The following is a 69,740-nucleotide window of genomic DNA, read 5'->3' as shown; positions in this document are numbered from 1 at the left end:
AACTTGTTACTGCGTCAGTGTTTACAGGGGCGAACAGAAGATCTTCAACATGGCCTAACCAAGTATTACGACCAACTCCCAGAGTAAGTGAATGTTACAGCGTCATGTGTAACTGCTCCGTACTGCACCACACTGCCGGTTTAGCCCCCCCCCCCCCGAGTGTAACTCTTATTGTCAACTATGTATGAGAAGAATATGAGGGTGTTACGTGCTGATGAATGACACAAGAGGCCTGCGTTATCGCATGCATAAGAATGATATTGTAGATGGTCCATAGGCATATAGTACCATAATTAACACAAGAGCCCTGCATTATCACATGCATCAGAATGATACGGTACATGGAATTCGTCCAGGTGTAGCAAAAGTTTAGTACATGTAGCTAGCATCGCAGATGTGGGATCTAAAATTCTATATGCTCCTGGTCCGGACTTTAATTGAATAACATTTGTGATAGTTACAGAACCTTATTGTTTCAAACTATGTGATGAGTACATATGAAACTTGGAAAATCACCGCAACAAATTCTTCATGTGCCTGTGTCTCCGACGGAAAATCTTCCCCATAACAAAACGAGCTGCCACAATCACCCCAACAAATTCTAGATTGAACCTTGATCCATCAAAAATCACATGAACTGAACCATGCATTTGTTCTAGGCTAATTAGCCCCCTAACACATATCCTGCAGAATAATTAACCTGTTCCTCACGGTAGCTAACACTTAGAGCACTAACAATCGCATGTGAAGACCACATTTGATCATCAATTTAAAATGTTTTCCCCGAAATGTCATATAACTTATTTAAAGAACTTTACCACATAAGTGATACGTTATTTACATAATGTTTGTGATGGTTATAGTAGAACACTTGCTCGCACACTTGAGAGGGCCACTGTGCGAGTTAATCAGAAAATATATGTAATAGAATGAAATAATACTTTTTTGTTAAGCAATGGAAAATCGTATTATTTAGATTTACAAGAAGTTTAAACAAACCTTTTTATTATCAACAGAATGAGACATGAGAAAGAACATTAAAAATAAATAAGTGTATTTGTTTGTGCCAAATGAATGGAACATTATGTAGAAAAAGTTAATTTTTTTAAACTATACGTGGATGCTGTTAAATATTTAATTTAATTAAAGGTGCAAAATTTATTTTCCCACGTTGTTACTTGTGATTCAAATAAGCAAACCCATATGTATATAAGAAATAGAAATTACCAACGCATATGTATTGTCTGCCTGTTTCTTCAACCGAAAATCTTCACCCTATAGCAAACTGATCGAGGAGGCGAAAAATTCTTGGTTTAACCTCGATGATCTCCATCGAAAATCACATGAAGCGAACCATGTAATTGTTCTGGGCTAATTACTTAGCCCCCTAACACATATGCCTAGCTCCTGATTGACGTTAGCTAACACTAAGCCTAAACGACACTAACTATAATTTATTCCTTGGTTCATGTGGGGATCAGCAGGTTGCCTGCACGGTGAGCACGCCGGAGTCACACCCGGACCCGGCGCGGAAGTCCTCCGTGTGCCGCACCGTGCACGACTCCTTGCCGACGCACGCTGCCGTGAACGCCGCCAGCGCCGCCTTGGACTCGCAGCCGCCCTGGTACGCGCCGCACTTGCCGCGCGTGACGCCGAGGCTGGCCACGTCCACGCTGGAGATGGTCCTGCCATGGCTGCACGCCAGCGCCACCTCGTCGCCGACCTCGGCGGCCTCCGCGCACGCCGCCCCGACAGCGACGGTGTGGAAGCTCACCCTCGTCGGGTCGCCGCCGGCCTCCTCGAACAGCACCATCGTGTTGGGCTCGCCGGCCTTGAGGAACGACCGTGGCACATGGTAGAACCTCTGGGACGGCTCGTTGCAGCCAGTGAGGCACTTCTGCCCGTCGCCATCCGCCATGAATGTGCCGCGGTAGTCGCACCGCCGGCAGCCGTCCATGTCCGCGGCGACGTATGACGGCCAGTAGCGGCCCAGGTTGTTGCCGTTGACCCACACCACGCCCTTGCCGAGCCCCAGCAGGTCCGCCACCACGGGCTCCTCACCGGTGGGGGCCTCAAAGGTCGCCTTGTACCAGGTGAAGGGGCGGTGCACCGGGATGGTGCCGCCTCTCCATTGGCTGCGGTCCTTGGCCTTGTCGAGGTGGGTCTCCCTGTACTCGCCGGCGAGGCCGGCCTTGTAGGACCAGGAGCTGTTGGAGAGGTCGTAGGCGGTGGTGTTGGTGACGGTGTCGACGAGCTTCACCGGCCCTCCCACGATGCCGGCGGGCATCATCTCGAACAGAGCACCATAGTTCTTGAGCCCGATGGTGGCGCTGAGGAGGGAGATGTAGTTCTTGCCAGAGTGGAGCTTCACCGGTGTCTCCATTTGGAAGACGAATCCGCCATTAGGAGCGTAGTGCCTCCCTGCATGCCAATTAATCAAATCAATTAACATTAGCTTGATCAAGTTCATTAATCCATCAGTGTGCAAACCACTCAGAGTATATTGGGACGCTCACCAACAAGCTTGCCATTGACGAAAGCGTAGAGCTCATGGCCAGTCGTGTTCACGTGCAACTTGTAGTTCGATTCCCCCTTGTGCTCCAAGCTGCACATTTTGATCATCACCAGAGATTAATTTATATTTCAATCTTATGCAACAGTGTAGTTCTGTATTAAGCATCAAGATGTTTGATTACCTTGTCCTGTACCATAGGTAGTCGCTCTGGTCGCCCGACGTCGCGATCTGCTCGAGCAGCTCGTTCTTCCTGAAGTTACCCTTCTCGTCCGTCATGAAAGGATGGAGGTTCTCGGGCATCCACGACCAAGCAAGGCCATCCGTCACGGTTTCCACCCCCGGCCTCTTCACCATCACCGACGTCTGTGTCTTGATCTTGGCGCTGTTGTACGCGACGGTCTTGCAGTCCGGCAGGATGCTCACGGACCATGCGGGCACGACATGGGTTGCGCCGTCGTCGAGGGTCACATTGACCTCCTTGTCGTCGAACTTGTTGCTGATGAAGCAGGCAGAGGAGTTGTCCAGCGTGTACTTGGTAACCTAGTGTAGATATTGATGAACCAAATGGATCAATTTTGTTGTGAACACCATTAAAAACAGTGCTAGGATTTTTGTATTGTATGTGAATGCATGTTAGTTACCATGACGTTGGTGTTGCCCATGGTGGTGTCCTTGTAGTCCCCATGGAGTAGGATCTTCTCCATGGACTTGAGGACATTGTGGAGGTCCTTGAGGTGCCCGTATTTTGGCTGCCTGATGTTACCTGAAAACAAAAACATAAAAGGATAATGAATATGATTTGCATATTGACACTAATTATTAATTTACAAGATGCAAATAAGCTTGGGACGAATATATGAATTGAAGGAACAACAAGAGATGGTTCACGTACCGTACTCATCGAGAGGGGCATCGTAGTCATAGCTGGTTGTGATGTATGGGCCACCCGACGTGCGGCCAAAGTTGGTGCCACCATGGTACTGATCACATATAAATTGACGATCAACATGTCAAATGATGTAAAATTCAGTTCATGCCAGCCTGCTAGAGGATGGAAATTAATGTAGAAGAGAAAAGTATAGATTAGTTATAAATCAATCACCATGTAGTAGTTCTGGAGCGATCCTCGCATCTGGAAGAACATGGCAACAGAGAAGGCGATGTCTTCGGCGGACCGGTGGAAATCAGGCTTGTCCCAGGCTTTGAACCTAATTATATATCGTGGATAAAATGTAAGAGCAATCTGAACTTCATTCAACATATAGTAGAACGTGCTAACCAATTTCGCGCATATGCATGTAGGTTCCATAAGAAAAAAAGAAGGAAAATTAATATATAAAGGTTGATCCAGGTATATATATATGTAGGGTACCAGCCAGTCCAGTTCTCAGTCCAGATCTTGGGGATGTCGGTCCTCTTGGGGAACCAGTCGTGGCAGTAGAAGCCGTTGCAGGTGTTGATCTAGTAATTAAGAAGACTTAGCATTGAGTTTTTTTTGTTTTACACTTGGGAAGAAAGAAGAATAATAATTGGTAGAGACAAAAATAGGAAAGATGAAAATGTGCATGCGCTGACCACGTTGGGTGGGACGTCTTGGTCCTGCTGGCACATGATCCACGGCACGCCTACGTTCTGCTTGTTGGCCATGGCGGCGCACCAGTGGATGTACTCAGACGCCGACTCGTCGTTGTTGAGCTTGTCCATGACGTTCCCGTACTCGTTCTCGATCTATATATGTAAATTGTTCACATATATATATGTTATATTCACTGATCCACTCTTTTGTCGACGACAAGTAGCTAGGAATGCAAGCTAGATAAGTTTCACATAATTAATATTAGTTAGTTACTACGTACCTGAGAGAGGATGATGGGGCCTCCCTGTCCGGCGAACATCTTGGCCTCCTTGAGCTTGTCGACGATGAGGGTCGTGAAGGTCTCCATCTCTTGCTGCAAGCATCAATAACTTGGTCGTATTTTGACCTCCAAGGAAAACCATTATATTGTTGGGAAGGATCTGCTAGCAGTGTGGGTACCTCGAAGGGGTTGTTGTGCATGCGGAACTGCATGCCGGAGATGTCGCGCAGCCATGCCGGCAGGCCGCCGTAGTTCCACTCGCCGCAGATGTAGGGGCCGATGCGGAGGATGGCGTACATGCCGGCGTCCTGGACCTCCTTGAAGAAGCGCACGATGTCGTAGCTGCCCTCGAAGTTGTACTGCCGGCGGCGAGGCTCGTGGCCGTTCCAGAAGACGTACGTCTCGATGGCGTCCAGCCCGCCCTCCTTGGCCTTCCTGATCAGATCCGGCCACATCTGCAGGCAAGCAACGATCGAGACTTACAATTCATTCATGGAAACTAAGACGAGACGATGGTGTATTCATCTGCTGCTCCGTGTGCAATGCATACCTCTGGCGTGCTCCTGGGGTAGTGGATGGAGCCGGAGATGAGGAGGCGGCGCTCGCCATCGATGACCATCGACCGGCCGTCGTACCCGACCTCAGTGCCGCTGGCGACGGCCGCGGCCGCCGCGAGGAGGAGGAGCGCAAGTGGTTGCCACGACACGCGCTCCATGGCGAGAAGCTGCTAGCTAGGGAGAAGAAAGGATGCACGCACGCACCGCCGGCCGTGTGTATTTATTGGGGAAAGAAAGATATATTGGCGTGGATTAGTAGGATAAGCAAAGAGCCACGCACGCACTCATGCGTGCAGCTAACAAACTGCGTTAGAGCCATGGATTAGTAGGATAAGCACGCGTGTGTATATGGAAGTGCATATTCACATGGACTCTTGTTTTAAATCAGATGGTCTATTCGTTTTATCTATTCTTTGATTAGGAAGGGAGAGAGTCGCGATGAGAGAGCACATGCATCTGTGAAAGTATGATTTGATCGAACTGTCTCTTTCATTGATGATCCATGAGGATTAAATACACAGGGAATTAACCGTCGCCACGAACGGATGCGTCCGCTCGTGGGGGTCGTGAAAAAACCGTCGCGTCGGTTGGCTAGCAACCCGCACGAAGCGGTTCTGTACAAGGGAGGATTATTCCCTAATTATTATAATTAGTTTAAAATAAATCCTAACACCCCCTAATCCTCGCTTGTCCTTGAGACCCATCATCTTTGAAATGTTCTCCTCCAAAACCCTGTGGAAAAAATTGAGAAGAAAACATACAATATGCCATGAAAAACTCCTTCTAAAACCCAGTGGGAAAATAAAGAGAAAATGACATATATCGTCCATGCTTGCATTGATATTGCCTCATTAAAAACCTTTCGTGAGAAACCATGTGGAAAAACTCCCTGTGGTAGAAATTCTGTAAGAAAGGTACAAGGACACGGAAGCTTCCTGTGGTAGGCCATTCAACCTAAAGCATTGTTTGAAATTGCATCAACATAGCCAAAAGTGAAAGTTGATTGAGAAATAATCCCAACCGAAGAGCTTCTTGCAAGCCTATGATCACTCCTAGCTTGCGTGCCCTACAAATACATCCACAAATGTGTTGATTAATTCATAATTCCTTTAATTTTGTATTGATAAGTTTCGAAAAAAATCAATTTCGTGAATTAGACTACGTACTCTGCCCATCGAAAGGCGTTGTCCAAGGCTTGGAGAGAGCCTCCAACGTATGGAGTCGGAGGGTTATCTCCAGTGGCAATCCACCATCCCACCGGGATCCTTACTGCATTGAGCCCGTTTACCGCCATGAAGCATGGAATCAACAAAGTTGAACTAAGCACATGCTCTATAAAACCCAGATTGAGGGAGTACTACCTATGTTACTCCCACTATGGGTAGTATCAAGGAGAGGTACTTCCTCCTTCTTGGTGTATAGGTCATCTTAGGTTGTGCATCGCGGCCAAGACGAAGAGAAAAAAAAGAAAAAAAAATGTTAATTTTTCTAATTAATACCATTGCATGCAATGAATTGATCGCTGCTGTTGTGGACACTGTGCCTTTTATAGGGACAAAATAATAGCAACAAAAGGAGAGGTAGACATGAAGAAAAAACTTATACCAACAAAGTTGATGGTCAAATTTATAGGGACTAGTCGGGTGTCCACCATCAGACGAGGGAGGAACACGGGACGAGGTAGACATGAAGAAAAAACTTATACCAACAAAGTTGAACGTCTTCTTAGTTTCGTAGTCCCTTCGTTTGGAATGGATGTATCTAGGTTTATTTTAGTTGTAGATACATTTATTTTTATTACTTTTACGACAAGTAATTCCAGACGAAGGGAGTATATTTGTATTGAACATGTTTATTAGGTTTTACATTTAGATTTATATATAATAGGTGAAGGAAGTTTAGGCTAGAATCGTTAAACGGGATATACAGAGAGCAATGAGCATGATCCACGTGACGTGAAGTGTATGTCGTTGGATTCGAAAAAATGAATGGACCAAATGGAAGGAGGGGATCGATCCATGAGAGCTCAACGCTGACCAATCAGAAGCATTCGTCGATGACGAAAACCTTCTATGGCTCGCGCGCTCTTGTTGGTCCGCGCCAGAAGGAAAATTCGTTTCGAACCGGCGCGTACAGGCCCGCCAAGACCACATGAAATTTTTCATGGTTTTGAACTATTGCAGCGGGCAGGCCCATCGGTGCCAATTAAAAATGATTTTTAAGATAACCAAACACCAACCAGTAGAGACGATAGGCCCTCCTTCCCGATTCCCAACCAACCCCGCCCCCAACCCCAACCCCAACCCCATCTCATCCCCATCCCCATCCCATCCCCATCCCCATCCAGCCGCCAATGACCACCTCCCTCTCCGACAACCGGCGAGCTCCCCACTCCCAGACTCGTCGGCGACCTTCCGGCCTCCGCCTTCTACGCCACCCTTCTCTCCCTACACCCCAGATCGAATCCAGCAGCTCAGGACGAAACCCTAGCTCGATGCCATGGCCACACCAGCAGCAGTCCCTCCCTCCCTAGCCCGCGGCCATGGCGACCTAGCAGGCAAGAGGAACCTGAACCCTATCACCAGCCATGGCGAGCGTGGAAGGCACCATGGGAGAGGAGGCATGTGCTGCTGCTCAAGACCCTAAACCAGAAAGGAAGTAATAAGCTGCTCCGACCCATCTCATCCTCTCAGATTTCCTCAGATTTGGTACAAGAAAATGATCCAGCTCATTAGAGTAGTATTTTTCTGCGACGTTGCCTATTTTGTTGTTGAACTGGCCCTATTATTCTGTCAAATGAGTCTTTTTGTTTTTCCTTCTTTGAAATGAAGCATATTGCTTTCGAGTGCTAGACATCACGGAGCTGTTCTATTCTTTTGAATGACTTGTAAGAAGGAGCCAACCATTTGCCAGCTCTATTATAGTTGTTCAAAACGAAAAAAAAACAGGTTCTTGCCTACCTGAAAGATCTTTACAAAAAAATGATTTGTTATTCGCATGATCTCATCTGGTTTGGCGCCTCCCTACAATCTCACTAGAGTACGACTACTATTTTTCTCTGAAGTTGCCTATTTTGTGTATAGTGCTAGACATTATGAGCTGCTCTATTCTATTTTGTGTACATCTAGTTTGCCTCTATCAGTATTCTTTTTAAGAAGGCCGCGCATGTCTCTCCAAAATCTTCAACTTTCGGTCTCGTAATATTTCTGTAGGCTCTTCCTCACCTCACCTTTTCTCTCTCCCTGATCGAGCACCTTCGCCATGGGAGAGGAAGGTTGTTTCATCCGCCTGCTGTACTGCTGCTCTAGGGGACATGCACCTGCTTGTTGTGCTGCTGCTCTGTACGCCATGGACATCCCTCCTCTGGTTCTCCTCGCTCGTCAAGGTAGTAAGCTGCTCTAACCCATCTTCCCCTCTCAAATTCGGTACAAGAAAATGATTTTTGTAACTGGACATCAAAAGCAGAACCGGTGTGTGTTGTTGGTCAAGCAAGAAGAAAGAAAAAAGGCATCCGTTGCCTGCAAAACAAATCTGTGTGTGTGCTGCTCTCCTCCTCCTCTGTTTTTGCTTGTGTCAATTTGCTCCAACAGCTTGCGCGCGTGTGTGCATCCATTGGGAGAGAGAGAGGCTCTTGCCAACACCTCTACAATCTCACCGGAGTTCTATTTTTCTGTGATGTTGCCTATTTTGTTGTTGAAATTGACCGTATCCCTGTGTCAAATGGATATTTTTTCCTCCATTGAAATGAAGCATATTGCTTTTGAGTGCTCACATTGACATTACTGTGGAATAAAATGTTCATTATATGCTCTTCTGTTGAATAACGTGTAAAACAGGTCCAGCCATTTGCCAAGTCTATTATATTTGTTCTAAAAGAAAAGAAAAAAAAAACAGGTTCTTGCCTATCTATAGTATATGTGTTTTCAAAAAAGCTGTATCTTTTTCTTCGAGAGAGATGCACTTCTGTATCAACATTCTTTTTAAAAAGTGACACATGTCTATCCAAAATTTTGAACTTCATGGCCTCGTATAATTTCTTGAGTTGGTGAAAGTAATTGCCGGATACTGAGAGTAACCACAACAGATAAATATGTCATCAAACCACCATGTTCTACCCCATTTTGGAGGAACAAGATTAAAGTCATACCAGCAGAATTAACTACATGAAAGGTCCATCCTTTTCAGGAAAAACCCACCGTGCAGCCCTACGAGCAAGTTCATGAGCAGAAGGATTGAGCTCAATCAATAAATTTGAATACTGGCTAGGCACACATCCACACGGAAACCAGTACTAGATCGAACAGTATTGACCATGGGTTCAGGTTGACAATGGTCATAAACCTCTCATCACTTTGGTATGTTGATTGACCTCTTTTTTGCACTGCATGTGCAGGTGCTAAACATTGGTACGTGTTGGTGGGGCTCGACAAGCTCACCCAGGGAGGGCACCCCCAAGCTGAACTCCATGGAGCCCCGCTCCAGCGTCTAGGACAGGTCTTTGTTACTGGATCCATTACTAGGACATGATTTCTTCTTTTCCTTCTCCATTTGAGATCAACATTCGTTATGTCCTTCTTGTGCAGCAGCAGCAGGATTCCATCGGTACACGAGATGACAAGGGGTTCATCGAGGTGTGTGGTGGTAGGCTCTTTCGTTGGACCCGCTGCCTGTTCGGCATCGGCTCCATAACAGTCATGGTTAGCTCCTCTCCTTCCCCTGCTCCCCTCTGGTTGCGCTCGGGTAGAACAAATACCTGCTTCATTTATATGATAGATGATAATATATGGAACATGTACGTATGGCTTCTTCAGTCTGAATTTGTGTATTTGACTCCTGCTTATATGTAAGAGCATCTATAGCAGACCTCGTATAAAGCCGATCCGCAAAAGTCGTTTGCAGTTCGCGGAAAAACCCTTTTGTGGACCGGCGTGTGCGGCAAAATATCCTTTTATGAGGGTCCATTTTACGGGGTCTGCTGGGCCGCCGCCCACGCTGGCCTGCGAAATCTATTATTTCCATTGCATTTTCAGGCATGAAAACACATTTAGTTGCTTCTTTATTTTCTTCAAAGGCATTGGATACATCATAATTCACCAAATTATTGCTAAAACAGCAAGACCAAAAAAAACAAGAACCACAATTAGACATTTTAGAAGATATCCAACTTCCATAACTGCTCCCACTAGTTGGATCAACATCTTCTCCATGCATTCATTGTTGATCCAGGGGTTCTTCATCTTGCATTCTTCATTCTTCGGCTTTGATTCTAAACAATTAGACGTTGATTCACCTCTAATATCTATTCTAATTGCACATGCAGCTGCATCGTTAGGTTCAATTATACTAAGGAGTGCACGAACATCTATTAAGTTTCTTTCTATCAATAGATCGATGTATTCTTCTTTCCAATACCAAAATTAGCATCTACCTTCCTACACAGATGAACACCTCAATAAGCTACCATAATTTAACCAAATAAGTTGACAAAGCAGAAGAGGAAGAAGGGCATACCCCGTCGTTTCTGCATTTGAAGAATACCCATCCGAGGTGCTGCCGTGTGTTGGATGTGAGCCGCAACACTGTTTCTAGGCAGTCATCGCACTCTATGAGTGGCATCGGCAAGCCGAGCCCAAGCGATGGCCGGAAGAGTCCTTGCCGGCAAACCGACGCCAGCAACTAGAGGATGGAACCAGTACCTGCATGCGGCGCTCGCGCTTTGCCGAGGCTGTGCGGGGTGCTCCCGACCAATCCATGGCTTTGGTGCAGCCAACGGTGGCTGGAAAAGCCAATCTGGTGGTCGCGACAAAACAACCACCGATTTGTAGCTTTCCGGTAAGCCGAGGCACGAGGGCGTGGTGGAGGCCGATCTTGGGACTGCGGCGGCCCACCGTCATGATCCGGACGGCTGGTACGGCCGGAATCGAAGGCGGCACCCGGCGGCGGTAGGTGGGGGAAAAGCGCGGGTGAAATGTCCCACCAACTAACCGCTTAGATATATACAGGGCACCGACGGGGTGGGCGGAAGAACCTGCATTTTCGCGGGTTAGGGTGGGCATTTTGTCGCGCCCCGCAAAAAAAAATTACGGGCCGGACGCGGTAGTGGGGTCTGGTCTAGCAGCATTTTCCGCCTTGACCTGTATTTTGGCGGTTATTTTGCGGGTTCGGCCCTTTTAGGGGGTCTGCTAGAGATACTCTAATAGTACTATGGTGACCATAGGTTGCCATGAGCCCATGACATGGTCATCTATCAAGACCTAAAATATTTGAGAGGTCAACCTGGAAGACTGAATTTGTGCATGTAGCAGCACTCTCCAGTCTCGCGAGCATCAAGTTAATTTTGCAAGTACGATTCCTCGTGCAATTCTGGCTAGACTTGGATCACCTGAAACGAAAAATTACTTGAAGAAATAAATAACGGTCTGCATACATCCGAGTAATCAACTAGTTAATTGTTTGTCGGGTCAACATGTGAGAAATAATTCCAAGGCATGTGGAGGACTTTGTTTCCATTTTTCAGTTAGCCGCATGGTTGATCTGGTTCATTTGCAGTAGTACACATACAAGTTGTCAAAACTAGCGCCTTTCCTGCTCCACTGCCAGTGATAGCAGCAGTAGTCTCACTTTAGATTGTTGGACGTGTGACACTAGCTGTACCCATGCTTGTGACGTTCAATACTTTAAATTTCAGTATCGGCCATTTCCTATTTTCGGATTGTTATCATAATACTTTGACATGGAAATAATGTTTTTTTTTCAATTTACAGAACCAACTAGCCTGTCCTTCCATTTGTGGTATTGATGGCCATGGACCACGGTTCTAGTAGTCGGCAAAGCACGTATCTACTAACTGCTCCTATCCAGGATGCGTGCAAAAGGTGTCACATCATCGCGTTCCTATTCTCATCCCCCCGGCAAAACATCATTGTACACAATGTTGATGCAACAATTGCAACTTGCAAGCTCTATACTAGTTTCAATGGAACCTGGGACTAGCATAGGCCCTGGGACTAGCCGGGGTCCAAACATATATTTTATATTCAAATACAGTTGGAGTGAATCATCATGTCTGTGTTGCTGGGTTAGTGTAGAATATAGCCCATTCTTTCTAAATTAGAGACTTGGTGGCTGGAGTAGGCACTATGTAAACTGGGCATCCTATCATTATTCGGATTCAGGAAAAACAGTATAGCTCAACATGTGAATATATGTCCAGTTCTTTTTGGTTTTCATGTAAATGGTGATAATTTGGAATATATCAAACCATAGCCTGTCCTTACACGATTACACACTTCCCATGTCCATTAGCCTGCTCATGTTTGTTACTACTTCCTAATATATATACATGTTGGTCTTTGTCAGTGTCATGAATTAAATTGTTACATTGTCAAGGTTCCCCTGGAGGTTGGGGCACACCGTGGATGGCTTAAACCCGCCCTTCTTCAGTTACATTCTAGATTGTGGTGCTGATCTCAGTCAGGAAAAGGAAGAGAACATTATTGTTCTTCATCTGTCCGTGAAGAAAGGTACTAGCAACTGCTACTACAACCTAGTACAAGAACTTCCTTTTATCACACTTGCTGCTGCTTTTTACTAGAATTGTCACATATGAGTTGCCATTTGTTATTTTCGTTTTGTTTTGGGGGCCTGCTATATTATAAATACCAAGTTATACCTGAGTTTTTGTCAAAGTATTACTTGAAAGTACAAATGAATTTTGAATGAGTGGAAAACTTAGTAGTAGGCTCATTTTATTAGTTTTCTTCAGTACGATCATGCCTTGTTTTCGTATCATTTTGTTTATGTTGGCAGAATTATTGCACATAATTATAGTTCACATATGATGTTGCATTCGGAAATCGATTTGAACTCATTGAGATGCTCAAGGAGTCACAAACACTCGTCTTGCAATGCAAGCACTTGTGCTGATGACCATCCATCCTTGGTACATTTAATTACATGGCAATTTCTAGGATTCTGGGTTGCGCTGATGGTCTCTAATGCAAGCACTTGTGCTTCTCGTGGTGATTATGGTAAAATAATTAGTGGATTTAGCCCTCAATTTTAGTCCTATGAGTTTTTGTCTTTTGCCGGGTATTGTGTTGCATGCGCTGGAGTGTTTCCCTTGTCGACGTGCTGGGTAATGTGTGTGCTGGTTGCAGTTGGTCCTTGGTTGATCTCCATGCCAGTGGTTGGAATGTTTTGGCTGTGTGATATGTGTGATGGTTTACCAGGCTTTGTTATAAAGAAGCCCCTTATGGCATGTCCTCTAAAACACTATAACTCTGATTCGTCTACTAGTGATGACATGGTTGTTTGATTCCTAGGGTTGTTATCAAATTCTGGCATGTTCTGTCCTATGTACCCTAACAGTGCATTCCTGATATCAATCGTTCCTATGATCATGTACAGTTCATTTGGTCATTTTCACTGTTGCTTGATCATCTATTGTTGCTCGATTGTCTAAATCTTCTTGATTTGGAAAGCTAGACATGCTATTTCCTAACTGCTAGCTCCATAACAGAACATGTATTTCTTTTCACTCATTCATGACTCTCATTTTAATGGGTTTTGTCAATGAAACAATGCAAGATAGGAGTGGGATCACTGAATTGTTTTACATAGATTAGATGACCGGCCGATTGCTATTTTGTTGTGTGCATGTTTACTGGACACATACATTACACTTTTTTTAGCTTGCTCATTATAGACTGGACATTGGTCATGTGGAAGGACTAGCAGACGGATGGCTGCTTGCCCATCCTAGCAAACATGGTGAGCTTCCCCCCTCCTCCACATCTGCATAGCACGCACAGTTTGTATGTTTTGGTTTTCTCGCGTGATTTGAGAACAAAGGCGCAAGCATGGTTCAAAGTAGACTACTCTCCTCTGCTGGTATGGTCACTCGGTTCTGAACTTTAAATTGTATATAATCTTAAAGTGGAGTAATCCCCTGTATCAAATCTGACTTCACCATGATTTGAGTGGAATAATAAGAAGAATATGCATAGCTTCTTGTTGTTAGTTTGTTTGGCATAAAAATTAACATGCGGTGACAATTCTTTTGTTAGTTTTTTATCAAGGCGTGGGAAGTTGTGTCTCTTGATGCGACGACCATCACAGACAAACCGCCAAGTGCTATTGGCAAATGATAGAGGGTCAATTCCTCTGCTTCATGGCGAAGTATCCCAATAGAACACCGCTCACCTTGAGGTCTCTTCAAGGTCGTTGGGACGCTATCAAGCCGGTTTGTAGCCGTTGGGCTGCTTGCTTGGAATAAGACCGCAATGCACCACCAAGTGATACCGTTGAATTGAACTATGTGAGTTCTTTCTCACGTTGTACTTTAAATGTTTGAAACATGTTTCATATGTTGAATTTTGTTTTTGTTTTTTAGGAGTAATTGTGCAAGAAAGGTACAAGGACATGGAAGCTTCCCATGGTAGGTCATTCAACCTAGAGCATTGTTCGAAATTGCATCAACATAGCCAAAACTGGGAGTTCATTGAGGAAGAATCCCCACCGAAGAATGGCTCCCTCACCGAGACGGATGATGATGATGAAGATGATGATGGCCCAAGAAACAAGAACAAGTCGGATGGAAACAAAAAGGCGAAGGACAAGATCAAGAGGGAATCGAAGGCATCAAGCTTGCATGATAAGATAGATATCATGGTGCAATCAAATGAGGAGATGAAGCAGGAGTTGGCCGAGAAGAAAGCGCAGGAGAAGCAAGAAAGTGGCCCTTACTCAAGGAAGAAGGGTTGTGCAAGGCCGCCATTGAGGAGAGGAAAGCCCTTACCGAGGAGAACAAGGCTTTGTCCAAGCTTCTTGCAGAGGAGAACAAGATCATGACAATGAATCACAATAAAATGAACGACATCACCAAAGAATGACATGATATGGCAAGAAAAGAAATCTTGAAGAGAAGAATGATGGCTGCAAGGTGTGATGACTTCAGCGCCGGTGGGGGAATGGGTGGCGGAAATGGAGAGTGATGATGTTGACGATGATGGTCACGGAGATGATAATGGCTTTTGCGTGAGATTCTTTTGGGGTTGTGGAGAGAAACGAGAACCAAGACGGTGGTGAAGATGGTGGTTGCTTTTGCATGATGTTCTTTAGTGTCTTGATAAAAAAAACAATGGTTTAATTTGAGCGAAAATTGTGTTTGGTTGTTCAAATTTGCTACAAATCAATGGAATTGATGCCAAATTGTAAGTTTGAATTCTTGCGATTTGCGGGTTGGCAAGGGCCATGGCAGAACAGAACCTGCCCATGAAACTGTAGAACAGAATATTCGTGAATATTCTGTTTTATAGTTCCACGATGCGGGTTATGTTTTGCCGCGACCCTCGCTAGTCGTAAAAAGCGATTTTTTGCAAACTGTAAACGCGCGATATAGGTCCGTAATATAAGGGTCTGCTAGCAAACGGTAAACATCCTTCTTCTCCTTTTTCTTATCTAAAAAATTGGTGACGTTCACCTATTCGTCGCTTTTTTGTCAAACCCCCTTCCTACGTGCATAGCGATCGCAGGGTTTTTCAAGAAAACTGTCGACGGGACAGCCTTGCCCCTCTATCAAGACCGGATTATCTTTGTCTAGTTGGAACCATCCCTCGCATGAGCCTTCATATTGTATGGTGACGCTGCATGCAACAAGATCCTAACACGCATGGTTTTCTATCCTGGTCGACCTGTACAATACTGTATGGTACACGCACAAAACAAAAATGTAGCTTTGAAAAGGTACACTCACGATGCTCACAAACATAATTTATAAATACTCACATAAATTTCTATTGTTTTCATATTTCAATCAATGTCAAAGACATTTCGGACATGTCCAAATGTTTTAAATGTCAAAGCCATACTCTTTCGTAAATATTCACACAAAATTGTTGGGCAATTGCGGGTGGCTTCCATCGTAAAATTCCTAAAATATCTCATCAATCACAAACCATGTGTTCCACCGTGACCATCTACACCTGCAGGAGGCGTGCTTCGAGCTCCCTCTCGGTCCGCCTTCGAAAACCCAATGTATCACCAAAATCAAGGTAAAGTATTTTGGTAGATTTTTCCCGCTAAATAGGCCCTTAGGATTGTCGCAAATCAAGAATACCATTTAAAATGAAGGAAAACTTAGCCGCCTTTGTACGCCCCTAGTAGCCACCCAGCGCCAGCAGTGAGCCTGCACATTGCCAGAAATACATAGGAATCACCATGGATTTCCACCGGCCAACTGCAGAGATCCATGTGGACGCACGTTATAGGGCTGCTGCACTTGCACGTTGAGAGCGGCATGTCGCCGGTTAACCTACATCCCAGTTGTAACTCGATCGCCAGTATTGTTGCCAACTCTGTGTCAGAAAAATATGAGGGTGTTACGTGAAGAATAACACATGCATAGGAGGCATATACCATACTCAACACAAGAGCCCATGCAAGATCACATGCATAAGAGATAGTAAGAACGATACATGGAATTCGTTCAGGTAGCAACAGTTTAGTACCTTGCACCGCAGATGTGGGATCTAAAATTCTAGATGCTCCTGGTCTGGTATGACTCTGAAGTATATGGAACTTACAAGTATAGAATAATAGTACATTTTTTAAGGCAAACTCGCGAACTTGTTACTGCGTCAGTGTTTACAGGGGCGAACAGAAGATCTTCAACATGGCCTAACCAAGTATTACGACCAACTCCCAGAGTAAGTGAATGTTACAGCGTCATGTGTAACTGCTCCGTACTGCACCACACTGCCGGTTTAGCCCCCCCCCCCCCCCCCGAGTGTAACTCTTATTGTCAACTATGTGTGAGAAGAATATGAGGGTGTTACGTGCTGATGAATGACACAAGAGGCCTGCGTTATCGCATGCATAAGAATGATATTGTAGATGGTCCATAGGCATATAGTACCATAATTAACACAAGAGCCCTGCATTATCACATGCATCAGAATGATACGGTACATGGAATTCGTCCAGGTGTAGCAAAAGTTTAGTACATGTAGCTAGCATCGCAGATGTGGGATCTAAAATTCTATATGCTCCTGGTCCGGACTTTAATTGAATAACATTTGTGATAGTTACAGAACCTTATTGTTTCAAACTATGTGATGAGTACATATGAAACTTGGAAAATCACCGCAACAAATTCTTCATGTGCCTGTGTCTCCGACGGAAAATCTTCCCCATAACAAAACGAGCTGCCACAATCACCCCAACAAATTCTAGATTGAACCTTGATCCATCAAAAATCACATGAACTGAACCATGCATTTGTTCTAGGCTAATTAGCCCCCTAACACATATCCTGCAGAATAATTAACCTGTTCCTCACGGTAGCTAACACTTAGAGCACTAACAATCGCATGTGAAGACCACATTTGATCATCAATTTAAAATGTTTTCCCCGAAATGTCATATAACTTATTTAAAGAACTTTACCACATAAGTGATACGTTATTTACATAATGTTTGTGATGGTTATAGTAGAACACTTGCTCGCACACTTGAGAGGGCCACTGTGCGAGTTAATCAGAAAATATATGTAATAGAATGAAATAATACTTTTTTGTTAAGCAATGGAAAATCGTATTATTTAGATTTACAAGAAGTTTAAACAAACCTTTTTATTATCAACAGAATGAGACATGAGAAAGAACATTAAAAATAAATAAGTGTATTTGTTTGTGCCAAATGAATGGAACATTATGTAGAAAAAGTTAATTTTTTTAAACTATACGTGGATGCTGTTAAATATTTAATTTAATTAAAGGTGCAAAATTTATTTTCCCACGTTGTTACTTGTGATTCAAATAAGCAAACCCATATGTATATAAGAAATAGAAATTACCAACGCATATGTATTGTCTGCCTGTTTCTTCAACCGAAAATCTTCACCCTATAGCAAACTGATCGAGGAGGCGAAAAATTCTTGGTTTAACCTCGATGATCTCCATCGAAAATCACATGAAGCGAACCATGTAATTGTTCTGGGCTAATTACTTAGCCCCCTAACACATATGCCTAGCTCCTGATTGACGTTAGCTAACACTAAGCCTAAACGACACTAACTATAATTTATTCCTTGGTTCATGTGGGGATCAGCAGGTTGCCTGCACGGTGAGCACGCCGGAGTCACACCCGGACCCGGCGCGGAAGTCCTCCGTGTGCCGCACCGTGCACGACTCCTTGCCGACGCACGCTGCCGTGAACGCCGCCAGCGCCGCCTTGGACTCGCAGCCGCCCTGGTACGCGCCGCACTTGCCGCGCGTGACGCCGAGGCTGGCCACGTCCACGCTGGAGATGGTCCTGCCATGGCTGCACGCCAGCGCCACCTCGTCGCCGACCTCGGCGGCCTCCGCGCACGCCGCCCCGACAGCGACGGTGTGGAAGCTCACCCTCGTCGGGTCGCCGCCGGCCTCCTCGAACAGCACCATCGTGTTGGGCTCGCCGGCCTTGAGGAACGACCGTGGCACATGGTAGAACCTCTGGGACGGCTCGTTGCAGCCAGTGAGGCACTTCTGCCCGTCGCCATCCGCCATGAATGTGCCGCGGTAGTCGCACCGCCGGCAGCCGTCCATGTCCGCGGCGACGTATGACGGCCAGTAGCGGCCCAGGTTGTTGCCGTTGACCCACACCACGCCCTTGCCGAGCCCCAGCAGGTCCGCCACCACGGGCTCCTCACCGGTGGGGGCCTCAAAGGTCGCCTTGTACCAGGTGAAGGGGCGGTGCACCGGGATGGTGCCGCCTCTCCATTGGCTGCGGTCCTTGGCCTTGTCGAGGTGGGTCTCCCTGTACTCGCCGGCGAGGCCGGCCTTGTAGGACCAGGAGCTGTTGGAGAGGTCGTAGGCGGTGGTGTTGGTGACGGTGTCGACGAGCTTCACCGGCCCTCCCACGATGCCGGCGGGCATCATCTCGAACAGAGCACCATAGTTCTTGAGCCCGATGGTGGCGCTGAGGAGGGAGATGTAGTTCTTGCCAGAGTGGAGCTTCACCGGTGTCTCCATTTGGAAGACGAATCCGCCATTAGGAGCGTAGTGCCTCCCTGCATGCCAATTAATCAAATCAATTAACATTAGCTTGATCAAGTTCATTAATCCATCAGTGTGCAAACCACTCAGAGTATATTGGGACGCTCACCAACAAGCTTGCCATTGACGAAAGCGTAGAGCTCATGGCCAGTCGTGTTCACGTGCAACTTGTAGTTCGATTCCCCCTTGTGCTCCAAGCTGCACATTTTGATCATCACCAGAGATTAATTTATATTTCAATCTTATGCAACAGTGTAGTTCTGTATTAAGCATCAAGATGTTTGATTACCTTGTCCTGTACCATAGGTAGTCGCTCTGGTCGCCCGACGTCGCGATCTGCTCGAGCAGCTCGTTCTTCCTGAAGTTACCCTTCTCGTCCGTCATGAAAGGATGGAGGTTCTCGGGCATCCACGACCAAGCAAGGCCATCCGTCACGGTTTCCACCCCCGGCCTCTTCACCATCACCGACGTCTGTGTCTTGATCTTGGCGCTGTTGTACGCGACGGTCTTGCAGTCCGGCAGGATGCTCACGGACCATGCGGGCACGACATGGGTTGCGCCGTCGTCGAGGGTCACATTGACCTCCTTGTCGTCGAACTTGTTGCTGATGAAGCAGGCAGAGGAGTTGTCCAGCGTGTACTTGGTAACCTAGTGTAGATATTGATGAACCAAATGGATCAATTTTGTTGTGAACACCATTAAAAACAGTGCTAGGATTTTTGTATTGTATGTGAATGCATGTTAGTTACCATGACGTTGGTGTTGCCCATGGTGGTGTCCTTGTAGTCCCCATGGAGTAGGATCTTCTCCATGGACTTGAGGACATTGTGGAGGTCCTTGAGGTGCCCGTATTTTGGCTGCCTGATGTTACCTGAAAACAAAAACATAAAAGGATAATGAATATGATTTGCATATTGACACTAATTATTAATTTACAAGATGCAAATAAGCTTGGGACGAATATATGAATTGAAGGAACAACAAGAGATGGTTCACGTACCGTACTCATCGAGAGGGGCATCGTAGTCATAGCTGGTTGTGATGTATGGGCCACCCGACGTGCGGCCAAAGTTGGTGCCACCATGGTACTGATCACATATAAATTGACGATCAACATGTCAAATGATGTAAAATTCAGTTCATGCCAGCCTGCTAGAGGATGGAAATTAATGTAGAAGAGAAAAGTATAGATTAGTTATAAATCAATCACCATGTAGTAGTTCTGGAGCGATCCTCGCGTCTGGAAGAACATGGCAACAGAGAAGGCGATGTCTTCGGCGGACCGGTGGAAATCAGGCTTGTCCCAGGCTTTGAACCTAATTATATATCGTGGATAAAATGTAAGAGCAATCTGAACTTCATTCAACATATAGTAGAACGTGCTAACCAATTTCGCGCATATGCATGTAGGTTCCATAAGAAAAAAAGAAGGAAAATTAATATATAAAGGTTGATCCAGGTATATATATATGTAGGGTACCAGCCAGTCCAGTTCTCAGTCCAGATCTTGGGGATGTCGGTCCTCTTGGGGAACCAGTCGTGGCAGTAGAAGCCGTTGCAGGTGTTGATCTAGTAATTAAGAAGACTTAGCATTGAGTTTTTTTTGTTTTACACTTGGGAAGAAAGAAGAATAATAATTGGTAGAGACAAAAATAGGAAAGATGAAAATGTGCATGCGCTGACCACGTTGGGTGGGACGTCTTGGTCCTGCTGGCACATGATCCACGGCACGCCTACGTTCTGCTTGTTGGCCATGGCGGCGCACCAGTGGATGTACTCAGACGCCGACTCGTCGTTGTTGAGCTTGTCCATGACGTTCCCGTACTCGTTCTCGATCTATATATGTAAATTGTTCACATATATATATGTTATATTCACTGATCCACTCTTTTGTCGACGACAAGTAGCTAGGAATGCAAGCTAGATAAGTTTCACATAATTAATATTAGTTAGTTACTACGTACCTGAGAGAGGATGATGGGGCCTCCCTGTCCGGCGAACATCTTGGCCTCCTTGAGCTTGTCGACGATGAGGGTCGTGAAGGTCTCCATCTCTTGCTGCAAGCATCAATAACTTGGTCGTATTTTGACCTCCAAGGAAAACCATTATATTGTTGGGAAGGATCTGCTAGCAGTGTGGGTACCTCGAAGGGGTTGTTGTGCATGCGGAACTGCATGCCGGAGATGTCGCGCAGCCATGCCGGCAGGCCGCCGTAGTTCCACTCGCCGCAGATGTAGGGGCCGATGCGGAGGATGGCGTACATGCCGGCGTCCTGGACCTCCTTGAAGAAGCGCACGATGTCGTAGCTGCCCTCGAAGTTGTACTGCCGGCGGCGAGGCTCGTGGCCGTTCCAGAAGACGTACGTCTCGATGGCGTCCAGCCCGCCCTCCTTGGCCTTCCTGATCAGATCCGGCCACATCTGCAGGCAAGCAACGATCGAGACTTACAATTCATTCATGGAAACTAAGACGAGACGATGGTGTATTCATCTGCTGCTCCGTGTGCAATGCATACCTCTGGCGTGCTCCTGGGGTAGTGGATGGAGCCGGAGATGAGGAGGCGGCGCTCGCCATCGATGACCATCGACCGGCCGTCGTACCCGACCTCAGTGCCGCTGGCGACGGCCGCGGCCGCCGCGAGGAGGAGGAGCGCAAGTGGTTGCCACGACACGCGCTCCATGGCGAGAAGCTGCTAGCTAGGGAGAAGAAAGGATGCACGCACGCACCGCCGGCCGTGTGTATTTATTGGGGAAAGAAAGATATATTGGCGTGGATTAGTAGGATAAGCAAAGAGCCACGCACGCACTCATGCGTGCAGCTAACAAACTGCGTTAGAGCCATGGATTAGTAGGATAAGCACGCGTGTGTATATGGAAGTGCATATTCACATGGACTCTTGTTTTAAATCAGATGGTCTATTCGTTTTATCTATTCTTTGATTAGGAAGGGAGAGAGTCGCGATGAGAGAGCACATGCATCTGTGAAAGTATGATTTGATCGAACTGTCTCTTTCATTGATGATCCATGAGGATTAAATACACAGGGAATTAACCGTCGCCACGAACGGATGCGTCCGCTCGTGGGGGTCGTGAAAAAACCATCGCGTCGGTTGGCTAGCAACCCGCACGAAGCGGTTCTGTACAAGGGAGGATTATTCCCTAATTATTATAATTAGTTTAAAATAAATCCTAACACCCCCTAATCCTCGCTTGTCCTTGAGACCCATCATCTTTGAAATGTTCTCCTCCAAAACCCTGTGGAAAAAATTGAGAAGAAAACATACAATATGCCATGAAAAACTCCTTCTAAAACCCAGTGGGAAAATAAAGAGAAAATGACATATATCGTCCATGCTTGCATTGATATTGCCTCATTAAAAACCTTTCGTGAGAAACCATGTGGAAAAACTCCCTGTGGTAGAAATTCTGTAAGAAAGGTACAAGTACACGGAAGCTTCCTGTGGTAGGCCATTCAACCTAAAGCATTGTTTGAAATTGCATCAACATAGCCAAAAGTGAAAGTTGATTGAGAAATAATCCCAACCGAAGAGCTTCTTGCAAGCCTATGATCACTCCTAGCTTGCGTGCCCTACAAATACATCCACAAATGTGTTGATTAATTCATAATTCCTTTAATTTTGTATTGATAAGTTTCGAAAAAAATCAATTTCGTGAATTAGACTACGTACTCTGCCCATCGAAAGGCGTTGTCCAAGGCTTGGAGAGAGCCTCCAACGTATGGAGTCGGAGGGTTATCTCCAGTGGCAATCCACCATCCCACCGGGATCCTTACTGCATTGAGCCCGTTTACCGCCATGAAGCATGGAATCAACAAAGTTGAACTAAGCACATGCTCTATAAAACCCAGATTGAGGGAGTACTACCTATGTTACTCCCACTATGGGTAGTATCAAGGAGAGGTACTTCCTCCTTCTTGGTGTATAGGTCATCTTAGGTTGTGCATCGCGGCCAAGACGAAGAGAAAAAAAAGAAAAAAAAATGTTAATTTTTCTAATTAATACCATTGCATGCAATGAATTGATCGCTGCTGTTGTGGACACTGTGCCTTTTATAGGGACAAAATAATAGCAACAAAAGGAGAGGTAGACATGAAGAAAAAACTTATACCAACAAAGTTGATGGTCAAATTTATAGGGACTAGTCGGGTGTCCACCATCAGACGAGGGAGGAACACGGGACGAGGTAGACATGAAGAAAAAACTTATACCAACAAAGTTGAACGTCTTCTTAGTTTCGTAGTCCCTTCGTTTGGAATGGATGTATCTAGGTTTATTTTAGTTGTAGATACATTTATTTTTATTACTTTTACGACAAGTAATTCCAGACGAAGGGAGTATATTTGTATTGAACATGTTTATTAGGTTTTACATTTAGATTTATATATAATAGGTGAAGGAAGTTTAGGCTAGAATCGTTAAACGGGATATACAGAGAGCAATGAGCATGATCCACGTGACGTGAAGTGTATGTCGTTGGATTCGAAAAAATGAATGGACCAAATGGAAGGAGGGGATCGATCCATGAGAGCTCAACGCTGACCAATCAGAAGCATTCGTCGATGACGAAAACCTTCTATGGCTCGCGCGCTCTTGTTGGTCCGCGCCAGAAGGAAAATTCGTTTCGAACCGGCGCGTACAGGCCCGCCAAGACCACATGAAATTTTTCATGGTTTTGAACTATTGCAGCGGGCAGGCCCATCGGTGCCAATTAAAAATGATTTTTAAGATAACCAAACACCAACCAGTAGAGACGATAGGCCCTCCTTCCCGATTCCCAACCAACCCCGCCCCCAACCCCAACCCCAACCCCATCTCATCCCCATCCCCATCCCATCCCCATCCCCATCCAGCCGCCAATGACCACCTCCCTCTCCGACAACCGGCGAGCTCCCCACTCCCAGACTCGTCGGCGACCTTCCGGCCTCCGCCTTCTACGCCACCCTTCTCTCCCTACACCCCAGATCGAATCCAGCAGCTCAGGACGAAACCCTAGCTCGATGCCATGGCCACACCAGCAGCAGTCCCTCCCTCCCTAGCCCGCGGCCATGGCGACCTAGCAGGCAAGAGGAACCTGAACCCTATCACCGGCCATGGCGAGCGTGGAAGGCACCATGGGAGAGGAGGCATGTGCTGCTGCTCAAGACCCTAAACCAGAAAGGAAGTAATAAGCTGCTCCGACCCATCTCATCCTCTCAGATTTCCTCAGATTTGGTACAAGAAAATGATCCAGCTCATTAGAGTAGTATTTTTCTGCGACGTTGCCTATTTTGTTGTTGAACTGGCCCTATTATTCTGTCAAATGAGTCTTTTTGTTTTTCCTTCTTTGAAATGAAGCATATTGCTTTCGAGTGCTAGACATCACGGAGCTGTTCTATTCTTTTGAATGACTTGTAAGAAGGAGCCAACCATTTGCCAGCTCTATTATAGTTGTTCAAAACGAAAAAAAAACAGGTTCTTGCCTACCTGAAAGATCTTTACAAAAAAATGATTTGTTATTCGCATGATCTCATCTGGTTTGGCGCCTCCCTACAATCTCACTAGAGTACGACTACTATTTTTCTCTGAAGTTGCCTATTTTGTGTATAGTGCTAGACATTATGAGCTGCTCTATTCTATTTTGTGTACATCTAGTTTGCCTCTATCAGTATTCTTTTTAAGAAGGCCGCGCATGTCTCTCCAAAATCTTCAACTTTCGGTCTCGTAATATTTCTGTAGGCTCTTCCTCACCTCACCTTTTCTCTCTCCCTGATCGAGCACCTTCGCCATGGGAGAGGAAGGTTGTTTCATCCGCCTGCTGTACTGCTGCTCTAGGGGACATGCACCTGCTTGTTGTGCTGCTGCTCTGTACGCCATGGACATCCCTCCTCTGGTTCTCCTCGCTCGTCAAGGTAGTAAGCTGCTCTAACCCATCTTCCCCTCTCAAATTCGGTACAAGAAAATGATTTTTGTAACTGGACATCAAAAGCAGAACCGGTGTGTGTTGTTGGTCAAGCAAGAAGAAAGAAAAAAGGCATCCGTTGCCTGCAAAACAAATCTGTGTGTGTGCTGCTCTCCTCCTCCTCTGTTTTTGCTTGTGTCAATTTGCTCCAACAGCTTGCGCGCGTGTGTGCATCCATTGGGAGAGAGAGAGGCTCTTGCCAACACCTCTACAATCTCACCGGAGTTCTATTTTTCTGTGATGTTGCCTATTTTGTTGTTGAAATTGACCGTATCCCTGTGTCAAATGGATATTTTTTCCTCCATTGAAATGAAGCATATTGCTTTTGAGTGCTCACATTGACATTACTGTGGAATAAAATGTTCATTATATGCTCTTCTGTTGAATAACGTGTAAAACAGGTCCAGCCATTTGCCAAGTCTATTATATTTGTTCTAAAAGAAAAGAAAAAAAAAACAGGTTCTTGCCTATCTATAGTATATGTGTTTTCAAAAAAGCTGTATCTTTTTCTTCGAGAGAGATGCACTTCTGTATCAACATTCTTTTTAAAAAGTGACACATGTCTATCCAAAATTTTGAACTTCATGGCCTCGTATAATTTCTTGAGTTGGTGAAAGTAATTGCCGGATACTGAGAGTAACCACAACAGATAAATATGTCATCAAACCACCATGTTCTACCCCATTTTGGAGGAACAAGATTAAAGTCATACCAGCAGAATTAACTACATGAAAGGTCCATCCTTTTCAGGAAAAACCCACCGTGCAGCCCTACGAGCAAGTTCATGAGCAGAAGGATTGAGCTCAATCAATAAATTTGAATACTGGCTAGGCACACATCCACACGGAAACCAGTACTAGATCGAACAGTATTGACCATGGGTTCAGGTTGACAATGGTCATAAACCTCTCATCACTTTGGTATGTTGATTGACCTCTTTTTTGCACTGCATGTGCAGGTGCTAAACATTGGTACGTGTTGGTGGGGCTCGACAAGCTCACCCAGGGAGGGCACCCCCAAGCTGAACTCCATGGAGCCCCGCTCCAGCGTCTAGGACAGGTCTTTGTTACTGGATCCATTACTAGGACATGATTTCTTCTTTTCCTTCTCCATTTGAGATCAACATTCGTTATGTCCTTCTTGTGCAGCAGCAGCAGGATTCCATCGGTACACGAGATGACAAGGGGTTCATCGAGGTGTGTGGTGGTAGGCTCTTTCGTTGGACCCGCTGCCTGTTCGGCATCGGCTCCATAACAGTCATGGTTAGCTCCTCTCCTTCCCCTGCTCCCCTCTGGTTGCGCTCGGGTAGAACAAATACCTGCTTCATTTATATGATAGATGATAATATATGGAACATGTACGTATGGCTTCTTCAGTCTGAATTCGTGTATTTGACTCCTGCTTATATGTAAGAGCATCTATAGCAGACCTCGTATAAAGCCGATCCGCAAAAGTCGTTTGCAGTTCGCGGAAAAACCCTTTTGTGGACCGGCGTGTGCGGCAAAATATCCTTTTATGAGGGTCCATTTTACGGGGTCTGCTGGGCCGCCGCCCACGCTGGCCTGCGAAATCTATTATTTCCATTGCATTTTCAGGCATGAAAACACATTTAGTTGCTTCTTTATTTTCTTCAAAGGCATTGGATACATCATAATTCACCAAATTATTGCTAAAACAGCAAGACCAAAAAAAACAAGAACCACAATTAGACATTTTAGAAGATATCCAACTTCCATAACTGCTCCCACTAGTTGGATCAACATCTTCTCCATGCATTCATTGTTGATCCAGGGGTTCTTCATCTTGCATTCTTCATTCTTCGGCTTTGATTCTAAACAATTAGACGTTGATTCACCTCTAATATCTATTCTAATTGCACATGCAGCTGCATCGTTAGGTTCAATTATACTAAGGAGTGCACGAACATCTATTAAGTTTCTTTCTATCAATAGATCGATGTATTTTTCTTTCCAATACCAAAATTAGCATCTACCTTCCTACACAGATGAACACCTCAATAAGCTACCATAATTTAACCAAATAAGTTGACAAAGCAGAAGAGGAAGAAGGGCATACCCCGTCGTTTCTGCATTTGAAGAATACCCATCCGAGGTGCTGCCGTGTGTTGGATGTGAGCCGCAACACTGTTTCTAGGCAGTCATCGCACTCTATGAGTGGCATCGGCAAGCCGAGCCCAAGCGATGGCCGGAAGAGTCCTTGCCGGCAAACCGACGCCAGCAACTAGAGGATGGAACCAGTACCTGCATGCGGCGCTCGCGCTTTGCCGAGGCTGTGCGGGGTGCTCCCGACCAATCCATGGCTTTGGTGCAGCCAACGGTGGCTGGAAAAGCCAATCTGGTGGTCGCGACAAAACAACCACCGATTTGTAGCTTTCCGGTAAGCCGAGGCACGAGGGCGTGGTGGAGGCCGATCTTGGGACTGCGGCGGCCCACCGTCATGATCCGGACGGCTGGTACGGCCGGAATCGAAGGCGGCACCCGGCGGCGGTAGGTGGGGGAAAAGCGCGGGTGAAATGTCCCACCAACTAACCGCTTAGATATATACAGGGCACCGACGGGGTGGGCGGAAGAACCTGCATTTTCGCGGGTTAGGGTGGGCATTTTGTCGCGCCCCGCAAAAAAAAATTACGGGCCGGACGCGGTAGTGGGGTCTGGTCTAGCAGCATTTTCCGCCTTGACCTGTATTTTGGCGGTTATTTTGCGGGTTCGGCCCTTTTAGGGGGTCTGCTAGAGATACTCTAATAGTACTATGGTGACCATAGGTTGCCATGAGCCCATGACATGGTCATCTATCAAGACCTAAAATATTTGAGAGGTCAACCTGGAAGACTGAATTTGTGCATGTAGCAGCACTCTCCAGTCTCGCGAGCATCAAGTTAATTTTGCAAGTACGATTCCTCGTGCAATTCTGGCTAGACTTGGATCACCTGAAACGAAAAATTACTTGAAGAAATAAATAACGGTCTGCATACATCCGAGTAATCAACTAGTTAATTGTTTGTCGGGTCAACATGTGAGAAATAATTCCAAGGCATGTGGAGGACTTTGTTTCCATTTTTCAGTTAGCCGCATGGTTGATCTGGTTCATTTGCAGTAGTACACATACAAGTTGTCAAAACTAGCGCCTTTCCTGCTCCACTGCCAGTGATAGCAGCAGTAGTCTCACTTTAGATTGTTGGACGTGTGACACTAGCTGTACCCATGCTTGTGACGTTCAATACTTTAAATTTCAGTATCGGCCATTTCCTATTTTCGGATTGTTATCATAATACTTTGACATGGAAATAATGTTTTTTTTTCAATTTACAGAACCAACTAGCCTGTCCTTCCATTTGTGGTATTGATGGCCATGGACCACGGTTCTAGTAGTCGGCAAAGCACGTATCTACTAACTGCTCCTATCCAGGATGCGTGCAAAAGGTGTCACATCATCGCGTTCCTATTCTCATCCCCCCGGCAAAACATCATTGTACACAATGTTGATGCAACAATTGCAACTTGCAAGCTCTATACTAGTTTCAATGGAACCTGGGACTAGCATAGGCCCTGGGACTAGCCGGGGTCCAAACATATATTTTATATTCAAATACAGTTGGAGTGAATCATCATGTCTGTGTTGCTGGGTTAGTGTAGAATATAGCCCATTCTTTCTAAATTAGAGACTTGGTGGCTGGAGTAGGCACTATGTAAACTGGGCATCCTATCATTATTCGGATTCAGGAAAAACAGTATAGCTCAACATGTGAATATATGTCCAGTTCTTTTTGGTTTTCATGTAAATGGTGATAATTTGGAATATATCAAACCATAGCCTGTCCTTACACGATTACACACTTCCCATGTCCATTAGCCTGCTCATGTTTGTTACTACTTCCTAATATATATACATGTTGGTCTTTGTCAGTGTCATGAATTAAATTGTTACATTGTCAAGGTTCCCCTGGAGGTTGGGGCACACCGTGGATGGCTTAAACCCGCCCTTCTTCAGTTACATTCTAGATTGTGGTGCTGATCTCAGTCAGGAAAAGGAAGAGAACATTATTGTTCTTCATCTGTCCGTGAAGAAAGGTACTAGCAACTGCTACTACAACCTAGTACAAGAACTTCCTTTTATCACACTTGCTGCTGCTTTTTACTAGAATTGTCACATATGAGTTGCCATTTGTTATTTTCGTTTTGTTTTGGGGGCCTGCTATATTATAAATACCAAGTTATACCTGAGTTTTTGTCAAAGTATTACTTGAAAGTACAAATGAATTTTGAATGAGTGGAAAACTTAGTAGTAGGCTCATTTTATTAGTTTTCTTCAGTACGATCATGCCTTGTTTTCGTATCATTTTGTTTATGTTGGCAGAATTATTGCACATAATTATAGTTCACATATGATGTTGCATTCGGAAATCGATTTGAACTCATTGAGATGCTCAAGGAGTCACAAACACTCGTCTTGCAATGCAAGCACTTGTGCTGATGACCATCCATCCTTGGTACATTTAATTACATGGCAATTTCTAGGATTCTGGGTTGCGTTGATGGTCTCTAATGCAAGCACTTGTGCTTCTCGTGGTGATTATGGTAAAATAATTAGTGGATTTAGCCCTCAATTTTAGTCCTATGAGTTTTTGTCTTTTGCCGGGTATTGTGTTGCATGCGCTGGAGTGTTTCCCTTGTCGACGTGCTGGGTAATGTGTGTGCTGGTTGCAGTTGGTCCTTGGTTGATCTCCATGCCAGTGGTTGGAATGTTTTGGCTGTGTGATATGTGTGATGGTTTACCAGGCTTTGTTATAAAGAAGCCCCTTATGGCATGTCCTCTAAAACACTATAACTCTGATTCGTCTACTAGTGATGACATGGTTGTTTGATTCCTAGGGTTGTTATCAAATTCTGGCATGTTCTGTCCTATGTACCCTAACAGTGCATTCCTGATATCAATCGTTCCTATGATCATGTACAGTTCATTTGGTCATTTTCACTGTTGCTTGATCATCTATTGTTGCTCGATTGTCTAAATCTTCTTGATTTGGAAAGCTAGACATGCTATTTCCTAACTGCTAGCTCCATAACAGAACATGTATTTCTTTTCACTCATTCATGACTCTCATTTTAATGGGTTTTGTCAATGAAACAATGCAAGATAGGAGTGGGATCACTGAATTGTTTTACATAGATTAGATGACCGGCCGATTGCTATTTTGTTGTGTGCATGTTTACTGGACACATACATTACACTTTTTTTAGCTTGCTCATTATAGACTGGACATTGGTCATGTGGAAGGACTAGCAGACGGACGGCTGCTTGCCCATCCTAGCAAACATGGTGAGCTTCCCCCCTCCTCCACATCTGCATAGCACGCACAGTTTGTATGTTTTGGTTTTCTCGCGTGATTTGAGAACAAAGGCGCAAGCATGGTTCAAAGTAGACTACTCTCCTCTGCTGGTATGGTCACTCGGTTCTGAACTTTAAATTGTATATAATCTTAAAGTGGAGTAATCCCCTGTATCAAATCTGACTTCACCATGATTTGAGTGGAATAATAAGAAGAATATGCATAGCTTCTTGTTGTTAGTTTGTTTGGCATAAAAATTAACATGCGGTGACAATTCTTTTGTTAGTTTTTTATCAAGGCGTGGGAAGTTGTGTCTCTTGATGCGACGACCATCACAGACAAACCGCCAAGTGCTATTGGCAAATGATAGAGGGTCAATTCCTCTGCTTCATGGCGAAGTATCCCAATAGAACACCGCTCACCTTGAGGTCTCTTCAAGGTCGTTGGGACGCTATCAAGCCGGTTTGTAGCCGTTGGGCTGCTTGCTTGGAATAAGACCGCAATGCACCACCAAGTGATACCGTTGAATTGAACTATGTGAGTTCTTTCTCACGTTGTACTTTAAATGTTTGAAACATGTTTCATATGTTGAATTTTGTTTTTGTTTTTTAGGAGTAATTGTGCAAGAAAGGTACAAGGACATGGAAGCTTCCCATGGTAGGTCATTCAACCTAGAGCATTGTTCGAAATTGCATCAACATAGCCAAAACTGGGAGTTCATTGAGGAAGAATCCCCACCGAAGAATGGCTCCCTCACCGAGACGGATGATGATGATGAAGATGATGATGGCCCAAGAAACAAGAACAAGTCGGATGGAAACAAAAAGGCGAAGGACAAGATCAAGAGGGAATCGAAGGCATCAAGCTTGCATGATAAGATAGATATCATGGTGCAATCAAATGAGGAGATGAAGCAGGAGTTGGCCGAGAAGAAAGCGCAGGAGAAGCAAGAAAGTGGCCCTTACTCAAGGAAGAAGGGTTGTGCAAGGCCGCCATTGAGGAGAGGAAAGCCCTTACCGAGGAGAACAAGGCTTTGTCCAAGCTTCTTGCAGAGGAGAACAAGATCATGACAATGAATCACAATAAAATGAACGACATCACCAAAGAATGACATGATATGGCAAGAAAAGAAATCTTGAAGAGAAGAATGATGGCTGCAAGGTGTGATGACTTCAGCGCCGGTGGGGGAATGGGTGGCGGAAATGGAGAGTGATGATGTTGACGATGATGGTCACGGAGATGATAATGGCTTTTGCGTGAGATTCTTTTGGGGTTGTGGAGAGAAACGAGAACCAAGACGGTGGTGAAGATGGTGGTTGCTTTTGCATGATGTTCTTTAGTGTCTTGATAAAAAAAACAATGGTTTAATTTGAGCGAAAATTGTGTTTGGTTGTTCAAATTTGCTACAAATCAATGGAATTGATGCCAAATTGTAAGTTTGAATTCTTGCGATTTGCGGGTTGGCAAGGGCCATGGCAGAACAGAACCTGCCCATGAAACTGTAGAACAGAATATTCGTGAATATTCTGTTTTATAGTTCCACGATGCGGGTTATGTTTTGCCGCGACCCTCGCTAGTCGTAAAAAGCGATTTTTTGCAAACTGTAAACGCGCGATATAGGTCCGTAATATAAGGGTCTGCTAGCAAACGGTAAACATCCTTCTTCTCCTTTTTCTTATCTAAAAAATTGGTGACGTTCACCTATTCGTCGCTTTTTTGTCAAACCCCCTTCCTACGTGCATAGCGATCGCAGGGTTTTTCAAGAAAACTGTCGACGGGACAGCCTTGCCCCTCTATCAAGACCGGATTATCTTTGTCTAGTTGGAACCATCCCTCGCATGAGCCTTCATATTGTATGGTGACGCTGCATGCAACAAGATCCTAACACGCATGGTTTTCTATCCTGGTCGACCTGTACAATACTGTATGGTACACGCACAAAACAAAAATGTAGCTTTGAAAAGGTACACTCACGATGCTCACAAACATAATTTATAAATACTCACATAAATTTCTATTGTTTTCATATTTCAATCAATGTCAAAGACATTTCGGACATGTCCAAATGTTTTAAATGTCAAAGCCATACTCTTTCGTAAATATTCACACAAAATTGTTGGGCAATTGCGGGTGGCTTCCATCGTAAAATTCCTAAAATATCTCATCAATCACAAACCATGTGTTCCACCGTGACCATCTACACCTGCAGGAGGCGTGCTTCGAGCTCCCTCTCGGTCCGCCTTCGAAAACCCAATGTATCACCAAAATCAAGGTAAAGTATTTTGGTAGATTTTTCCCGCTAAATAGGCCCTTAGGATTGTCGCAAATCAAGAATACCATTTAAAATGAAGGAAAACTTAGCCGCCTTTGTACGCCCCTAGTAGCCACCCAGCGCCAGCAGTGAGCCTGCACATTGCCAGAAATACATAGGAATCACCATGGATTTCCACCGGCCAACTGCAGAGATCCATGTGGACGCACGTTATAGGGCTGCTGCACTTGCACGTTGAGAGCGGCATGTCGCCGGTTAACCTACATCCCAGTTGTAACTCGATCGCCAGTATTGTTGCCAACTCTGTGTCAGAAAAATATGAGGGTGTTACGTGAAGAATAACACATGCATAGGAGGCATATACCATACTCAACACAAGAGCCCATGCAAGATCACATGCATAAGAGATAGTAAGAACGATACATGGAATTCGTTCAGGTAGCAACAGTTTAGTACCTTGCACCGCAGATGTGGGATCTAAAATTCTAGATGCTCCTGGTCTGGTATGACTCTGAAGTATATAGAACTTACAAGTATAGAATAATAGTACATTTTTTAAGGCAAACTCGCGAACTTGTTACTGCGTCAGTGTTTACAGGGGCGAACAGAAGATCTTCAACATGGCCTAACCAAGTATTACGACCAACTCCCAGAGTAAGTGAATGTTACAGCGTCATGTGTAACTGCTCCGTACTGCACCACACTGCCGGTTTAGCCCCCCCCCCCCCCGAGTGTAACTCTTATTGTCAACTATGTGTGAGAAGAATATGAGGGTGTTACGTGCTGATGAATGACACAAGAGGCCTGCGTTATCGCATGCATAAGAATGATATTGTAGATGGTCCATAGGCATATAGTACCATAATTAACACAAGAGCCCTGCATTATCACATGCATCAGAATGATACGGTACATGGAATTCGTCCAGGTGTAGCAAAAGTTTAGTACATGTAGCTAGCATCGCAGATGTGGGATCTAAAATTCTATATGCTCCTGGTCCGGACTTTAATTGAATAACATTTGTGATAGTTACAGAACCTTATTGTTTCAAACTATGTGATGAGTACATATGAAACTTGGAAAATCACCGCAACAAATTCTTCATGTGCCTGTGTCTCCGACGGAAAATCTTCCCCATAACAAAACGAGCTGCCACAATCACCCCAACAAATTCTAGATTGAACCTTGATCCATCAAAAATCACATGAACTGAACCATGCATTTGTTCTAGGCTAATTAGCCCCCTAACACATATCCTGCAGAATAATTAACCTGTTCCTCACGGTAGCTAACACTTAGAGCACTAACAATCGCATGTGAAGACCACATTTGATCATCAATTTAAAATGTTTTCCCCGAAATGTCATATAACTTATTTAAAGAACTTTACCACATAAGTGATACGTTATTTACATAATGTTTGTGATGGTTATAGTAGAACACTTGCTCGCACACTTGAGAGGGCCACTGTGCGAGTTAATCAGAAAATATATGTAATAGAATGAAATAATACTTTTTTGTTAAGCAATGGAAAATCGTATTATTTAGATTTACAAGAAGTTTAAACAAACCTTTTTATTATCAACAGAATGAGACATGAGAAAGAACATTAAAAATAAATAAGTGTATTTGTTTGTGCCAAATGAATGGAACATTATGTAGAAAAAGTTAATTTTTTTAAACTATACGTGGATGCTGTTAAATATTTAATTTAATTAAAGGTGCAAAATTTATTTTCCCACGTTGTTACTTGTGACTCAAATAAGCAAACCCATATGTATATAAGAAATAGAAATTACCAACGCATATGTATTGTCTGCCTGTTTCTTCAACCGAAAATCTTCACCCTATAGCAAACTGATCGAGGAGGCGAAAAATTCTTGGTTTAACCTCGATGATCTCCATCGAAAATCACATGAAGCGAACCATGTAATTGTTCTGGGCTAATTACTTAGCCCCCTAACACATATGCCTAGCTCCTGATTGACGTTAGCTAACACTAAGCCTAAACGACACTAACTATAATTTATTCCTTGGTTCATGTGGGGATCAGCAGGTTGCCTGCACGGTGAGCACGCCGGAGTCACACCCGGACCCGGCGCGGAAGTCCTCCGTGTGCCGCACCGTGCACGACTCCTTGCCGACGCACGCTGCCGTGAACGCCGCCAGCGCCGCCTTGGACTCGCAGCCGCCCTGGTACGCGCCGCACTTGCCGCGCGTGACGCCGAGGCTGGCCACGTCCACGCTGGAGATGGTCCTGCCATGGCTGCACGCCAGCGCCACCTCGTCGCCGACCTCGGCGGCCTCTGCGCACGCCGCCCCGACAGCGACGGTGTGGAAGCTCACCCTCGTCGGGTCGCCGCCGGCCTCCTCGAACAGCACCATCGTGTTGGGCTCGCCGGCCTTGAGGAACGACCGTGGCACATGGTAGAACCTCTGGGACGGCTCGTTGCAGCCAGTGAGGCACTTCTGCCCGTCGCCATCCGCCATGAATGTGCCGCGGTAGTCGCACCGCCGGCAGCCGTCCATGTCCGCGGCGACGTATGACGGCCAGTAGCGGCCCAGGTTGTTGCCGTTGACCCACACCACGCCCTTGCCGAGCCCCAGCAGGTCCGCCACCACGGGCTCCTCACCGGTGGGGGCCTCAAAGGTCGCCTTGTACCAAGTGAAGGGGCGGTGCACCGGGATGGTGCCGCCTCTCCATTGGCTGCGGTCCTTGGCCTTGTCGAGGTGGGTCTCCCTGTACTCGCCGGCGAGGCCGGCCTTGTAGGACCAGGAGCTGTTGGAGAGGTCGTAGGCGGTGGTGTTGGTGACGGTGTCGACGAGCTTCACCGGCCCTCCCACGATGCCGGCGGGCATCATCTCGAACAGAGCACCATAGTTCTTGAGCCCGATGGTGGCGCTGAGGAGGGAGATGTAGTTCTTGCCAGAGTGGAGCTTCACCGGTGTCTCCATTTGGAAGACGAATCCGCCATTAGGAGCGTAGTGCCTCCCTGCATGCCAATTAATCAAATCAATTAACATTAGCTTGATCAAGTTCATTAATCCATCAGTGTGCAAACCACTCAGAGTATATTGGGACGCTCACCAACAAGCTTGCCATTGACGAAAGCGTAGAGCTCATGGCCAGTCGTGTTCACGTGCAACTTGTAGTTCGATTCCCCCTTGTGCTCCAAGCTGCACATTTTGATCATCACCAGAGATTAATTTATATTTCAATCTTATGCAACAGTGTAGTTCTGTATTAAGCATCAAGATGTTTGATTACCTTGTCCTGTACCATAGGTAGTCGCTCTGGTCGCCCGACGTCGCGATCTGCTCGAGCAGCTCGTTCTTCCTGAAGTTACCCTTCTCGTCCGTCATGAAAGGATGGAGGTTCTCGGGCATCCACGACCAAGCAAGGCCATCCGTCACGGTTTCCACCCCCGGCCTCTTCACCATCACCGACGTCTGTGTCTTGATCTTGGCGCTGTTGTACGCGACGGTCTTGCAGTCCGGCAGGATGCTCACGGACCATGCGGGCACGACATGGGTTGCGCCGTCGTCGAGGGTCACATTGACCTCCTTGTCGTCGAACTTGTTGCTGATGAAGCAGGCAGAGGAGTTGTCCAGCGTGTACTTGGTAACCTAGTGTAGATATTGATGAACCAAATGGATCAATTTTGTTGTGAACACCATTAAAAACAGTGCTAGGATTTTTGTATTGTATGTGAATGCATGTTAGTTACCATGACGTTGGTGTTGCCCATGGTGGTGTCCTTGTAGTCCCCATGGAGTAGGATCTTCTCCATGGACTTGAGGACATTGTGGAGGTCCTTGAGGTGCCCGTATTTTGGCTGCCTGATGTTACCTGAAAACAAAAACATAAAAGGATAATGAATATGATTTGCATATTGACACTAATTATTAATTTACAAGATGCAAATAAGCTTGGGACGAATATATGAATTGAAGGAACAACAAGAGATGGTTCACGTACCGTACTCATCGAGAGGGGCATCGTAGTCATAGCTGGTTGTGATGTATGGGCCACCCGACGTGCGGCCAAAGTTGGTGCCACCATGGTACTGATCACATATAAATTGACGATCAACATGTCAAATGATGTAAAATTCAGTTCATGCCAGCCTGCTAGAGGATGGAAATTAATGTAGAAGAGAAAAGTATAGATTAGTTATAAATCAATCACCATGTAGTAGTTCTGGAGCGATCCTCGCGTCTGGAAGAACATGGCAACAGAGAAGGCGATGTCTTCGGCGGACCGGTGGAAATCAGGCTTGTCCCAGGCTTTGAACCTAATTATATATCGTGGATAAAATGTAAGAGCAATCTGAACTTCATTCAACATATAGTAGAACGTGCTAACCAATTTCGCGCATATGCATGTAGGTTCCATAAGAAAAAAAGAAGGAAAATTAATATATAAAGGTTGATCCAGGTATATATATATGTAGGGTACCAGCCAGTCCAGTTCTCAGTCCAGATCTTGGGGATGTCGGTCCTCTTGGGGAACCAGTCGTGGCAGTAGAAGCCGTTGCAGGTGTTGATCTAGTAATTAAGAAGACTTAGCATTGAGTTTTTTTTGTTTTACACTTGGGAAGAAAGAAGAATAATAATTGGTAGAGACAAAAATAGGAAAGATGAAAATGTGCATGCGCTGACCACGTTGGGTGGGACGTCTTGGTCCTGCTGGCACATGATCCACGGCACGCCTACGTTCTGCTTGTTGGCCATGGCGGCGCACCAGTGGATGTACTCAGACGCCGACTCGTCGTTGTTGAGCTTGTCCATGACGTTCCCGTACTCGTTCTCGATCTATATATGTAAATTGTTCACATATATATATGTTATATTCACTGATCCACTCTTTTGTCGACGACAAGTAGCTAGGAATGCAAGCTAGATAAGTTTCACATAATTAATATTAGTTAGTTACTACGTACCTGAGAGAGGATGATGGGGCCTCCCTGTCCGGCGAACATCTTGGCCTCCTTGAGCTTGTCGACGATGAGGGTCGTGAAGGTCTCCATCTCTTGCTGCAAGCATCAATAACTTGGTCGTATTTTGACCTCCAAGGAAAACCATTATATTGTTGGGAAGGATCTGCTAGCAGTGTGGGTACCTCGAAGGGGTTGTTGTGCATGCGGAACTGCATGCCGGAGATGTCGCGCAGCCATGCCGGCAGGCCGCCGTAGTTCCACTCGCCGCAGATGTAGGGGCCGATGCGGAGGATGGCGTACATGCCGGCGTCCTGGACCTCCTTGAAGAAGCGCACGATGTCGTAGCTGCCCTCGAAGTTGTACTGCCGGCGGCGAGGCTCGTGGCCGTTCCAGAAGACGTACGTCTCGATGGCGTCCAGCCCGCCCTCCTTGGCCTTCCTGATCAGATCCGGCCACATCTGCAGGCAAGCAACGATCGAGACTTACAATTCATTCATGGAAACTAAGACGAGACGATGGTGTATTCATCTGCTGCTCCGTGTGCAATGCATACCTCTGGCGTGCTCCTGGGGTAGTGGATGGAGCCGGAGATGAGGAGGCGGCGCTCGCCATCGATGACCATCGACCGGCCGTCGTACCCGACCTCAGTGCCGCTGGCGACGGCCGCGGCCGCCGCGAGGAGGAGGAGCGCAAGTGGTTGCCACGACACGCGCTCCATGGCGAGAAGCTGCTAGCTAGGGAGAAGAAAGGATGCACGCACGCACCGCCGGCCGTGTGTATTTATTGGGGAAAGAAAGATATATTGGCGTGGATTAGTAGGATAAGCAAAGAGCCACGCACGCACTCATGCGTGCAGCTAACAAACTGCGTTAGAGCCATGGATTAGTAGGATAAGCACGCGTGTGTATATGGAAGTGCATATTCACATGGACTCTTGTTTTAAATCAGATGGTCTATTCGTTTTATCTATTCTTTGATTAGGAAGGGAGAGAGTCGCGATGAGAGAGCACATGCATCTGTGAAAGTATGATTTGATCGAACTGTCTCTTTCATTGATGATCCATGAGGATTAAATACACAGGGAATTAACCGTCGCCACGAACGGATGCGTCCGCTCGTGGGGGTCGTGAAAAAACCGTCGCGTCGGTTGGCTAGCAACCCGCACGAAGCGGTTCTGTACAAGGGAGGATTATTCCCTAATTATTATAATTAGTTTAAAATAAATCCTAACACCCCCTAATCCTCGCTTGTCCTTGAGACCCATCATCTTTGAAATGTTCTCCTCCAAAACCCTGTGGAAAAAATTGAGAAGAAAACATACAATATGCCATGAAAAACTCCTTCTAAAACCCAGTGGGAAAATAAAGAGAAAATGACATATATCGTCCATGCTTGCATTGATATTGCCTCATTAAAAACCTTTCGTGAGAAACCATGTGGAAAAACTCCCTGTGGTAGAAATTCTGTAAGAAAGGTACAAGGACACGGAAGCTTCCTGTGGTAGGCCATTCAACCTAAAGCATTGTTTGAAATTGCATCAACATAGCCAAAAGTGAAAGTTGATTGAGAAATAATCCCAACCGAAGAGCTTCTTGCAAGCCTATGATCACTCCTAGCTTGCGTGCCCTACAAATACATCCACAAATGTGTTGATTAATTCATAATTCCTTTAATTTTGTATTGATAAGTTTCGAAAAAAATCAATTTCGTGAATTAGACTACGTACTCTGCCCATCGAAAGGCGTTGTCCAAGGCTTGGAGAGAGCCTCCAACGTATGGAGTCGGAGGGTTATCTCCAGTGGCAATCCACCATCCCACCGGGATCCTTACTGCATTGAGCCCGTTTACCGCCATGAAGCATGGAATCAACAAAGTTGAACTAAGCACATGCTCTATAAAACCCAGATTGAGGGAGTACTACCTATGTTACTCCCACTATGGGTAGTATCAAGGAGAGGTACTTCCTCCTTCTTGGTGTATAGGTCATCTTAGGTTGTGCATCGCGGCCAAGACGAAGAGAAAAAAAAGAAAAAAAAATGTTAATTTTTCTAATTAATACCATTGCATGCAATGAATTGATCGCTGCTGTTGTGGACACTGTGCCTTTTATAGGGACAAAATAATAGCAACAAAAGGAGAGGTAGACATGAAGAAAAAACTTATACCAACAAAGTTGATGGTCAAATTTATAGGGACTAGTCGGGTGTCCACCATCAGACGAGGGAGGAACACGGGACGAGGTAGACATGAAGAAAAAACTTATACCAACAAAGTTGAACGTCTTCTTAGTTTCGTAGTCCCTTCGTTTGGAATGGATGTATCTAGGTTTATTTTAGTTGTAGATACATTTATTTTTATTACTTTTACGACAAGTAATTCCAGACGAAGGGAGTATATTTGTATTGAACATGTTTATTAGGTTTTACATTTAGATTTATATATAATAGGTGAAGGAAGTTTAGGCTAGAATCGTTAAACGGGATATACAGAGAGCAATGAGCATGATCCACGTGACGTGAAGTGTATGTCGTTGGATTCGAAAAAATGAATGGACCAAATGGAAGGAGGGGATCGATCCATGAGAGCTCAACGCTGACCAATCAGAAGCATTCGTCGATGACGAAAACCTTCTATGGCTCGCGCGCTCTTGTTGGTCCGCGCCAGAAGGAAAATTCGTTTCGAACCGGCGCGTACAGGCCCGCCAAGACCACATGAAATTTTTCATGGTTTTGAACTATTGCAGCGGGCAGGCCCATCGGTGCCAATTAAAAATGATTTTTAAGATAACCAAACACCAACCAGTAGAGACGATAGGCCCTCCTTCCCGATTCCCAACCAACCCCGCCCCCAACCCCAACCCCAACCCCATCTCATCCCCATCCCCATCCCATCCCCATCCCCATCCAGCCGCCAATGACCACCTCCCTCTCCGACAACCGGCGAGCTCCCCACTCCCAGACTCGTCGGCGACCTTCCGGCCTCCGCCTTCTACGCCACCCTTCTCTCCCTACACCCCAGATCGAATCCAGCAGCTCAGGACGAAACCCTAGCTCGATGCCATGGCCACACCAGCAGCAGTCCCTCCCTCCCTAGCCCGCGGCCATGGCGACCTAGCAGGCAAGAGGAACCTGAACCCTATCACCGGCCATGGCGAGCGTGGAAGGCACCATGGGAGAGGAGGCATGTGCTGCTGCTCAAGACCCTAAACCAGAAAGGAAGTAATAAGCTGCTCCGACCCATCTCATCCTCTCAGATTTCCTCAGATTTGGTACAAGAAAATGATCCAGCTCATTAGAGTAGTATTTTTCTGCGACGTTGCCTATTTTGTTGTTGAACTGGCCCTATTATTCTGTCAAATGAGTCTTTTTGTTTTTCCTTCTTTGAAATGAAGCATATTGCTTTCGAGTGCTAGACATCACGGAGCTGTTCTATTCTTTTGAATGACTTGTAAGAAGGAGCCAACCATTTGCCAGCTCTATTATAGTTGTTCAAAACGAAAAAAAAACAGGTTCTTGCCTACCTGAAAGATCTTTACAAAAAAATGATTTGTTATTCGCATGATCTCATCTGGTTTGGCGCCTCCCTACAATCTCACTAGAGTACGACTACTATTTTTCTCTGAAGTTGCCTATTTTGTGTATAGTGCTAGACATTATGAGCTGCTCTATTCTATTTTGTGTACATCTAGTTTGCCTCTATCAGTATTCTTTTTAAGAAGGCCGCGCATGTCTCTCCAAAATCTTCAACTTTCGGTCTCGTAATATTTCTGTAGGCTCTTCCTCACCTCACCTTTTCTCTCTCCCTGATCGAGCACCTTCGCCATGGGAGAGGAAGGTTGTTTCATCCGCCTGCTGTACTGCTGCTCTAGGGGACATGCACCTGCTTGTTGTGCTGCTGCTCTGTACGCCATGGACATCCCTCCTCTGGTTCTCCTCGCTCGTCAAGGTAGTAAGCTGCTCTAACCCATCTTCCCCTCTCAAATTCGGTACAAGAAAATGATTTTTGTAACTGGACATCAAAAGCAGAACCGGTGTGTGTTGTTGGTCAAGCAAGAAGAAAGAAAAAAGGCATCCGTTGCCTGCAAAACAAATCTGTGTGTGTGCTGCTCTCCTCCTCCTCTGTTTTTGCTTGTGTCAATTTGCTCCAACAGCTTGCGCGCGTGTGTGCATCCATTGGGAGAGAGAGAGGCTCTTGCCAACACCTCTACAATCTCACCGGAGTTCTATTTTTCTGTGATGTTGCCTATTTTGTTGTTGAAATTGACCGTATCCCTGTGTCAAATGGATATTTTTTCCTCCATTGAAATGAAGCATATTGCTTTTGAGTGCTCACATTGACATTACTGTGGAATAAAATGTTCATTATATGCTCTTCTGTTGAATAACGTGTAAAACAGGTCCAGCCATTTGCCAAGTCTATTATATTTGTTCTAAAAGAAAAGAAAAAAAAAACAGGTTCTTGCCTATCTATAGTATATGTGTTTTCAAAAAAGCTGTATCTTTTTCTTCGAGAGAGATGCACTTCTGTATCAACATTCTTTTTAAAAAGTGACACATGTCTATCCAAAATTTTGAACTTCATGGCCTCGTATAATTTCTTGAGTTGGTGAAAGTAATTGCCGGATACTGAGAGTAACCACAACAGATAAATATGTCATCAAACCACCATGTTCTACCCCATTTTGGAGGAACAAGATTAAAGTCATACCAGCAGAATTAACTACATGAAAGGTCCATCCTTTTCAGGAAAAACCCACCGTGCAGCCCTACGAGCAAGTTCATGAGCAGAAGGATTGAGCTCAATCAATAAATTTGAATACTGGCTAGGCACACATCCACACGGAAACCAGTACTAGATCGAACAGTATTGACCATGGGTTCAGGTTGACAATGGTCATAAACCTCTCATCACTTTGGTATGTTGATTGACCTCTTTTTTGCACTGCATGTGCAGGTGCTAAACATTGGTACGTGTTGGTGGGGCTCGACAAGCTCACCCAGGGAGGGCACCCCCAAGCTGAACTCCATGGAGCCCCGCTCCAGCGTCTAGGACAGGTCTTTGTTACTGGATCCATTACTAGGACATGATTTCTTCTTTTCCTTCTCCATTTGAGATCAACATTCGTTATGTCCTTCTTGTGCAGCAGCAGCAGGATTCCATCGGTACACGAGATGACAAGGGGTTCATCGAGGTGTGTGGTGGTAGGCTCTTTCGTTGGACCCGCTGCCTGTTCGGCATCGGCTCCATAACAGTCATGGTTAGCTCCTCTCCTTCCCCTGCTCCCCTCTGGTTGCGCTCGGGTAGAACAAATACCTGCTTCATTTATATGATAGATGATAATATATGGAACATGTACGTATGGCTTCTTCAGTCTGAATTCGTGTATTTGACTCCTGCTTATATGTAAGAGCATCTATAGCAGACCTCGTATAAAGCCGATCCGCAAAAGTCGTTTGCAGTTCACGGAAAAACCCTTTTGTGGACCGGCGTGTGCGGCAAAATATCCTTTTATGAGGGTCCATTTTACGGGGTCTGCTGGGCCGCCGCCCACGCTGGCCTGCGAAATCTATTATTTCCATTGCATTTTCAGGCATGAAAACACATTTAGTTGCTTCTTTATTTTCTTCAAAGGCATTGGATACATCATAATTCACCAAATTATTGCTAAAACAGCAAGACCAAAAAAACAAGAACCACAATTAGACATTTTAGAAGATATCCAACTTCCATAACTGCTCCCACTAGTTGGATCAACATCTTCTCCATGCATTCATTGTTGATCCAGGGGTTCTTCATCTTGCATTCTTCATTCTTCGGCTTTGATTCTAAACAATTAGACGTTGATTCACCTCTAATATCTATTCTAATTGCACATGCAGCTGCATCGTTAGGTTCAATTATACTAAGGAGTGCACGAACATCTATTAAGTTTCTTTCTATCAATAGATCGATGTATTCTTCTTTCCAATACCAAAATTAGCATCTACCTTCCTACACAGATGAACACCTCAATAAGCTACCATAATTTAACCAAATAAGTTGACAAAGCAGAAGAGGAAGAAGGGCATACCCCGTCGTTTCTGCATTTGAAGAATACCCATCCGAGGTGCTGCCGTGTGTTGGATGTGAGCCGCAACACTGTTTCTAGGCAGTCATCGCACTCTATGAGTGGCATCGGCAAGCCGAGCCCAAGCGATGGCCGGAAGAGTCCTTGCCGGCAAACCGACGCCAGCAACTAGAGGATGGAACCAGTACCTGCATGCGGCGCTCGCGCTTTGCCGAGGCTGTGCGGGGTGCTCCCGACCAATCCATGGCTTTGGTGCAGCCAACGGTGGCTGGAAAAGCCAATCTGGTGGTCGCGACAAAACAACCACCGATTTGTAGCTTTCCGGTAAGCCGAGGCACGAGGGCGTGGTGGAGGCCGATCTTGGGACTGCGGCGGCCCACCGTCATGATCCGGACGGCTGGTACGGCCGGAATCGAAGGCGGCACCCGGCGGCGGTAGGTGGGGGAAAAGCGCGGGTGAAATGTCCCACCAACTAACCGCTTAGATATATACAGGGCACCGACGGGGTGGGCGGAAGAACCTGCATTTTCGCGGGTTAGGGTGGGCATTTTGTCGCGCCCCGCAAAAAAAAATTACGGGCCGGACGCGGTAGTGGGGTCTGGTCTAGCAGCATTTTCCGCCTTGACCTGTATTTTGGCGGTTATTTTGCGGGTTCGGCCCTTTTAGGGGGTGTGCTAGAGATACTCTAATAGTACTATGGTGACCATAGGTTGCCATGAGCCCATGACATGGTCATCTATCAAGACCTAAAATATTTGAGAGGTCAACCTGGAAGACTGAATTTGTGCATGTAGCAGCACTCTCCAGTCTCGCGAGCATCAAGTTAATTTTGCAAGTACGATTCCTCGTGCAATTCTGGCTGGACTTGGATCACCTGAAACGAAAAATTACTTGAAGAAATAAATAACGGTCTGCATACATCCGAGTAATCAACTAGTTAATTGTTTGTCGGGTCAACATGTGAGAAATAATTCCAAGGCATGTGGAGGACTTTGTTTCCATTTTTCAGTTAGCCGCATGGTTGATCTGGTTCATTTGCAGTAGTACACATACAAGTTGTCAAAACTAGCGCCTTTCCTGCTCCACTGCCAGTGATAGCAGCAGTAGTCTCACTTTAGATTGTTGGACGTGTGACACTAGCTGTACCCATGCTTGTGACGTTCAATACTTTAAATTTCAGTATCGGCCATTTCCTATTTTCGGATTGTTATCATAATACTTTGACATGGAAATAATGTTTTTTTTTCAATTTACAGAACCAACTAGCCTGTCCTTCCATTTGTGGTATTGATGGCCATGGACCACGGTTCTAGTAGTCGGCAAAGCACGTATCTACTAACTGCTCCTATCCAGGATGCGTGCAAAAGGTGTCACATCATCGCGTTCCTATTCTCATCCCCCCGGCAAAACATCATTGTACACAATGTTGATGCAACAATTGCAACTTGCAAGCTCTATACTAGTTTCAATGGAACCTGGGACTAGCATAGGCCCTGGGACTAGCCGGGGTCCAAACATATATTTTATATTCAAATACAGTTGGAGTGAATCATCATGTCTGTGTTGCTGGGTTAGTGTAGAATATAGCCCATTCTTTCTAAATTAGAGACTTGGTGGCTGGAGTAGGCACTATGTAAACTGGGCATCCTATCATTATTCGGATTCAGGAAAAACAGTATAGCTCAACATGTGAATATATGTCCAGTTCTTTTTGGTTTTCATGTAAATGGTGATAATTTGGAATATATCAAACCATAGCCTGTCCTTACACGATTACACACTTCCCATGTCCATTAGCCTGCTCATGTTTGTTACTACTTCCTAATATATATACATGTTGGTCTTTGTCAGTGTCATGAATTAAATTGTTACATTGTCAAGGTTCCCCTGGAGGTTGGGGCACACCGTGGATGGCTTAAACCCGCCCTTCTTCAGTTACATTCTAGATTGTGGTGCTGATCTCAGTCAGGAAAAGGAAGAGAACATTATTGTTCTTCATCTGTCCGTGAAGAAAGGTACTAGCAACTGCTACTACAACCTAGTACAAGAACTTCCTTTTATCACACTTGCTGCTGCTTTTTACTAGAATTGTCACATATGAGTTGCCATTTGTTATTTTCGTTTTGTTTTGGGGGCCTGCTATATTATAAATACCAAGTTATACCTGAGTTTTTGTCAAAGTATTACTTGAAAGTACAAATGAATTTTGAATGAGTGGAAAACTTAGTAGTAGGCTCATTTTATTAGTTTTCTTCAGTACGATCATGCCTTGTTTTCGTATCATTTTGTTTATGTTGGCAGAATTATTGCACATAATTATAGTTCACATATGATGTTGCATTCGGAAATCGATTTGAACTCATTGAGATGCTCAAGGAGTCACAAACACTCGTCTTGCAATGCAAGCACTTGTGCTGATGACCATCCATCCTTGGTACATTTAATTACATGGCAATTTCTAGGATTCTGGGTTGCGCTGATGGTCTCTAATGCAAGCACTTGTGCTTCTCATGGTGATTATGGTAAAATAATTAGTGGATTTAGCCCTCAATTTTAGTCCTATGAGTTTTTGTCTTTTGCCGGGTATTGTGTTGCATGCGCTGGAGTGTTTCCCTTGTCGACGTGCTGGGTAATGTGTGTGCTGGTTGCAGTTGGTCCTTGGTTGATCTCCATGCCAGTGGTTGGAATGTTTTGGCTGTGTGATATGTGTGATGGTTTACCAGGCTTTGTTATAAAGAAGCCCCTTATGGCATGTCCTCTAAAACACTATAACTCTGATTCGTCTACTAGTGATGACATGGTTGTTTGATTCCTAGGGTTGTTATCAAATTCTGGCATGTTCTGTCCTATGTACCCTAACAGTGCATTCCTGATATCAATCGTTCCTATGATCATGTACAGTTCATTTGGTCATTTTCACTGTTGCTTGATCATCTATTGTTGCTCGATTGTCTAAATCTTCTTGATTTGGAAAGCTAGACATGCTATTTCCTAACTGCTAGCTCCATAACAGAACATGTATTTCTTTTCACTCATTCATGACTCTCATTTTAATGGGTTTTGTCAATGAAACAATGCAAGATAGGAGTGGGATCACTGAATTGTTTTACATAGATTAGATGACCGGCCGATTGCTATTTTGTTGTGTGCATGTTTACTGGACACATACATTACACTTTTTTTAGCTTGCTCATTATAGACTGGACATTGGTCATGTGGAAGGACTAGCAGACGGATGGCTGCTTGCCCATCCTAGCAAACATGGTGAGCTTCCCCCCTCCTCCACATCTGCATAGCACGCACAGTTTGTATGTTTTGGTTTTCTCGCGTGATTTGAGAACAAAGGCGCAAGCATGGTTCAAAGTAGACTACTCTCCTCTGCTGGTATGGTCACTCGGTTCTGAACTTTAAATTGTATATAATCTTAAAGTGGAGTAATCCCCTGTATCAAATCTGACTTCACCATGATTTGAGTGGAATAATAAGAAGAATATGCATAGCTTCTTGTTGTTAGTTTGTTTGGCATAAAAATTAACATGCGGTGACAATTCTTTTGTTAGTTTTTTATCAAGGCGTGGGAAGTTGTGTCTCTTGATGCGACGACCATCACAGACAAACCGCCAAGTGCTATTGGCAAATGATAGAGGGTCAATTCCTCTGCTTCATGGCGAAGTATCCCAATAGAACACCGCTCACCTTGAGGTCTCTTCAAGGTCGTTGGGACGCTATCAAGCCGGTTTGTAGCCGTTGGGCTGCTTGCTTGGAATAAGACCGCAATGCACCACCAAGTGATACCGTTGAATTGAACTATGTGAGTTCTTTCTCACGTTGTACTTTAAATGTTTGAAACATGTTTCATATGTTGAATTTTGTTTTTGTTTTTTAGGAGTAATTGTGCAAGAAAGGTACAAGGACATGGAAGCTTCCCATGGTAGGTCATTCAACCTAGAGCATTGTTCGAAATTGCATCAACATAGCCAAAACTGGGAGTTCATTGAGGAAGAATCCCCACCGAAGAATGGCTCCCTCACCGAGACGGATGATGATGATGAAGATGATGATGGCCCAAGAAACAAGAACAAGTCGGATGGAAACAAAAAGGCGAAGGACAAGATCAAGAGGGAATCGAAGGCATCAAGCTTGCATGATAAGATAGATATCATGGTGCAATCAAATGAGGAGATGAAGCAGGAGTTGGCCGAGAAGAAAGCGCAGGAGAAGCAAGAAAGTGGCCCTTACTCAAGGAAGAAGGGTTGTGCAAGGCCGCCATTGAGGAGAGGAAAGCCCTTACCGAGGAGAACAAGGCTTTGTCCAAGCTTCTTGCAGAGGAGAACAAGATCATGACAATGAATCACAATAAAATGAACGACATCACCAAAGAATGACATGATATGGCAAGAAAAGAAATCTTGAAGAGAAGAATGATGGCTGCAAGGTGTGATGACTTCAGCGCCGGTGGGGGAATGGGTGGCGGAAATGGAGAGTGATGATGTTGACGATGATGGTCACGGAGATGATAATGGCTTTTGCGTGAGATTCTTTTGGGGTTGTGGAGAGAAACGAGAACCAAGACGGTGGTGAAGATGGTGGTTGCTTTTGCATGATGTTCTTTAGTGTCTTGATAAAAAAAACAATGGTTTAATTTGAGCGAAAATTGTGTTTGGTTGTTCAAATTTGCTACAAATCAATGGAATTGATGCCAAATTGTAAGTTTGAATTCTTGCGATTTGCGGGTTGGCAAGGGCCATGGCAGAACAGAACCTGCCCATGAAACTGTAGAACAGAATATTCGTGAATATTCTGTTTTATAGTTCCACGATGCGGGTTATGTTTTGCCGCGACCCTCGCTAGTCGTAAAAAGCGATTTTTTGCAAACTGTAAACGCGCGATATAGGTCCGTAATATAAGGGTCTGCTAGCAAACGGTAAACATCCTTCTTCTCCTTTTTCTTATCTAAAAAATTGGTGACGTTCACCTATTCGTCGCTTTTTTGTCAAACCCCCTTCCTACGTGCATAGCGATCGCAGGGTTTTTCAAGAAAACTGTCGACGGGACAGCCTTGCCCCTCTATCAAGACCGGATTATCTTTGTCTAGTTGGAACCATCCCTCGCATGAGCCTTCATATTGTATGGTGACGCTGCATGCAACAAGATCCTAACACGCATGGTTTTCTATCCTGGTCGACCTGTACAATACTGTATGGTACACGCACAAAACAAAAATGTAGCTTTGAAAAGGTACACTCACGATGCTCACAAACATAATTTATAAATACTCACATAAATTTCTATTGTTTTCATATTTCAATCAATGTCAAAGACATTTCGGACATGTCCAAATGTTTTAAATGTCAAAGCCATACTCTTTCGTAAATATTCACACAAAATTGTTGGGCAATTGCGGGTGGCTTCCATCGTAAAATTCCTAAAATATCTCATCAATCACAAACCATGTGTTCCACCGTGACCATCTACACCTGCAGGAGGCGTGCTTCGAGCTCCCTCTCGGTCCGCCTTCGAAAACCCAATGTATCACCAAAATCAAGGTAAAGTATTTTGGTAGATTTTTCCCGCTAAATAGGCCCTTAGGATTGTCGCAAATCAAGAATACCATTTAAAATGAAGGAAAACTTAGCCGCCTTTGTACGCCCCTAGTAGCCACCCAGCGCCAGCAGTGAGCCTGCACATTGCCAGAAATACATAGGAATCACCATGGATTTCCACCGGCCAACTGCAGAGATCCATGTGGACGCACGTTATAGGGCTGCTGCACTTGCACGTTGAGAGCGGCATGTCGCCGGTTAACCTACATCCCAGTTGTAACTCGATCGCCAGTATTGTTGCCAACTCTGTGTCAGAAAAATATGAGGGTGTTACGTGAAGAATAACACATGCATAGGAGGCATATACCATACTCAACACAAGAGCCCATGCAAGATCACATGCATAAGAGATAGTAAGAACGATACATGGAATTCGTTCAGGTAGCAACAGTTTAGTACCTTGCACCGCAGATGTGGGATCTAAAATTCTAGATGCTCCTGGTCTGGTATGACTCTGAAGTATATAGAACTTACAAGTATAGAATAATAGTACATTTTTTAAGGCAAACTCGCGAACTTGTTACTGCGTCAGTGTTTACAGGGGCGAACAGAAGATCTTCAACATGGCCTAACCAAGTATTACGACCAACTCCCAGAGTAAGTGAATGTTACAGCGTCATGTGTAACTGCTCCGTACTGCACCACACTGCCGGTTTAGCCCCCCCCCCCCCCCCGAGTGTAACTCTTATTGTCAACTATGTGTGAGAAGAATATGAGGGTGTTACGTGCTGATGAATGACACAAGAGGCCTGCGTTATCGCATGCATAAGAATGATATTGTAGATGGTCCATAGGCATATAGTACCATAATTAACACAAGAGCCCTGCATTATCACATGCATCAGAATGATACGGTACATGGAATTCGTCCAGGTGTAGCAAAAGTTTAGTACATGTAGCTAGCATCGCAGATGTGGGATCTAAAATTCTATATGCTCCTGGTCCGGACTTTAATTGAATAACATTTGTGATAGTTACAGAACCTTATTGTTTCAAACTATGTGATGAGTACATATGAAACTTGGAAAATCACCGCAACAAATTCTTCATGTGCCTGTGTCTCCGACGGAAAATCTTCCCCATAACAAAACGAGCTGCCACAATCACCCCAACAAATTCTAGATTGAACCTTGATCCATCAAAAATCACATGAACTGAACCATGCATTTGTTCTAGGCTAATTAGCCCCCTAACACATATCCTGCAGAATAATTAACCTGTTCCTCACGGTAGCTAACACTTAGAGCACTAACAATCGCATGTGAAGACCACATTTGATCATCAATTTAAAATGTTTTCCCCGAAATGTCATATAACTTATTTAAAGAACTTTACCACATAAGTGATACGTTATTTACATAATGTTTGTGATGGTTATAGTAGAACACTTGCTCGCACACTTGAGAGGGCCACTGTGCGAGTTAATCAGAAAATATATGTAATAGAATGAAATAATACTTTTTTGTTAAGCAATGGAAAATCGTATTATTTAGATTTACAAGAAGTTTAAACAAACCTTTTTATTATCAACAGAATGAGACATGAGAAAGAACATTAAAAATAAATAAGTGTATTTGTTTGTGCCAAATGAATGGAACATTATGTAGAAAAAGTTAATTTTTTTAAACTATACGTGGATGCTGTTAAATATTTAATTTAATTAAAGGTGCAAAATTTATTTTCCCACGTTGTTACTTGTGATTCAAATAAGCAAACCCATATGTATATAAGAAATAGAAATTACCAACGCATATGTATTGTCTGCCTGTTTCTTCAACCGAAAATCTTCACCCTATAGCAAACTGATCGAGGAGGCGAAAAATTCTTGGTTTAACCTCGATGATCTCCATCGAAAATCACATGAAGCGAACCATGTAATTGTTCTGGGCTAATTACTTAGCCCCCTAACACATATGCCTAGCTCCTGATTGACGTTAGCTAACACTAAGCCTAAACGACACTAACTATAATTTATTCCTTGGTTCATGTGGGGATCAGCAGGTTGCCTGCACGGTGAGCACGCCGGAGTCACACCCGGACCCGGCGCGGAAGTCCTCCGTGTGCCGCACCGTGCACGACTCCTTGCCGACGCACGCTGCCGTGAACGCCGCCAGCGCCGCCTTGGACTCGCAGCCGCCCTGGTACGCGCCGCACTTGCCGCGCGTGACGCCGAGGCTGGCCACGTCCACGCTGGAGATGGTCCTGCCATGGCTGCACGCCAGCGCCACCTCGTCGCCGACCTCGGCGGCCTCCGCGCACGCCGCCCCGACAGCGACGGTGTGGAAGCTCACCCTCGTCGGGTCGCCGCCGGCCTCCTCGAACAGCACCATCGTGTTGGGCTCGCCGGCCTTGAGGAACGACCGTGGCACATGGTAGAACCTCTGGGACGGCTCGTTGCAGCCAGTGAGGCACTTCTGCCCGTCGCCATCCGCCATGAATGTGCCGCGGTAGTCGCACCGCCGGCAGCCGTCCATGTCCGCGGCGACGTATGACGGCCAGTAGCGGCCTAGGTTGTTGCCGTTGACCCACACCACGCCCTTGCCGAGCCCCAGCAGGTCCGCCACCACGGGCTCCTCACCGGTGGGGGCCTCAAAGGTCGCCTTGTACCAGGTGAAGGGGCGGTGCACCGGGATGGTGCCGCCTCTCCATTGGCTGCGGTCCTTGGCCTTGTCGAGGTGGGTCTCCCTGTACTCGCCGGCGAGGCCGGCCTTGTAGGACCAGGAGCTGTTGGAGAGGTCGTAGGCGGTGGTGTTGGTGACGGTGTCGACGAGCTTCACCGGCCCTCCCACGATGCCGGCGGGCATCATCTCGAACAGAGCACCATAGTTCTTGAGCCCGATGGTGGCGCTGAGGAGGGAGATGTAGTTCTTGCCAGAGTGGAGCTTCACCGGTGTCTCCATTTGGAAGACGAATCCGCCATTAGGAGCGTAGTGCCTCCCTGCATGCCAATTAATCAAATCAATTAACATTAGCTTGATCAAGTTCATTAATCCATCAGTGTGCAAACCACTCAGAGTATATTGGGACGCTCACCAACAAGCTTGCCATTGACGAAAGCGTAGAGCTCATGGCCAGTCGTGTTCACGTGCAACTTGTAGTTCGATTCCCCCTTGTGCTCCAAGCTGCACATTTTGATCATCACCAGAGATTAATTTATATTTCAATCTTATGCAACAGTGTAGTTCTGTATTAAGCATCAAGATGTTTGATTACCTTGTCCTGTACCATAGGTAGTCGCTCTGGTCGCCCGACGTCGCGATCTGCTCGAGCAGCTCGTTCTTCCTGAAGTTACCCTTCTCGTCCGTCATGAAAGGATGGAGGTTCTCGGGCATCCACGACCAAGCAAGGCCATCCGTCACGGTTTCCACCCCCGGCCTCTTCACCATCACCGACGTCTGTGTCTTGATCTTGGCGCTGTTGTACGCGACGGTCTTGCAGTCCGGCAGGATGCTCACGGACCATGCGGGCACGACATGGGTTGCGCCGTCGTCGAGGGTCACATTGACCTCCTTGTCGTCGAACTTGTTGCTGATGAAGCAGGCAGAGGAGTTGTCCAGCGTGTACTTGGTAACCTAGTGTAGATATTGATGAACCAAATGGATCAATTTTGTTGTGAACACCATTAAAAACAGTGCTAGGATTTTTGTATTGTATGTGAATGCATGTTAGTTACCATGACGTTGGTGTTGCCCATGGTGGTGTCCTTGTAGTCCCCATGGAGTAGGATCTTCTCCATGGACTTGAGGACATTGTGGAGGTCCTTGAGGTGCCCGTATTTTGGCTGCCTGATGTTACCTGAAAACAAAAACATAAAAGGATAATGAATATGATTTGCATATTGACACTAATTATTAATTTACAAGATGCAAATAAGCTTGGGACGAATATATGAATTGAAGGAACAACAAGAGATGGTTCACGTACCGTACTCATCGAGAGGGGCATCGTAGTCATAGCTGGTTGTGATGTATGGGCCACCCGACGTGCGGCCAAAGTTGGTGCCACCATGGTACTGATCACATATAAATTGACGATCAACATGTCAAATGATGTAAAATTCAGTTCATGCCAGCCTGCTAGAGGATGGAAATTAATGTAGAAGAGAAAAGTATAGATTAGTTATAAATCAATCACCATGTAGTAGTTCTGGAGCGATCCTCGCGTCTGGAAGAACATGGCAACAGAGAAGGCGATGTCTTCGGCGGACCGGTGGAAATCAGGCTTGTCCCAGGCTTTGAACCTAATTATATATCGTGGATAAAATGTAAGAGCAATCTGAACTTCATTCAACATATAGTAGAACGTGCTAACCAATTTCGCGCATATGCATGTAGGTTCCATAAGAAAAAAAGAAGGAAAATTAATATATAAAGGTTGATCCAGGTATATATATATGTAGGGTACCAGCCAGTCCAGTTCTCAGTCCAGATCTTGGGGATGTCGGTCCTCTTGGGGAACCAGTCGTGGCAGTAGAAGCCGTTGCAGGTGTTGATCTAGTAATTAAGAAGACTTAGCATTGAGTTTTTTTTGTTTTACACTTGGGAAGAAAGAAGAATAATAATTGGTAGAGACAAAAATAGGAAAGATGAAAATGTGCATGCGCTGACCACGTTGGGTGGGACGTCTTGGTCCTGCTGGCACATGATCCACGGCACGCCTACGTTCTGCTTGTTGGCCATGGCGGCGCACCAGTGGATGTACTCAGACGCCGACTCGTCGTTGTTGAGCTTGTCCATGACGTTCCCGTACTCGTTCTCGATCTATATATGTAAATTGTTCACATATATATATGTTATATTCACTGATCCACTCTTTTGTCGACGACAAGTAGCTAGGAATGCAAGCTAGATAAGTTTCACATAATTAATATTAGTTAGTTACTACGTACCTGAGAGAGGATGATGGGGCCTCCCTGTCCGGCGAACATCTTGGCCTCCTTGAGCTTGTCGACGATGAGGGTCGTGAAGGTCTCCATCTCTTGCTGCAAGCATCAATAACTTGGTCGTATTTTGACCTCCAAGGAAAACCATTATATTGTTGGGAAGGATCTGCTAGCAGTGTGGGTACCTCGAAGGGGTTGTTGTGCATGCGGAACTGCATGCCGGAGATGTCGCGCAGCCATGCCGGCAGGCCGCCGTAGTTCCACTCGCCGCAGATGTAGGGGCCGATGCGGAGGATGGCGTACATGCCGGCGTCCTGGACCTCCTTGAAGAAGCGCACGATGTCGTAGCTGCCCTCGAAGTTGTACTGCCGGCGGCGAGGCTCGTGGCCGTTCCAGAAGACGTACGTCTCGATGGCGTCCAGCCCGCCCTCCTTGGCCTTCCTGATCAGATCCGGCCACATCTGCAGGCAAGCAACGATCGAGACTTACAATTCATTCATGGAAACTAAGACGAGACGATGGTGTATTCATCTGCTGCTCCGTGTGCAATGCATACCTCTGGCGTGCTCCTGGGGTAGTGGATGGAGCCGGAGATGAGGAGGCGGCGCTCGCCATCGATGACCATCGACCGGCCGTCGTACCCGACCTCAGTGCCGCTGGCGACGGCCGCGGCCGCCGCGAGGAGGAGGAGCGCAAGTGGTTGCCACGACACGCGCTCCATGGCGAGAAGCTGCTAGCTAGGGAGAAGAAAGGATGCACGCACGCACCGCCGGCCGTGTGTATTTATTGGGGAAAGAAAGATATATTGGCGTGGATTAGTAGGATAAGCAAAGAGCCACGCACGCACTCATGCGTGCAGCTAACAAACTGCGTTAGAGCCATGGATTAGTAGGATAAGCACGCGTGTGTATATGGAAGTGCATATTCACATGGACTCTTGTTTTAAATCAGATGGTCTATTCGTTTTATCTATTCTTTGATTAGGAAGGGAGAGAGTCGCGATGAGAGAGCACATGCATCTGTGAAAGTATGATTTGATCGAACTGTCTCTTTCATTGATGATCCATGAGGATTAAATACACAGGGAATTAACCGTCGCCACGAACGGATGCGTCCGCTCGTGGGGGTCGTGAAAAAACCGTCGCGTCGGTTGGCTAGCAACCCGCACGAAGCGGTTCTGTACAAGGGAGGATTATTCCCTAATTATTATAATTAGTTTAAAATAAATCCTAACACCCCCTAATCCTCGCTTGTCCTTGAGACCCATCATCTTTGAAATGTTCTCCTCCAAAACCCTGTGGAAAAAATTGAGAAGAAAACATACAATATGCCATGAAAAACTCCTTCTAAAACCCAGTGGGAAAATAAAGAGAAAATGACATATATCGTCCATGCTTGCATTGATATTGCCTCATTAAAAACCTTTCGTGAGAAACCATGTGGAAAAACTCCCTGTGGTAGAAATTCTGTAAGAAAGGTACAAGGACACGGAAGCTTCCTGTGGTAGGCCATTCAACCTAAAGCATTGTTTGAAATTGCATCAACATAGCCAAAAGTGAAAGTTGATTGAGAAATAATCCCAACCGAAGAGCTTCTTGCAAGCCTATGATCACTCCTAGCTTGCGTGCCCTACAAATACATCCACAAATGTGTTGATTAATTCATAATTCCTTTAATTTTGTATTGATAAGTTTCGAAAAAAATCAATTTCGTGAATTAGACTACGTACTCTGCCCATCGAAAGGCGTTGTCCAAGGCTTGGAGAGAGCCTCCAACGTATGGAGTCGGAGGGTTATCTCCAGTGGCAATCCACCATCCCACCGGGATCCTTACTGCATTGAGCCCGTTTACCGCCATGAAGCATGGAATCAACAAAGTTGAACTAAGCACATGCTCTATAAAACCCAGATTGAGGGAGTACTACCTATGTTACTCCCACTATGGGTAGTATCAAGGAGAGGTACTTCCTCCTTCTTGGTGTATAGGTCATCTTAGGTTGTGCATCGCGGCCAAGACGAAGAGAAAAAAAAGAAAAAAAAATGTTAATTTTTCTAATTAATACCATTGCATGCAATGAATTGATCGCTGCTGTTGTGGACACTGTGCCTTTTATAGGGACAAAATAATAGCAACAAAAGGAGAGGTAGACATGAAGAAAAAACTTATACCAACAAAGTTGATGGTCAAATTTATAGGGACTAGTCGGGTGTCCACCATCAGACGAGGGAGGAACACGGGACGAGGTAGACATGAAGAAAAAACTTATACCAACAAAGTTGAACGTCTTCTTAGTTTCGTAGTCCCTTCGTTTGGAATGGATGTATCTAGGTTTATTTTAGTTGTAGATACATTTATTTTTATTACTTTTACGACAAGTAATTCCAGACGAAGGGAGTATATTTGTATTGAACATGTTTATTAGGTTTTACATTTAGATTTATATATAATAGGTGAAGGAAGTTTAGGCTAGAATCGTTAAACGGGATATACAGAGAGCAATGAGCATGATCCACGTGACGTGAAGTGTATGTCGTTGGATTCGAAAAAATGAATGGACCAAATGGAAGGAGGGGATCGATCCATGAGAGCTCAACGCTGACCAATCAGAAGCATTCGTCGATGACGAAAACCTTCTATGGCTCGCGCGCTCTTGTTGGTCCGCGCCAGAAGGAAAATTCGTTTCGAACCGGCGCGTACAGGCCCGCCAAGACCACATGAAATTTTTCATGGTTTTGAACTATTGCAGCGGGCAGGCCCATCGGTGCCAATTAAAAATGATTTTTAAGATAACCAAACACCAACCAGTAGAGACGATAGGCCCTCCTTCCCGATTCCCAACCAACCCCGCCCCCAACCCCAACCCCAACCCCATCTCATCCCCATCCCCATCCCATCCCCATCCCCATCCAGCCGCCAATGACCACCTCCCTCTCCGACAACCGGCGAGCTCCCCACTCCCAGACTCGTCGGCGACCTTCCGGCCTCCGCCTTCTACGCCACCCTTCTCTCCCTACACCCCAGATCGAATCCAGCAGCTCAGGACGAAACCCTAGCTCGATGCCATGGCCACACCAGCAGCAGTCCCTCCCTCCCTAGCCCGCGGCCATGGCGACCTAGCAGGCAAGAGGAACCTGAACCCTATCACCGGCCATGGCGAGCGTGGAAGGCACCATGGGAGAGGAGGCATGTGCTGCTGCTCAAGACCCTAAACCAGAAAGGAAGTAATAAGCTGCTCCGACCCATCTCATCCTCTCAGATTTCCTCAGATTTGGTACAAGAAAATGATCCAGCTCATTAGAGTAGTATTTTTCTGCGACGTTGCCTATTTTGTTGTTGAACTGGCCCTATTATTCTGTCAAATGAGTCTTTTTGTTTTTCCTTCTTTGAAATGAAGCATATTGCTTTCGAGTGCTAGACATCACGGAGCTGTTCTATTCTTTTGAATGACTTGTAAGAAGGAGCCAACCATTTGCCAGCTCTATTATAGTTGTTCAAAACGAAAAAAAAACAGGTTCTTGCCTACCTGAAAGATCTTTACAAAAAAATGATTTGTTATTCGCATGATCTCATCTGGTTTGGCGCCTCCCTACAATCTCACTAGAGTACGACTACTATTTTTCTCTGAAGTTGCCTATTTTGTGTATAGTGCTAGACATTATGAGCTGCTCTATTCTATTTTGTGTACATCTAGTTTGCCTCTATCAGTATTCTTTTTAAGAAGGCCGCGCATGTCTCTCCAAAATCTTCAACTTTCGGTCTCGTAATATTTCTGTAGGCTCTTCCTCACCTCACCTTTTCTCTCTCCCTGATCGAGCACCTTCGCCATGGGAGAGGAAGGTTGTTTCATCCGCCTGCTGTACTGCTGCTCTAGGGGACATGCACCTGCTTGTTGTGCTGCTGCTCTGTACGCCATGGACATCCCTCCTCTGGTTCTCCTCGCTCGTCAAGGTAGTAAGCTGCTCTAACCCATCTTCCCCTCTCAAATTCGGTACAAGAAAATGATTTTTGTAACTGGACATCAAAAGCAGAACCGGTGTGTGTTGTTGGTCAAGCAAGAAGAAAGAAAAAAGGCATCCGTTGCCTGCAAAACAAATCTGTGTGTGTGCTGCTCTCCTCCTCCTCTGTTTTTGCTTGTGTCAATTTGCTCCAACAGCTTGCGCGCGTGTGTGCATCCATTGGGAGAGAGAGAGGCTCTTGCCAACACCTCTACAATCTCACCGGAGTTCTATTTTTCTGTGATGTTGCCTATTTTGTTGTTGAAATTGACCGTATCCCTGTGTCAAATGGATATTTTTTCCTCCATTGAAATGAAGCATATTGCTTTTGAGTGCTCACATTGACATTACTGTGGAATAAAATGTTCATTATATGCTCTTCTGTTGAATAACGTGTAAAACAGGTCCAGCCATTTGCCAAGTCTATTATATTTGTTCTAAAAGAAAAGAAAAAAAAAACAGGTTCTTGCCTATCTATAGTATATGTGTTTTCAAAAAAGCTGTATCTTTTTCTTCGAGAGAGATGCACTTCTGTATCAACATTCTTTTTAAAAAGTGACACATGTCTATCCAAAATTTTGAACTTCATGGCCTCGTATAATTTCTTGAGTTGGTGAAAGTAATTGCCGGATACTGAGAGTAACCACAACAGATAAATATGTCATCAAACCACCATGTTCTACCCCATTTTGGAGGAACAAGATTAAAGTCATACCAGCAGAATTAACTACATGAAAGGTCCATCCTTTTCAGGAAAAACCCACCGTGCAGCCCTACGAGCAAGTTCATGAGCAGAAGGATTGAGCTCAATCAATAAATTTGAATACTAGCTAGGCACACATCCACACGGAAACCAGTACTAGATCGAACAGTATTGACCATGGGTTCAGGTTGACAATGGTCATAAACCTCTCATCACTTTGGTATGTTGATTGACCTCTTTTTTGCACTGCATGTGCAGGTGCTAAACATTGGTACGTGTTGGTGGGGCTCGACAAGCTCACCCAGGGAGGGCACCCCCAAGCTGAACTCCATGGAGCCCCGCTCCAGCGTCTAGGACAGGTCTTTGTTACTGGATCCATTACTAGGACATGATTTCTTCTTTTCCTTCTCCATTTGAGATCAACATTCGTTATGTCCTTCTTGTGCAGCAGCAGCAGGATTCCATCGGTACACGAGATGACAAGGGGTTCATCGAGGTGTGTGGTGGTAGGCTCTTTCGTTGGACCCGCTGCCTGTTCGGCATCGGCTCCATAACAGTCATGGTTAGCTCCTCTCCTTCCCCTGCTCCCCTCTGGTTGCGCTCGGGTAGAACAAATACCTGCTTCATTTATATGATAGATGATAATATATGGAACATGTACGTATGGCTTCTTCAGTCTGAATTCGTGTATTTGACTCCTGCTTATATGTAAGAGCATCTATAGCAGACCTCGTATAAAGCCGATCCGCAAAAGTCGTTTGCAGTTCGCGGAAAAACCCTTTTGTGGACCGGCGTGTGCGGCAAAATATCCTTTTATGAGGGTCCATTTTACGGGGTCTGCTGGGCCGCCGCCCACGCTGGCCTGCGAAATCTATTATTTCCATTGCATTTTCAGGCATGAAAACACATTTAGTTGCTTCTTTATTTTCTTCAAAGGCATTGGATACATCATAATTCACCAAATTATTGCTAAAACAGCAAGACCAAAAAAAACAAGAACCACAATTAGACATTTTAGAAGATATCCAACTTCCATAACTGCTCCCACTAGTTGGATCAACATCTTCTCCATGCATTCATTGTTGATCCAGGGGTTCTTCATCTTGCATTCTTCATTCTTCGGCTTTGATTCTAAACAATTAGACGTTGATTCACCTCTAATATCTATTCTAATTGCACATGCAGCTGCATCGTTAGGTTCAATTATACTAAGGAGTGCACGAACATCTATTAAGTTTCTTTCTATCAATAGATCGATGTATTCTTCTTTCCAATACCAAAATTAGCATCTACCTTCCTACACAGATGAACACCTCAATAAGCTACCATAATTTAACCAAATAAGTTGACAAAGCAGAAGAGGAAGAAGGGCATACCCCGTCGTTTCTGCATTTGAAGAATACCCATCCGAGGTGCTGCCGTGTGTTGGATGTGAGCCGCAACACTGTTTCTAGGCAGTCATCGCACTCTATGAGTGGCATCGGCAAGCCGAGCCCAAGCGATGGCCGGAAGAGTCCTTGCCGGCAAACCGACGCCAGCAACTAGAGGATGGAACCAGTACCTGCATGCGGCGCTCGCGCTTTGCCGAGGCTGTGCGGGGTGCTCCCGACCAATCCATGGCTTTGGTGCAGCCAACGGTGGCTGGAAAAGCCAATCTGGTGGTCGCGACAAAACAACCACCGATTTGTAGCTTTCCGGTAAGCCGAGGCACGAGGGCGTGGTGGAGGCCGATCTTGGGACTGCGGCGGCCCACCGTCATGATCCGGACGGCTGGTACGGCCGGAATCGAAGGCGGCACCCGGCGGCGGTAGGTGGGGGAAAAGCGCGGGTGAAATGTCCCACCAACTAACCGCTTAGATATATACAGGGCACCGACGGGGTGGGCGGAAGAACCTGCATTTTCGCGGGTTAGGGTGGGCATTTTGTCGCGCCCCGCAAAAAAAAATTACGGGCCGGACGCGGTAGTGGGGTCTGGTCTAGCAGCATTTTCCGCCTTGACCTGTATTTTGGCGGTTATTTTGCGGGTTCGGCCCTTTTAGGGGGTCTGCTAGAGATACTCTAATAGTACTATGGTGACCATAGGTTGCCATGAGCCCATGACATGGTCATCTATCAAGACCTAAAATATTTGAGAGGTCAACCTGGAAGACTGAATTTGTGCATGTAGCAGCACTCTCCAGTCTCGCGAGCATCAAGTTAATTTTGCAAGTACGATTCCTCGTGCAATTCTGGCTAGACTTGGATCACCTGAAACGAAAAATTACTTGAAGAAATAAATAACGGTCTGCATACATCCGAGTAATCAACTAGTTAATTGTTTGTCGGGTCAACATGTGAGAAATAATTCCAAGGCATGTGGAGGACTTTGTTTCCATTTTTCAGTTAGCCGCATGGTTGATCTGGTTCATTTGCAGTAGTACACATACAAGTTGTCAAAACTAGCGCCTTTCCTGCTCCACTGCCAGTGATAGCAGCAGTAGTCTCACTTTAGATTGTTGGACGTGTGACACTAGCTGTACCCATGCTTGTGACGTTCAATACTTTAAATTTCAGTATCGGCCATTTCCTATTTTCGGATTGTTATCATAATACTTTGACATGGAAATAATGTTTTTTTTTCAATTTACAGAACCAACTAGCCTGTCCTTCCATTTGTGGTATTGATGGCCATGGACCACGGTTCTAGTAGTCGGCAAAGCACGTATCTACTAACTGCTCCTATCCAGGATGCGTGCAAAAGGTGTCACATCATCGCGTTCCTATTCTCATCCCCCCGGCAAAACATCATTGTACACAATGTTGATGCAACAATTGCAACTTGCAAGCTCTATACTAGTTTCAATGGAACCTGGGACTAGCATAGGCCCTGGGACTAGCCGGGGTCCAAACATATATTTTATATTCAAATACAGTTGGAGTGAATCATCATGTCTGTGTTGCTGGGTTAGTGTAGAATATAGCCCATTCTTTCTAAATTAGAGACTTGGTGGCTGGAGTAGGCACTATGTAAACTGGGCATCCTATCATTATTCGGATTCAGGAAAAACAGTATAGCTCAACATGTGAATATATGTCCAGTTCTTTTTGGTTTTCATGTAAATGGTGATAATTTGGAATATATCAAACCATAGCCTGTCCTTACACGATTACACACTTCCCATGTCCATTAGCCTGCTCATGTTTGTTACTACTTCCTAATATATATACATGTTGGTCTTTGTCAGTGTCATGAATTAAATTGTTACATTGTCAAGGTTCCCCTGGAGGTTGGGGCACACCGTGGATGGCTTAAACCCGCCCTTCTTCAGTTACATTCTAGATTGTGGTGCTGATCTCAGTCAGGAAAAGGAAGAGAACATTATTGTTCTTCATCTGTCCGTGAAGAAAGGTACTAGCAACTGCTACTACAACCTAGTACAAGAACTTCCTTTTATCACACTTGCTGCTGCTTTTTACTAGAATTGTCACATATGAGTTGCCATTTGTTATTTTCGTTTTGTTTTGGGGGCCTGCTATATTATAAATACCAAGTTATACCTGAGTTTTTGTCAAAGTATTACTTGAAAGTACAAATGAATTTTGAATGAGTGGAAAACTTAGTAGTAGGCTCATTTTATTAGTTTTCTTCAGTACGATCATGCCTTGTTTTCGTATCATTTTGTTTATGTTGGCAGAATTATTGCACATAATTATAGTTCACATATGATGTTGCATTCGGAAATCGATTTGAACTCATTGAGATGCTCAAGGAGTCACAAACACTCGTCTTGCAATGCAAGCACTTGTGCTGATGACCATCCATCCTTGGTACATTTAATTACATGGCAATTTCTAGGATTCTGGGTTGCGCTGATGGTCTCTAATGCAAGCACTTGTGCTTCTCGTGGTGATTATGGTAAAATAATTAGTGGATTTAGCCCTCAATTTTAGTCCTATGAGTTTTTGTCTTTTGCCGGGTATTGTGTTGCATGCGCTGGAGTGTTTCCCTTGTCGACGTGCTGGGTAATGTGTGTGCTGGTTGCAGTTGGTCCTTGGTTGATCTCCATGCCAGTGGTTGGAATGTTTTGGCTGTGTGATATGTGTGATGGTTTACCAGGCTTTGTTATAAAGAAGCCCCTTATGGCATGTCCTCTAAAACACTATAACTCTGATTCGTCTACTAGTGATGACATGGTTGTTTGATTCCTAGGGTTGTTATCAAATTCTGGCATGTTCTGTCCTATGTACCCTAACAGTGCATTCCTGATATCAATCGTTCCTATGATCATGTACAGTTCATTTGGTCATTTTCACTGTTGCTTGATCATCTATTGTTGCTCGATTGTCTAAATCTTCTTGATTTGGAAAGCTAGACATGCTATTTCCTAACTGCTAGCTCCATAACAGAACATGTATTTCTTTTCACTCATTCATGACTCTCATTTTAATGGGTTTTGTCAATGAAACAATGCAAGATAGGAGTGGGATCACTGAATTGTTTTACATAGATTAGATGACCGGCCGATTGCTATTTTGTTGTGTGCATGTTTACTGGACACATACATTACACTTTTTTTAGCTTGCTCATTATAGACTGGACATTGGTCATGTGGAAGGACTAGCAGACGGATGGCTGCTTGCCCATCCTAGCAAACATGGTGAGCTTCCCCCCTCCTCCACATCTGCATAGCACGCACAGTTTGTATGTTTTGGTTTTCTCGCGTGATTTGAGAACAAAGGCGCAAGCATGGTTCAAAGTAGACTACTCTCCTCTGCTGGTATGGTCACTCGGTTCTGAACTTTAAATTGTATATAATCTTAAAGTGGAGTAATCCCCTGTATCAAATCTGACTTCACCATGATTTGAGTGGAATAATAAGAAGAATATGCATAGCTTCTTGTTGTTAGTTTGTTTGGCATAAAAATTAACATGCGGTGACAATTCTTTTGTTAGTTTTTTATCAAGGCGTGGGAAGTTGTGTCTCTTGATGCGACGACCATCACAGACAAACCGCCAAGTGCTATTGGCAAATGATAGAGGGTCAATTCCTCTGCTTCATGGCGAAGTATCCCAATAGAACACCGCTCACCTTGAGGTCTCTTCAAGGTCGTTGGGACGCTATCAAGCCGGTTTGTAGCCGTTGGGCTGCTTGCTTGGAATAAGACCGCAATGCACCACCAAGTGATACCGTTGAATTGAACTATGTGAGTTCTTTCTCACGTTGTACTTTAAATGTTTGAAACATGTTTCATATGTTGAATTTTGTTTTTGTTTTTTAGGAGTAATTGTGCAAGAAAGGTACAAGGACATGGAAGCTTCCCATGGTAGGTCATTCAACCTAGAGCATTGTTCGAAATTGCATCAACATAGCCAAAACTGGGAGTTCATTGAGGAAGAATCCCCACCGAAGAATGGCTCCCTCACCGAGACGGATGATGATGATGAAGATGATGATGGCCCAAGAAACAAGAACAAGTCGGATGGAAACAAAAAGGCGAAGGACAAGATCAAGAGGGAATCGAAGGCATCAAGCTTGCATGATAAGATAGATATCATGGTGCAATCAAATGAGGAGATGAAGCAGGAGTTGGCCGAGAAGAAAGCGCAGGAGAAGCAAGAAAGTGGCCCTTACTCAAGGAAGAAGGGTTGTGCAAGGCCGCCATTGAGGAGAGGAAAGCCCTTACCGAGGAGAACAAGGCTTTGTCCAAGCTTCTTGCAGAGGAGAACAAGATCATGACAATGAATCACAATAAAATGAACGACATCACCAAAGAATGACATGATATGGCAAGAAAAGAAATCTTGAAGAGAAGAATGATGGCTGCAAGGTGTGATGACTTCAGCGCCGGTGGGGGAATGGGTGGCGGAAATGGAGAGTGATGATGTTGACGATGATGGTCACGGAGATGATAATGGCTTTTGCGTGAGATTCTTTTGGGGTTGTGGAGAGAAACGAGAACCAAGACGGTGGTGAAGATGGTGGTTGCTTTTGCATGATGTTCTTTAGTGTCTTGATAAAAAAACAATGGTTTAATTTGAGCGAAAATTGTGTTTGGTTGTTCAAATTTGCTACAAATCAATGGAATTGATGCCAAATTGTAAGTTTGAATTCTTGCGATTTGCGGGTTGGCAAGGGCCATGGCAGAACAGAACCTGCCCATGAAACTGTAGAACAGAATATTCGTGAATATTCTGTTTTATAGTTCCACGATGCGGGTTATGTTTTGCCGCGACCCTCGCTAGTCGTAAAAAGCGATTTTTTGCAAACTGTAAACGCGCGATATAGGTCCGTAATATAAGGGTCTGCTAGCAAACGGTAAACATCCTTCTTCTCCTTTTTCTTATCTAAAAAATTGGTGACGTTCACCTATTCGTCGCTTTTTTGTCAAACCCCCTTCCTACGTGCATAGCGATCGCAGGGTTTTTCAAGAAAACTGTCGACGGGACAGCCTTGCCCCTCTATCAAGACCGGATTATCTTTGTCTAGTTGGAACCATCCCTCGCATGAGCCTTCATATTGTATGGTGACGCTGCATGCAACAAGATCCTAACACGCATGGTTTTCTATCCTGGTCGACCTGTACAATACTGTATGGTACACGCACAAAACAAAAATGTAGCTTTGAAAAGGTACACTCACGATGCTCACAAACATAATTTATAAATACTCACATAAATTTCTATTGTTTTCATATTTCAATCAATGTCAAAGACATTTCGGACATGTCCAAATGTTTTAAATGTCAAAGCCATACTCTTTCGTAAATATTCACACAAAATTGTTGGGCAATTGCGGGTGGCTTCCATCGTAAAATTCCTAAAATATCTCATCAATCACAAACCATGTGTTCCACCGTGACCATCTACACCTGCAGGAGGCGTGCTTCGAGCTCCCTCTCGGTCCGCCTTCGAAAACCCAATGTATCACCAAAATCAAGGTAAAGTATTTTGGTAGATTTTTCCCGCTAAATAGGCCCTTAGGATTGTCGCAAATCAAGAATACCATTTAAAATGAAGGAAAACTTAGCCGCCTTTGTACGCCCCTAGTAGCCACCCAGCGCCAGCAGTGAGCCTGCACATTGCCAGAAATACATAGGAATCACCATGGATTTCCACCGGCCAACTGCAGAGATCCATGTGGACGCACGTTATAGGGCTGCTGCACTTGCACGTTGAGAGCGGCATGTCGCCGGTTAACCTACATCCCAGTTGTAACTCGATCGCCAGTATTGTTGCCAACTCTGTGTCAGAAAAATATGAGGGTGTTACGTGAAGAATAACACATGCATAGGAGGCATATACCATACTCAACACAAGAGCCCATGCAAGATCACATGCATAAGAGATAGTAAGAACGATACATGGAATTCGTTCAGGTAGCAACAGTTTAGTACCTTGCACCGCAGATGTGGGATCTAAAATTCTAGATGCTCCTGGTCTGGTATGACTCTGAAGTATATAGAACTTACAAGTATAGAATAATAGTACATTTTTTAAGGCAAACTCGCGAACTTGTTACTGCGTCAGTGTTTACAGGGGCGAACAGAAGATCTTCAACATGGCCTAACCAAGTATTACGACCAACTCCCAGAGTAAGTGAATGTTACAGCGTCATGTGTAACTGCTCCGTACTGCACCACACTGCCGGTTTAGCCCCCCCCCCCCCCCCCCCCCGAGTGTAACTCTTATTGTCAACTATGTGTGAGAAGAATATGAGGGTGTTACGTGCTGATGAATGACACAAGAGGCCTGCGTTATCGCATGCATAAGAATGATATTGTAGATGGTCCATAGGCATATAGTACCATAATTAACACAAGAGCCCTGCATTATCACATGCATCAGAATGATACGGTACATGGAATTCGTCCAGGTGTAGCAAAAGTTTAGTACATGTAGCTAGCATCGCAGATGTGGGATCTAAAATTCTATATGCTCCTGGTCCGGACTTTAATTGAATAACATTTGTGATAGTTACAGAACCTTATTGTTTCAAACTATGTGATGAGTACATATGAAACTTGGAAAATCACCGCAACAAATTCTTCATGTGCCTGTGTCTCCGACGGAAAATCTTCCCCATAACAAAACGAGCTGCCACAATCACCCCAACAAATTCTAGATTGAACCTTGATCCATCAAAAATCACATGAACTGAACCATGCATTTGTTCTAGGCTAATTAGCCCCCTAACACATATCCTGCAGAATAATTAACCTGTTCCTCACGGTAGCTAACACTTAGAGCACTAACAATCGCATGTGAAGACCACATTTGATCATCAATTTAAAATGTTTTCCCCGAAATGTCATATAACTTATTTAAAGAACTTTACCACATAAGTGATACGTTATTTACATAATGTTTGTGATGGTTATAGTAGAACACTTGCTCGCACACTTGAGAGGGCCACTGTGCGAGTTAATCAGAAAATATATGTAATAGAATGAAATAATACTTTTTTGTTAAGCAATGGAAAATCGTATTATTTAGATTTACAAGAAGTTTAAACAAACCTTTTTATTATCAACAGAATGAGACATGAGAAAGAACATTAAAAATAAATAAGTGTATTTGTTTGTGCCAAATGAATGGAACATTATGTAGAAAAAGTTAATTTTTTTAAACTATACGTGGATGCTGTTAAATATTTAATTTAATTAAAGGTGCAAAATTTATTTTCCCACGTTGTTACTTGTGATTCAAATAAGCAAACCCATATGTATATAAGAAATAGAAATTACCAACGCATATGTATTGTCTGCCTGTTTCTTCAACCGAAAATCTTCACCCTATAGCAAACTGATCGAGGAGGCGAAAAATTCTTGGTTTAACCTCGATGATCTCCATCGAAAATCACATGAAGCGAACCATGTAATTGTTCTGGGCTAATTACTTAGCCCCCTAACACATATGCCTAGCTCCTGATTGACGTTAGCTAACACTAAGCCTAAACGACACTAACTATAATTTATTCCTTGGTTCATGTGGGGATCAGCAGGTTGCCTGCACGGTGAGCACGCCGGAGTCACACCCGGACCCGGCGCGGAAGTCCTCCGTGTGCCGCACCGTGCACGACTCCTTGCCGACGCACGCTGCCGTGAACGCCGCCAGCGCCGCCTTGGACTCGCAGCCGCCCTGGTACGCGCCGCACTTGCCGCGCGTGACGCCGAGGCTGGCCACGTCCACGCTGGAGATGGTCCTGCCATGGCTGCACGCCAGCGCCACCTCGTCGCCGACCTCGGCGGCCTCCGCGCACGCCGCCCCGACAGCGACGGTGTGGAAGCTCACCCTCGTCGGGTCGCCGCCGGCCTCCTCGAACAGCACCATCGTGTTGGGCTCGCCGGCCTTGAGGAACGACCGTGGCACATGGTAGAACCTCTGGGACGGCTCGTTGCAGCCAGTGAGGCACTTCTGCCCGTCGCCATCCGCCATGAATGTGCCGCGGTAGTCGCACCGCCGGCAGCCGTCCATGTCCGCGGCGACGTATGACGGCCAGTAGCGGCCCAGGTTGTTGCCGTTGACCCACACCACGCCCTTGCCGAGCCCCAGCAGGTCCGCCACCACGGGCTCCTCACCGGTGGGGGCCTCAAAGGTCGCCTTGTACCAGGTGAAGGGGCGGTGCACCGGGATGGTGCCGCCTCTCCATTGGCTGCGGTCCTTGGCCTTGTCGAGGTGGGTCTCCCTGTACTCGCCGGCGAGGCCGGCCTTGTAGGACCAGGAGCTGTTGGAGAGGTCGTAGGCGGTGGTGTTGGTGACGGTGTCGACGAGCTTCACCGGCCCTCCCACGATGCCGGCGGGCATCATCTCGAACAGAGCACCATAGTTCTTGAGCCCGATGGTGGCGCTGAGGAGGGAGATGTAGTTCTTGCCAGAGTGGAGCTTCACCGGTGTCTCCATTTGGAAGACGAATCCGCCATTAGGAGCGTAGTGCCTCCCTGCATGCCAATTAATCAAATCAATTAACATTAGCTTGATCAAGTTCATTAATCCATCAGTGTGCAAACCACTCAGAGTATATTGGGACGCTCACCAACAAGCTTGCCATTGACGAAAGCGTAGAGCTCATGGCCAGTCGTGTTCACGTGCAACTTGTAGTTCGATTCCCCCTTGTGCTCCAAGCTGCACATTTTGATCATCACCAGAGATTAATTTATATTTCAATCTTATGCAACAGTGTAGTTCTGTATTAAGCATCAAGATGTTTGATTACCTTGTCCTGTACCATAGGTAGTCGCTCTGGTCGCCCGACGTCGCGATCTGCTCGAGCAGCTCGTTCTTCCTGAAGTTACCCTTCTCGTCCGTCATGAAAGGATGGAGGTTCTCGGGCATCCACGACCAAGCAAGGCCATCCGTCACGGTTTCCACCCCCGGCCTCTTCACCATCACCGACGTCTGTGTCTTGATCTTGGCGCTGTTGTACGCGACGGTCTTGCAGTCCGGCAGGATGCTCACGGACCATGCGGGCACGACATGGGTTGCGCCGTCGTCGAGGGTCACATTGACCTCCTTGTCGTCGAACTTGTTGCTGATGAAGCAGGCAGAGGAGTTGTCCAGCGTGTACTTGGTAACCTAGTGTAGATATTGATGAACCAAATGGATCAATTTTGTTGTGAACACCATTAAAAACAGTGCTAGGATTTTTGTATTGTATGTGAATGCATGTTAGTTACCATGACGTTGGTGTTGCCCATGGTGGTGTCCTTGTAGTCCCCATGGAGTAGGATCTTCTCCATGGACTTGAGGACATTGTGGAGGTCCTTGAGGTGCCCGTATTTTGGCTGCCTGATGTTACCTGAAAACAAAAACATAAAAGGATAATGAATATGATTTGCATATTGACACTAATTATTAATTTACAAGATGCAAATAAGCTTGGGACGAATATATGAATTGAAGGAACAACAAGAGATGGTTCACGTACCGTACTCATCGAGAGGGGCATCGTAGTCATAGCTGGTTGTGATGTATGGGCCACCCGACGTGCGGCCAAAGTTGGTGCCACCATGGTACTGATCACATATAAATTGA

The 69,740-nt window shown here is 45.3% G+C and overlaps 4 protein-coding genes and 4 long non-coding RNA genes across 20 annotated transcripts; 4 read left to right on the top strand and 4 right to left on the bottom strand.

Annotated features, from left to right (window-relative positions):
- Positions 1 to 1,477: 1,477 nt before the first annotated feature.
- LOC123395114 (beta-galactosidase 1-like) lies at positions 1,478 to 5,086 on the bottom strand. Its single transcript, XM_045090051.1, has 11 exons — positions 4,922 to 5,086; positions 4,551 to 4,826; positions 4,372 to 4,464; positions 4,091 to 4,243; positions 3,888 to 3,976; positions 3,618 to 3,723; positions 3,408 to 3,495; positions 3,157 to 3,278; positions 2,697 to 3,055; positions 2,517 to 2,605; positions 1,478 to 2,421 (listed from the first exon to the last, which is right to left on the bottom strand). Exons 1-11 carry the CDS (start codon positions 5,084 to 5,086, stop codon positions 1,478 to 1,480), a joined length of 2,484 nt encoding a protein of 827 aa, XP_044945986.1.
- A 2,844-nt stretch (positions 5,087 to 7,930) lies between these two features.
- Positions 7,931 to 13,994, top strand: LOC123434666. 4 transcript variants are annotated; one of them, XR_006626147.1, is made up of 4 exons: positions 7,931 to 9,422; positions 9,515 to 9,625; positions 11,693 to 11,803; positions 12,318 to 13,994. It is a non-coding gene; the product is annotated as an uncharacterized LOC123434666 (long non-coding RNA). The 4 variants fall into 4 exon arrangements; XR_006626096.1 differs by having other exon boundaries at positions 9,512 to 9,625; XR_006625994.1 differs by having other exon boundaries at positions 7,931 to 9,625.
- Positions 13,995 to 18,034: 4,040 nt separating this feature from the next.
- Positions 18,035 to 21,643, bottom strand: LOC123404118 (beta-galactosidase 1-like). The gene is made up of 11 exons (XM_045098045.1): positions 21,479 to 21,643; positions 21,108 to 21,383; positions 20,929 to 21,021; positions 20,648 to 20,800; positions 20,445 to 20,533; positions 20,175 to 20,280; positions 19,965 to 20,052; positions 19,714 to 19,835; positions 19,254 to 19,612; positions 19,074 to 19,162; positions 18,035 to 18,978 (listed from the first exon to the last, which is right to left on the bottom strand). The coding sequence occupies exons 1-11, from the start codon at positions 21,641 to 21,643 to the stop codon at positions 18,035 to 18,037; spliced, it is 2,484 nt and encodes an 827-aa protein (XP_044953980.1).
- Positions 21,644 to 24,487: 2,844 nt separating this feature from the next.
- Positions 24,488 to 29,459, top strand: LOC123434400. 4 transcript variants are annotated; one of them, XR_006625893.1, is made up of 4 exons: positions 24,488 to 25,979; positions 26,072 to 26,182; positions 28,250 to 28,360; positions 28,875 to 29,459. It is a non-coding gene; the product is annotated as an uncharacterized LOC123434400 (long non-coding RNA). The 4 variants fall into 4 exon arrangements; XR_006625842.1 differs by having other exon boundaries at positions 26,069 to 26,182; XR_006625737.1 differs by having other exon boundaries at positions 24,488 to 26,182.
- A 5,129-nt stretch (positions 29,460 to 34,588) lies between these two features.
- On the bottom strand, positions 34,589 to 38,197 carry LOC123404108 (beta-galactosidase 1-like). Its single transcript, XM_045098035.1, has 11 exons — positions 38,033 to 38,197; positions 37,662 to 37,937; positions 37,483 to 37,575; positions 37,202 to 37,354; positions 36,999 to 37,087; positions 36,729 to 36,834; positions 36,519 to 36,606; positions 36,268 to 36,389; positions 35,808 to 36,166; positions 35,628 to 35,716; positions 34,589 to 35,532 (listed from the first exon to the last, which is right to left on the bottom strand). Exons 1-11 carry the CDS (start codon positions 38,195 to 38,197, stop codon positions 34,589 to 34,591), a joined length of 2,484 nt encoding a protein of 827 aa, XP_044953970.1.
- Positions 38,198 to 41,041: 2,844 nt separating this feature from the next.
- LOC123434135 lies at positions 41,042 to 47,104 on the top strand. Of its 4 annotated transcripts, none has more exons than XR_006625631.1 (4): positions 41,042 to 42,533; positions 42,626 to 42,736; positions 44,803 to 44,913; positions 45,428 to 47,104. It is a non-coding gene; the product is annotated as an uncharacterized LOC123434135 (long non-coding RNA). The 4 variants fall into 4 exon arrangements; XR_006625580.1 differs by having other exon boundaries at positions 42,623 to 42,736; XR_006625476.1 differs by having other exon boundaries at positions 41,042 to 42,736.
- A 4,039-nt stretch (positions 47,105 to 51,143) lies between these two features.
- On the bottom strand, positions 51,144 to 54,752 carry LOC123404098 (beta-galactosidase 1-like). The gene is made up of 11 exons (XM_045098027.1): positions 54,588 to 54,752; positions 54,217 to 54,492; positions 54,038 to 54,130; positions 53,757 to 53,909; positions 53,554 to 53,642; positions 53,284 to 53,389; positions 53,074 to 53,161; positions 52,823 to 52,944; positions 52,363 to 52,721; positions 52,183 to 52,271; positions 51,144 to 52,087 (listed from the first exon to the last, which is right to left on the bottom strand). Exons 1-11 carry the CDS (start codon positions 54,750 to 54,752, stop codon positions 51,144 to 51,146), a joined length of 2,484 nt encoding a protein of 827 aa, XP_044953962.1.
- Positions 54,753 to 57,596: 2,844 nt separating this feature from the next.
- On the top strand, positions 57,597 to 63,660 carry LOC123433869. Of its 4 annotated transcripts, none has more exons than XR_006625375.1 (4): positions 57,597 to 59,088; positions 59,181 to 59,291; positions 61,359 to 61,469; positions 61,984 to 63,660. It is a non-coding gene; the product is annotated as an uncharacterized LOC123433869 (long non-coding RNA). The 4 variants fall into 4 exon arrangements; XR_006625320.1 differs by having other exon boundaries at positions 59,178 to 59,291; XR_006625218.1 differs by having other exon boundaries at positions 57,597 to 59,291.
- Positions 63,661 to 69,740: the final 6,080 nt, after the last annotated feature.

This window comes from Hordeum vulgare, chromosome 1H (assembly GCF_904849725.1).
Source record: "Hordeum vulgare subsp. vulgare chromosome 1H, MorexV3_pseudomolecules_assembly, whole genome shotgun sequence".
Lineage (NCBI taxonomy): Eukaryota > Viridiplantae > Streptophyta > Magnoliopsida > Poales > Poaceae > Hordeum > Hordeum vulgare.
The sequence above is the reverse complement of the archived record's forward strand: the minus strand, read 5'-3'. Positions and strand labels throughout refer to the sequence as shown.

What these genes read in the sequence shown, in the direction of transcription:
- LOC123395114 (XM_045090051.1), bottom strand. Translation starts at nt 5,086, where the DNA reads ATGGAGCGCGTGTCGTGGCAACCACTTGCGCTCCTCCTCCTCGCGGCG. An exon ending in TGCACAACAACCCCTTCGAG is followed by an intron (nt 4,465 to 4,550) that starts GTACCCACACTG and finishes TGATGCTTGCAG; the next exon opens with CAAGAGATGGAGACCTTCAC. An exon ending in GCCCCATCATCCTCTCTCAG is followed by an intron (nt 4,244 to 4,371) that starts GTACGTAGTAAC and finishes TTACATATATAG; the next exon opens with ATCGAGAACGAGTACGGGAA.
- LOC123404118 (XM_045098045.1), bottom strand. Translation starts at nt 21,643, where the DNA reads ATGGAGCGCGTGTCGTGGCAACCACTTGCGCTCCTCCTCCTCGCGGCG. An exon ending in ACCCCAGGAGCACGCCAGAG is followed by an intron (nt 21,384 to 21,478) that starts GTATGCATTGCA and finishes GCTTGCCTGCAG; the next exon opens with ATGTGGCCGGATCTGATCAG. An exon ending in GCCCCATCATCCTCTCTCAG is followed by an intron (nt 20,801 to 20,928) that starts GTACGTAGTAAC and finishes TTACATATATAG; the next exon opens with ATCGAGAACGAGTACGGGAA.
- LOC123404108 (XM_045098035.1), bottom strand. Translation starts at nt 38,197, where the DNA reads ATGGAGCGCGTGTCGTGGCAACCACTTGCGCTCCTCCTCCTCGCGGCG. An exon ending in TGCACAACAACCCCTTCGAG is followed by an intron (nt 37,576 to 37,661) that starts GTACCCACACTG and finishes TGATGCTTGCAG; the next exon opens with CAAGAGATGGAGACCTTCAC. An exon ending in AAGACGTCCCACCCAACGTG is followed by an intron (nt 37,088 to 37,201) that starts GTCAGCGCATGC and finishes CTTAATTACTAG; the next exon opens with ATCAACACCTGCAACGGCTT.
- LOC123404098 (XM_045098027.1), bottom strand. Translation starts at nt 54,752, where the DNA reads ATGGAGCGCGTGTCGTGGCAACCACTTGCGCTCCTCCTCCTCGCGGCG. An exon ending in ACCCCAGGAGCACGCCAGAG is followed by an intron (nt 54,493 to 54,587) that starts GTATGCATTGCA and finishes GCTTGCCTGCAG; the next exon opens with ATGTGGCCGGATCTGATCAG. An exon ending in TACCTATGGTACAGGACAAG is followed by an intron (nt 52,272 to 52,362) that starts GTAATCAAACAT and finishes CAAAATGTGCAG; the next exon opens with CTTGGAGCACAAGGGGGAAT.